The 72,089-nt window shown below is 42.8% G+C and overlaps 2 protein-coding genes across 2 annotated transcripts; one reads left to right on the top strand and one right to left on the bottom strand.

Moving 5' to 3' along the window:
* Positions 1-33,060: 33,060 nt before the first annotated feature.
* Positions 33,061-55,829, top strand: LOC311107430 (protocadherin-12-like). Its single transcript, XM_084149921.1, has 4 exons — positions 33,061-36,484; positions 39,533-39,624; positions 42,353-42,501; positions 55,090-55,829. The coding sequence occupies exons 1-4, from the start codon at positions 33,563-33,565 to the stop codon at positions 55,494-55,496; spliced, it is 3,570 nt and encodes a 1,189-aa protein (XP_084006047.1). The 5' UTR covers positions 33,061-33,562; the 3' UTR covers positions 55,497-55,829.
* Positions 55,830-58,460: 2,631 nt separating this feature from the next.
* guf1 (GTP binding elongation factor GUF1) lies at positions 58,461-69,377 on the bottom strand. The gene is made up of 17 exons (XM_084149835.1): positions 68,896-69,377; positions 68,668-68,779; positions 66,873-67,021; positions 65,260-65,340; positions 65,102-65,179; positions 64,941-65,024; positions 64,785-64,849; positions 64,339-64,542; positions 63,920-64,059; positions 63,609-63,732; positions 63,191-63,323; positions 62,750-62,893; positions 62,467-62,600; positions 60,413-60,514; positions 60,017-60,136; positions 59,881-59,917; positions 58,461-58,844 (listed from the first exon to the last, which is right to left on the bottom strand). Exons 1-17 carry the CDS (start codon positions 69,097-69,099, stop codon positions 58,710-58,712), a joined length of 2,046 nt encoding a protein of 681 aa, XP_084005961.1. The 5' UTR covers positions 69,100-69,377; the 3' UTR covers positions 58,461-58,709.
* Between the last annotated feature and the right edge of the window lie 2,712 nt (positions 69,378-72,089).

Here is a 72,089-nt window from a genome sequence, read left to right as displayed (position 1 = left end):
TCCCCTATTTTCTGTAGGTGATTGAGTGTCTCTTGTTTGGCTTTGGCATGGATATCTGTGTGTGATATGTGCTGGCACTTAACAGTGACAAAAAATGCTAAACATCAAGAAATATCAAATATATATTTGATTAGCTCAGTTGGTAGAGCATGGCGCTTGCAACGCCAGGGTTGTGGGTTCGTTTCCCACGGGGGGCCAGTATGAAAATGTAAGCACTCACTAAAACTGTAAGTCGCTCTGGATAAGAGTGTCTGCTAAATGAGTAAAATGTAAAAATAATAGTGTTGTGTTGATATTTATAATCTGCACATCAGATTTTTTTCAATATATGCAAACACACTGACCAACAGATGAGGCAGATATTGGTTGTCCTAGGGAGGGAGTCTGACCCCCTTGTCCTAAAGGGAGAAACAAAGAGAACGTTCAGGCTGTCAGCCAACAGATGATTGGTTACAGCAGGGACTCCCAACCACTAGGCCGTGGACCAGCCTGCCCTTTTCATAGTTTAAAGCCTGGCTGATGCACAGATCTGTGATACACAAACAGGTTGGATAACCATTCTTTCCTCCGCAATATTGAAAACACAAACAATCAAAATGGATTTAGGGCCTAGCTAATAGCGTGTAAACATGGGTGAGCCGTTGGTCTGTATGGGTTGATCTGTGTTCAGTGATCCGTAGTCAGTAATGTCCAAGCGCAACCGCACTAGTGGGCTGAACAGAGCTTTTCCATGAACGGCCCTGCATGCTTATTACCTGTGTCCTAGGTTTAGTATGAATGGGTCTGACACAGGTTATACCCACTTCAAATATACAGGGTAAAACCCTGGTTCTTGGTGTGAAAGGGGTATAAGTATATGCATGGGGCGATTTAATTGATGCCGCACTTCTGAGCTAAAATATGAACTGATGGGAAGAGAAATTGATAGAGGGAGGAGTTGGGTGGGAAACGTTTCTGTCCATGTGCATCTAACGCCAGTTGGCAAATTTTAACACAAGGAGGCGCCAAAGTATTTTGTTTGAAACATTTCAATCTTTTTTGGATCCCCTATTTTCTGTAGGTGATTGAGTGTCTCTTGTTTGGCTTTGGCATGGATATCTGTGTGTGATATGTGCTGGCACTTAACAGTGACAAAAAATGCTAAACATCAAGAAATATCAAATATATATTTGATTAGCTCAGTTGGTAGAGCATGGCGCTTGCAACGCCAGGGTTGTGGGTTCGTTTCCCACGGGGGGCCAGTATGAAAATGTAAGCACTCACTAAAACTGTAAGTCGCTCTGGATAAGAGTGTCTGCTAAATGAGTAAAATGTAAAAATAATAGTGTTGTGTTGATATTTATAATCTGCACATCAGATTTTTTTCAATATATGCAAACACACTGACCAACAGATGAGGCAGATATTGGTTGTCCTAGGGAGGGAGTCTGACCCCCTTGTCCTAAAGGGAGAAACAAAGAGAACGTTCAGGCTGTCAGCCAACAGATGATTGGTTACAGCAGGGACTCCCAACCACTAGGCCGTGGACCAGCCTGCCCTTTTCATAGTTTAAAGCCTGGCTGATGCACAGATCTGTGATACACAAACAGGTTGGATAACCATTCTTTCCTCCGCAATATTGAAAACACAAACAATCAAAATGGATTTAGGGCCTAGCTAATAGCGTGTAAACATGGGTGAGCCGTTGGTCTGTATGGGTTGATCTGTGTTCAGTGATCCGTAGTCAGTAATGTCCAAGCGCAACCGCACTAGTGGGCTGAACAGAGCTTTTCCATGAACGGCCCTGCATGCTTATTACCTGTGTCCTAGGTTTAGTATGAATGGGTCTGACACAGGTTATACCCACTTCAAATATACAGGGTAAAACCCTGGTTCTTGGTGTGAAAGGGGTATAAGTATATGCATGGGGCGATTTAATTGATGCCGCACTTCTGAGCTAAAATATGAACTGAAGCTTACTTACAAAGGTTCTACCTACTAGCTAGCTACTTTGCAGTGTCAATATTACAGACTCGTCACATAAACAATTTCAAATAGGCCAAAAGAGTCTGGTGCTTTGGTCGGGTCAGATATTTAACCTTCTCCCCAAAATAATTGTATTGTTTCTACTGGATCCGAAAATTATGATGAATCAAGCAATACTTACCATCTACTAGAAGTATATCATCCTCTACTGCAACCACAGTTTGTTCCTGTACCTCTTGCTTAGGGATCTCGACATCTACCACTTCGGTTATGGCATCATCCTCTGCTGATGAGGTCATCTTCTTGCATTGTTTGTAAGTCCTTTTACGTGACATTCTATGGATGAAAAAAACAAACATTTTCAGTGTAAACCAAAGTACTGTTGAAAAACGTGTAATGCACGCAAAAATGAATCCATTATAAATGTGTGGGACATACAAACATGGTTTTCAGAATCACTAAGGGTCTAGCGAGCTCTCATCTGAAAAGGTACTTTTATGTAATTGCAGATATTAATTCTAGCTATGGTTATTACAAGCACAACACTGCATAATACTTCTAAGGCCAATTATATTAATACATCAGGTATTACTGTAGAAATGCATACGTAATTACAGATATCACATAGGAGCTATTACTGTATGTCTACATTGTATATACTTTTTGTGGTATTAGGTTATTACTTATGTGGAAATTGGTATCACTTAACTAACAACCATGTTGGTAACAACCTCTAATGAGCTGGCTTGAGCTATGGCATACAACTAGCTATCAACCTAAAGCAGCCAGCTTGTCTAGCTAACAGCAGGGGCGGTGTGTTCATTAGGGCGATATGGGCGACGCACTGCCAAACGGGAAAAGGAAGGGATTTTTTTTCTAATCAATTATATCACGGCAACAGTAGTTATCAGTGTTCTAATCTAGACGTCTGATCTGCCACTAAATGTCCAATCAGGCTAAAGTCGTGCTTCAAATGGCCCGCCCCTTTTGGGGCGATTTCAGTCAGGTTGAAAATCGCCCCAGAAGTCTCTCAGACTCTCATGTAAAATATTTTTTTTTCAAATATCAGAGCTTTCAATAAAAATCTCTATGGGTTCCGGGAGGGCTTGCACTTAACGCGCTTTCGTCATACGTAACATAACCATGAACGTAACTAAGAAAAGAGCGGGTAGCAGCGTCAATCAATTCACGTACTACTGTCAAGATGGCTAGCGTTCAGTGCAACTCGATTGTCTCTTTGAAAGAAGTTCCTTTTTGTCGGCGAACAAATCAAGATAAATTGGCAACGAAACAATTAGGACCTCCCAGACCAAATTTAATAATTCAACAGGTTTCTACTAAAGGGGGAAAGTCCTACACCCGAGGATTTTCCAAAAATTGGTACGAACGAAAAACCTGGCTAGCAGGCTGCGATGTAGCTAATACAGTCTTCTGCTACCCCTGCTTACTCTTTCACCCTGAAGGCGGCACGGCAGACAGCACCGCTTGGACAGCGACTGGTGTAACGGACATGCACCATCTTTCAGAAAAGATTAAGAAACATGAGCTGTCAAAGACCCACATGGATAGCTGTTTGAGATTGTCTGCTTTGGGGAGAGTGAACATTGCCACTCAACTGGATGAGGGATACAGGCTAGCTGTCCGCCGCCACAACGATGAGGTTAGCAAGAACCGCCACATCCTCAGCCGGCTAATCCAGTGTGTGAAGTTTTGCGGAGTGTTTGAGTTAGCTTTGCGAGGCAAAGATGAAACTGAGGGCTCCACCAACCCTGGTATTTTTCTTGGACTTGTCAACTTTGTGGCACAATTAGATTAGGTGTTTTATGGAAATGCATATTGTTTATGCAGTGTTGAGGAATGTGAAAGAACACCCTTGATAATTTTTACTGTGATAACTTATTTTGCTTTTGTAAGCCAACACTTTTGAGATCAGTCAATAAATGCTTCTGGTATTGACTTATATGCTGCCCCTGTCTTCATGTTGTTGCTGGACATATCTTTTTTAAAATGTGTGTAGGTCACCTAAATCATCAGAAAAATTGCCCCCCCCTGATAATTTTTTCAGGAGCCGCCACTGGCTAACAGTAAATACCAGCAAATGGTTTGGCTAAGCTAACCTTAGCTAGCACCACACTGACAGTAGACTAGCCTAGCTAGTAACATTAACCTTAGCTTATTAACTGAGGTTGCTAACTAGGCTACTGTACAGGCTATTGACTTTACATTTGCTTATGAAGGACATCTAAATTAGATCCAGACTATTTGAGTGGGCTTCTATTCGGCTACACATGGCCAAACTATAGGCAGGCTAAACATGGCCAAGCTATAGCCAGGCTACTAGCTAATGCTATTATAATGTAATTAGCTAGCTACCTGCTGTAGTTAGCTAGCCATCAAAAAGTTAGCTGACAGTTGGATAACCAACGAAAGCTGGCTAATCTAACAACCACTGTCAGCAAACTGGTTTATCCTGCTATGGCGACGATTTACATGCATTTAGCATCTGTTACATTGTTAGCTAGATAATAAACCAAGTGAAGATGATATAATTCGCATTATAAACTGGGTGGTTTGAGCCCTGAATGCTGATTAGCTGACATCCGTGGTATATCAGACCATATACCACGGGTATGACAACATGTATTTGTACTGCTCTAATTACGTTGGTAACCAGTTTATAATAGCAGTAAGGCACCTCGGGGGTTTGTGGTATATGGCCAGTATACCATGGCTAAGGGCTCTATCCAGGCACTCTGCACTGCGTCGTTCTTAAGAACACCCCCTCATGCATTATTGCTTAGATATACAACTAGCTAACTACTGTTTGTGTAAACAGCTAAATTCCAGCTGTGTCACTTAGACCTTAGCTAACGTTTAGCTAGCTAGCTATGTTGCTAACGACAGGCTGGGACCAAGAACAAGATGGTCCCACAAATATGCACAGAGATATCACATGAAATCCACCGTTTTATCAAGACAAATTAAATTCTAAATTTTTACTTCATTAATATCTTACTATTTATTTACCTTGGTTGCCCTTGGACAACGTTGACTGTCTTTCAAGAACATGAGAACAAGTGAACGTCTGTCTCTTTGCTGAATAACGTCACGAAAATGTATATACAGTGGGGAAAAAAAGTATTTAGTCAGCCACCAATTGTGAAAGTTCTCCCACTTAAAAAGATGAGAGAGGCCTGTAATTTTCATCATAGGTACACGTCAACTATGACAGACAAAATGAGGAAAAATAATCCAGAAAATCACATTGTAGGATTTTTTATGAATTTATTTGCAAATTATGGTGGAAAATAAGTATTTGGTCAATAACAAAAGTTTCTCAATACTTTGTTATATACCTTTTGTTGGCAATGACACAGGTCAAACATTTTCTGTAAGTCTTCACAAGGTTTTCACACACTGTTGCTGGTATTTTGGCCCATTCCTCCATGCAGATCTCCTCTAGAGCAGTGATGTTTTGGGGCTGTCGCTGGGCAACACGGACTTTCAACTCCCTCCAAAGATTTTCTATGGGGTTGAGATCTGGAGACTGGCTAGGCCACTCCAGGACCTTGAAATGCTTCTTACGAAGCCACTCCTTCGTTGCCCGGGCGGTGTGTTTGGGATCATTGTCATGCTGAAAGACCCAGCCACGTTTCATCTTCAATGCCCTTGCTGATGGAAGGAGGTTTTCACTCAAAATCTCACAATACATGGCCCCATTCATTCTTTCCTTTACACGGATCAGTCGTCCTGGTCCCTTTGCAGAAAAACAGCCCCAAAGCATGATGTTTCCACCCCATGCTTCACAGTAGGTATGGTGTTCTTTGGATGCAACTCAGCATTCTTTGTCCTCCAAACACGACGAGTTGAATTTTTACCAAAAAGTTATATTTTGGTTTCATCTGACCATATGACATTCTCCCAATCCTCTTCTGGATCATCCAAATGCACTCTAGCAAACTTCAGACGGGCCTGGACATGTACTGGCTTAAGCAGGGGGACATGTCTGCACTGCAGGATTTGAGTCCCTGGCGGCGTAGTGTGTTACTGATGGTAGGCTTTGTTACTTTGGTCCCAGCTCTCTGCAGGTCATTCACTAGGCCCCCCCGTGTAGTTCTGGGATTTTTGCTCACCGTTCTTGTGATCATTTTGACCCCACGGGGTGAGATCTTGCGTGGAGCCCCAGATCGAGGGAGATTATCAGTGGTCTTGTATGTCTTCCATTTCCTAATAATTGCTCCCACAGTTGATTTCTTCAAACCAAGCTGCTTACCTATTGCAGATTCAGTCTTCCCAGCCTGGTGCAGGTCTACAATTTTGTTTCTGGTGTCCTTTGACAGCTCTTTGGTCTTGGCCATAGTGGAGTTTGGAGTGTGACTGTTTGAGGTTGTGGACAGGGGTCTTTTATACTGATAACAAGTTCAAACAGGTGCCATTAATACAGGTAACGAGTGGAGGACAGAGGAGCCTCTTAAAGAAGAAGTTACAGGTCTGTGAGAGCCAGAAATCTTGCTTGTTTGTAGGTGACCAAATACTTATTTTCCACCATAATTTGCAAATAAATTCATTAAAATTCCTACAATGTGATTTTCTGGATTTTTTTCTTCTCAATTTGTCTGTCATATTTGACGTGTACCTATGATGAAAATTACAGGCCTCTCTCATCTTTTTAAGTGGGAGAACTTGCACAATTGGTGGCTGACTAATTACTTTTTTTCCCCACTGTAATTACCGCTGGATACAAATTTAAACTCTTAAACTGCGCGCCCAAATCCAGTACTGTTTTTACCTGACCCAAGGATTTTGAATTGAACATGGCTTGTGTGCTAAGTGATATATTGTCAGCAAAAAACAACAGAAAAACTAAAAATATTATCAAATACCTCCAGAAGAAAGGCCTGCTCAAGAAATCTATGTGGTGTCCTATCTGTTGCCACAAGCAGAAAAGTATCTGGCATGTGTGCAAAGATGGATACATACGGTAAGTTAATGTTACAACTGGTATTGATTGGCCTGCATAACTTTGGGAAAGTTTGAAATGAGGAGTACTGTATTGTAAGAAATATTTGAATATTTAAATGTACAGTGAATCTAACTTTAATATTGAGCTCATATGTAGCCCAGTTAGCTAGTCTCAGGTTCTAGGAATGTACACTGCCAGGCCAGGCTGACATTGACCAGTGGAGGCTGGTGAGAGGAGATGTAGGAGGACGGGCTCATTGTAATGGCTGGAATGGAATAAATGGAACGGAGTCAAACGTGGTTTCTAAATGTTTGATACAGTTCCATTTATTCCATTCCAGCTGTTACAATGAGCCTGTCCTCCTATAGCTCCTCCCACCAGCCTCCTCTAACAGTGACCCATATATTATTTCACCAGCCGGAACACATTTTAAAAAATGTTGCTATGAACATGCATTGAAGAGAATAATCTAAGCTTTCCAGTGGCCAGTGTTCTTCATAATTGTGTATGTGCTGCTGGAGAAATTAGATTTCCAGGCTGCATTCCAAGTCTGGACACTCTGGACTGCAAGCCCATGTAGAGCGAGTGAAGAGCTTAGGAGACATACACCCTTCTGGTCTACCTTTGGCCTGCAGCCTACCACTCAAGTTGTTTCATATCTGTCTGAAAATAGTTTGTTCTCCTATTTCCAACAATGTTGATGTATTCCTACTGCTTCTGAAAAAATGCATTGATAATCATAGTAGAATGGAATTGAATGTAATATAATTACTTGGCCTACGTTCCATTTCCATTATCACTTAGTGTCAGTCTCTAAAACACAAACCTGTGTCTGAGTTAAATGTGCATGTTTCATTGCAGGAACGAGGCATCATCAGACTCCCTCCTGCTCCATCCAGAAGGCTTCAATGTTTAGCCATTCTCGGGTTCCACTTACGGAATGGGCAACATTTCTTCATCGGTAGGTTAATGAATTTGACACACTAAGAACGTTTTGGATAATGACATTTTTAGAAAGTGGTTCGCAATCAGGGGCTGCATTACCCAAAAGGGCTTGCAAAAATCCCTAACACTTTTTTTGTTTGTTTTGTTTTTACACTGGGATGGCATGCTTCATTGATGATTAAATAGTTGGGCTAGTGGTAGACTTGCCAAGGTCAGAAAATACATAATTTTGTCCAGTTTGTTAATGGCTGTCACCCACAGAAAGTCCATGCTCTTTCAGCCCCCAATAAAATGAAGCATAACAACCGTACACAAGGGACTGGTGAGTGTGCGGCTCTCTGCTAAGTAATTACATGTTAGTGTTCCGTGACATAGGTTAGTACAGAAGTAGAGCAAAGTATGGCTAGCAGGTCTCCAGGCTGAAGAGAATGTGGTTTAAGGGCAAGTTAAGGTTGTGTTACCAAAAGCTGGTTCTCAATGGGTTGAGTCTGGGGCCTATCGTGGGTTTCATTTATGAAAAAAAGATTTGGGTTTCTATTGTCATATACTATTGATCTGATTTGTTTATTTCTTTGTTGCAATATTGCAGATTTGCTCAGGGGCTACACTTGAGGAAAGTTTATATTATAGAGGATGGCATTGCACGGAGCTCAAGGACCCTGACAAGAATTACGAAAAGCCTGAGAGAGGTGCATTGTGATTGTTACAGTTGTCGATCAACACAGAATTATGAGCAATTTTGACTCTGAAAAAGCCACTAGCTTTGTTTACCAATAGTCACTCTGAGGAAATTTGAGCTCACTTACAAACTGTATGTTAATAATCAGGCTTTTGGGATATTTCATGCATTATTTGCTGGACAGCTTAAAGGAGCTCTCCGAGATTTTCAACATTTAGCTTGCTTTGCCGCCCATCCCGACCAGTGTTCCCCACAGGTATTTAGGTTACTTGTCATGGCAGGAAGGGAGGGCAGCATGGCGCAACTGGGGAGGCTTGCACCACTGCTGCTGCCTTAATGTATTATTCTTGGGAGCCTACACTATTCAGGCAAATTAAGTAAAAGCTGTTACAAATCTGTTTTGAGTACTGTTTTTAGAGCTGCAACTAACAACTATTTTGATAATCAGTCAGTTATTACTTTGATTACTCAATTTGTTTGAATTTTACAATGCCTGTTTTGCTCACTGAATATAGGCTGAATGTTTTCTTAAATATTAAAATGTTTACAGTGCAAATGGCAACAACAGACAAACTCAAACTCAGTTATTTTGTGACAACTTCCATTAAAGTGTATTTCCAAATGAGACCGGAGCAGTGTCAGCTCAAGACGATTTGGGACCCAAAGTGAGATTTGATTTCGGTGCCCCTCCTATAGAAGTTGATGGTCATGCTTCCCTGGGACACTCAAGTCTTCTTATATCACCAACATTTGTCTTACCTCTCATTATTGAAGGTCTGCAACAAAGCCCTGAGGAGGTTCAAAAGGAGGAAGGGTTTCCAAATTGGGTCAAGTTCTCTACGGAGATTGGTGGTAATAGATTAATCCAAGTTCTAAAGGCATAACATTATCAATTTTGATGTAGTAACATTCATTATCTGGGCTTGGGAACTGAGAGATCATTTGTTGATATATTTCACTTATGGTAATCAGTTATACTCCTCAGTAGATATACTGATATGGATAAAAAATAGAGGGCTTGCCCATTTCATATACTGAATTATTTAATAAATACATCTCTGTGCTCTTGGACACATCATCAGTGATGTTTCCTTGGACCATGTTCCGGGTCTTTCAACATTATACAACTTCACCCATCAGACCTTAGCTTGTGTCATAAGTGACATTATGCTAGTTCCCATGGATTTACTGATCCCCCGCCATTCCAAGGTGTGACTAACCACAGGATGACAGGAAACAATCCCTATCATCAGACGACATGTGCGAAGAGGTTCCACCATTCTGAGTGACTGCTGGAGAGCGAATGTCAGGTCTCTGAATAGGCTGGGTTACAATCACCAAACAGTCAACCACACAAACAACTTTGTGGATCCTCACACAGAATGTCACACACAACACATTGAAAGAGTGTGGCAGACAATAAAGGGGCAGGTCTGGAGGCTAAGGGGCAATTGGACCAAAACAAGTTTAAAGAAGCATCTCCATTTTATTGAGTGAATGTACTGGTTGGGTAAAGAAAATAAGAAAGGAGTACTCTCTCAACTATCCAAAGACATCCGATTAGTATATCAGCTGTAAGATTTTTACTCTTCACATGCACCCCCTAGAGGAAATGGAGCCGGGAGTACCCAGTGCCGGGTATTTTGCTGTGTCAATTTAAATAGCGGTCAATACCGGCCCTTTAAATGCAAGCAACCCCTGCAAGCTGTAATTTGCCGAAAACAACAGAATCTCAACTTTTCATTTATATCAACCAATGCGATGTCTTTGGAACTACGATCCTACAGCGAATTAATATTTCATTCATTTGACAGGGTTATAAGCATGTTTGGTTGCTATCCGTGTTTTTTGGGTCACTCCACGTAATAATGTTTATCACATGAAACGGGAGACTCTGGATTCCATTGGTTCCAAACATATCACTGTCCGATCAACAGGCTATGCACCAACCCTCAAAGTGTCTTACCAAACTTCACCTACAACAATCAAAAACATGTAACATAGTAACTACATATGAATTACATGAGTAAATAAAATGCGGTTCACTTTACATTAAGTTGCTTGTTCCGGCATAGAAACATTGTATTTACAATATTTTCTTGATAACAACATTGTAATAACAAAATGTTTGATTATACCCTGCAAAATATTTAACATTGAAAGTACATAGTAGTTACACTTAAAGGTGCTGTGACAACATTCTTCCTAGATTGAGATGGATTAAAATTGATCACAACTACAAGTACTGTATTGGGTGTCTGCCTAAATTGTAACATAGTATTTACATGAGTAATTCACAATGTGTTTTACTTTACATTAAGTTGCTTGTTCCAGTTTAGAAACACTGTAGTTATGATACTTTTCTTTATAACATTGTAATAACTGATATTTTGACGTATCCTGTGAAATATGTAATTGCATTGAAAGTACATTGTAATTACACTTATAGGTGCTCTAACAAGTTATTCTACATTGAAGTGTATTTTCCCAATGATAAATTGCAGTAAAAAGGTGTACCCTACTGTGTTTCACTTTACTTGAAGCTGCTTGTTCATGAGTACCTACTTTAACATTATACATTATATTATTTTGAGCAACATTTCAATTACATTATACCTTTGAAGCCAGAGAAATAAACCCTTAAATTCCTTTCAAAGCAGGTACATAGTATTTACAAAGGTTATACCATTGTGTTTCACTTGACATTAAGATGCTTGCTCCTGGGTAGGTACATTATAATTACATGCATATCTATTGTAAATACATTAATTACATTTAATTCAGTACATCCTTTAAGCCAAATCATATGGAAATAAGATAACTGAAGCTGTAGTTAATGATAGGGTGTGCATTGTTACAACAGCTGTCTGAGTCCTAGCCTAGCTTATTTAGGTGGTAGTGACTTATGTAGTTACATGTAACAAGTTGACATAATATGATGCATTGTTAACATGGTGCTACACAGGAGACTGTAACATGTTAGTTACATTTGGAACAAGACCTCTTGTAATTACATATATAAATCGTGCATAATTACACATGTGGAATAACCTCCAAGCTGATTTGTAATCCTTGTTCCACTTGTGTAATAACATATAGCTAAACCCTTATTATAGTGTAATTACATGTAACTATGTTCTACATAGATGTTTTACTATTTAGCTACATATTAATGTTCACTTAAGGTAAAGTGTTACCCAATATATTCTTATTACACATTTTTAATGTACGATTGCAGCATTGTTAGTATATATATTTTTTATCACAAAGAAGAGATCCAACCCCCCTCCCCACCCACCCCAATCCCACCCTCCTTTCCACATCTGAATTTGAATATGAATGTAAACTCAGGTGAGATGATCAATTGCAACTAAAATACTTGAATTTTTATTTATGTTGAATTTTAAAACAATTATTTAAATATAATCTGCATAAATAAAGCACCTTTAACAATATTAAACACGTTGATTCTATTTGTATTGAAGTTGTGTAGAACTGAAAATCAGTATTTTAAATTGTAAACATTAATTTGAGACTAATGCACATATGGGACACTTCTGTGTTTGGGTTCCCCAAATCCTTCATCTTTACCAGCTTGTCATGTGGGGAAAATCTGTTTTGGGAAAGGAGGATAACCACAGACAGAAAAGCATCTGGTTGCTTTAAAGACTTAATTGGAGTTGGGGGATTCAATTTAGGATGAAAGAGGGGATACAATGTTTCTGCCCCATCTGGATAGTCTTTACAGTGGAGTAGTACAACTCATATAAATAGAATGGTACTACTATCCCAGAGTCCTACTGTACACTGTGGAATGATTCCAAATATCCTTCATGATCAAATCAAATTGTATTGGTCGTATACACATATTTAGCAGATGTTATTATGGGTGTAGCGAAATGCTTGTGTTCCTAGCTCCAACAGTGCAGTGGTATCTAACAATTCAAAATAATGGAAGAAACAGTTCCATTCCGCTGCTATGGAAATGTGCAAAGAGTCCATACCATAAAAGAGCAGCATGAGACGCATCAGAGAGGAGTGGCAGGAGGAGTGGGTGAGTTTGTATGCAACTGGACTATGATACATACTTCATCTCCACCTGTTGTATTCTTCTGGAGGTTTTTAAATCTATTAAATGGCACCCCAGATCAGGGGTGGCCAACCCTACTCTTGAAGAGATAATAGATGTGCAGGCTTCTATGTCATCTAATCAAGTCCTGATGAGCAGGTGCTTAGTATGGTCAGGTGTGTTTAGAGCAGCGTTGGATCAAAAGCCTGCACACCCAGTAGCCCTCGAGAGGAGGGTTGGGTATCCCTGTGCTAGATGTTTAGGGACTATGGTTTCTAGTTCTCTTCTGCACGGAATGAATGTTGTGGAATGCATCATGCCTGCATTAATGTTAGAAAACACATTCCCATACAAATGTATAAAATGATTCAGCAGGGGAGGAGCAACCCCGTCTCAGCAAATATATTTGTATTTCTTTAACAATTTTTTGGTTACTACATGATTCCAAATGTGTTATTTCATAGTTTTGATGTCTTCACTATTATTATACAATGTAGAAAAAAAACCTTGAATGAGTAGGTGTGTCCAAACATTTGACTGGTACTGTATTTGACTGACTCTAATTTGACTGACTATTCCAGCCTGTGTTAGAGCCAAGTGTGGGTGCGTTGGGGTGGCTTCAAACCACTTCTGATGCATAGTTGTCTGCTGAGTGCTTTCGGGGGTGTGGTGGAGTGATGGGAAATGAGGCGGGAGAAACATCATGCTATTCCTTTTCAATTGGTCGACAGCTCCGTAGCCAGGATATGCTGCATCAAAAATAAACTTTTCAGTTGGACAGTGCAACGGAAATGTAGTGCATCCCATTCCGTGCACCTTTGCATTGCCACAACGCATGTCTGTCATTGAACACCCCTGGTTTTACTGAGTTTACGATGCATCATTTTGATCGGTTTGGAAGCACCCTAAGTCTACTGTTGTGTACTGGTTTGTCCAGGAACATAGTGTGGTGCACAGATGCTGTGGTGTTTACCCCATAACTGATGCCACATTACCTCTTATTGTCCCTTAGAACTGTGGGTAAAAAGATGTCTGTGCCAATGGACTTCCTGTCTGAATTGAAGCTTTTCCACACCAAGTGTTCCACAGCTGGCTCACACACACTAAAGCTCATGATCTAAGTTACAAGTATTCTATTCATGTTTAGAAGCTGAATTCATTTATCATTGATACTGTTTGCACATCACACTGTCCCTATTGATTTCCTGTTTATAGTTGAGCAAAATTCCAATGGGCAGCTTTCACGGGTCAATAGTTGAGAGACTTGCGTTAAGTCATACATTGATATCAATGGGGGACTTGCACGATAGTCTGAGTTGCGAGCGCAGTCTCAATTTAAAACTTGGCCCGTTGTATTGTCTTTTTACCTGGGGGTCAACACTTCCTCTCTGGCTTCCACTGTGGTGATTTAGACAGCAACCAGGCCTTAAAGACAGTAAACACTAGGCGCTGATCCGGTTGGCTACTAGCCCTGATGCAACAACAGGGAAGGGAAGTTTCCCCTTACATAGACTGACTGACTTCCCCTGACCTGGATACACCATCCGCCTATCATGCAGTATGGAGATGGAACATTCCAAACAGACTCATTTAGGTCTGACTAACATACAAGTGCAAATGTTCTGGAAACGAGAAACCAGAGACCTTCAGACTTTCTCTGCCAATGTGTTTGGAAAATAATCAAGGGGAGGGTACGAGGAATCAAGGGAAGACAATTGAGAAAGAGCCCATCACAACTTTGTGTGGATGTGTCATACATAGACCTACTGTAACTGTGCAGCAAGGTCATTTCTACAACAAGTATCATTGCTGCAATTCCTTCATGGGATGTGATTGCATGTGTAGAATGACATAGTGGCCTACTGACAGAAGGAAAAGTTGTTATAGTGCTTTTACTTTGGTGGGAGTGTCTGGTGAGGTCGAGAAGTTCAGTAGGCCTGAGAGGGCTTTGAAAGGATTCACAATGACAGGAAGCTACAATTAACCCCAGGAGCACTGCTACTTCTATACACACACAACAGACATACAGTTTAGCCTAAACTTCCTTGGGTTATTCAAGTTACAAGCTGCTAAAAATGCACTGTTTGCCTCTTAATTTGCGATGCACTGACACTTGATTGAAGTGTGTGCCACTAGCACATGGCATGTCCCAATATTTCAAAATGGCTTCCTCTCTCGCATGTCCTCTCCCTTGGTCTGTAGGTCCTGTTCACAGTGAATCTTTGAGTTCAATTCTATGTTGAGCAATCCACAGGCAGCCTATTTCTTCAGCATCGGATTGATTCGATGACATTAGCGAAATCTAAGACAGTTCAAACAGATGCATTCTTCACATGCCTACACATTTCCCCTCAATGGAGTACTTACATTCCACTAAGGATGAGAGAATTGGTTCATGATGTTATCTCTCAACTGAAAGCAAACGTTTATAACTGATAAAATGAGCATGAAGCTGCAGTGTAATTGGTGTCAGTGTTTAATGACATTAAAAAGACACCTATAAACAGTGACTACGAATAAAGATACATGTCCAAGTCTCTAGAAGCAATTATTTCTTTGTTGTCAGTCAACCTTGAGTTTTATCTGCATTTTATTTGCAATTCCTTCATGGAGCTGTTGAGGGCATATCAGGACCCGAGGCTCATCCCAAGTTTACTGTGAACGGCTCACAGAACTTCAGAGGAGAAGGAAGCTCCACAGATTTTCTCCATGCTTGCACAAGATACAAACGTTTCCTCTCTTTTTCCTCTCTCCAACGTCATCTTTCTTCAGATGTATCCCAGTTGTTTAAGGAAAGAAAAAGATGGGTTTACTGGTCTCTTGTGGATGCAATGGTTCTTACTACAGTTAACATATTAAGCATGCGTGTCTCAATGTAGAATTCGGCCCTATGACAGGGTTCCACAGTAGCAGAGGATGGGGGTGGATAGTCTGTGTTAAGATTTCACCCAATCCTAATCAGCTCCTCCTTATCATCAGAAAGGAAACGCAGACTATGTTTGAAGACTGAAATGGGACCCTTTTGGCAGTGTGTGTTGTAGTTTTTGCTTGTTGTCATAGGTCTTTATTATATCTTTCATGTTTCTGTACTAGTTGATGTCTTGCCATTTAGATTAGGCCAGTGGTTCCCAACCCTTTTCGGTTACTGTACCACCAATCAAGTTACCGGTGTAAACGAAGGTAAATGAAAAGTCAAGCTCATCTGTTTCCCACCTATTCCTTCCTCTTCCTAAAAAGCCCTCCACCCCTCCAACCCCTCCATTCTCTATCATCACATAAATAACAACACTTCTGTTTAAGTGTCACAGTCAGCAAGGAAAACAATCAATCTATAAAGCTGAACGAAGCAACACAGGTTTTGCTGCTGTTCCCAAGGACTGCGGTGGGTGATTGTTCGGGCTGGTGTTACAATATCACAGGTGGTGTGGTCTAACGTTATGTTTGGCACGGCCACTCACAGGAAGTCAAAGTCAGGTTTATCAGTGTGTTGTGTCACCACTCAGTTTCATGCTACTGGAAGGCCTGGGTAGTGCCATGCCTAGGGCAGGTTAATTAATAGACAAGAGTTGGTGTAAACGCCAGAGACTCTTTCCTACTCTTGCTTGTGCCTGTAGTTTTTTCCTTTTAACGTTACGACCATGGAAATGTTTGTAATGATCTGTCAAGCACACCCCGGTAATGGCTGAAATGGGCTCAATGGGATACATTGGCTTTCTGTTTTATCTATAAGAACGCTAATGCTTCGTCAGGGATTTAACGCACCGTCTCGACACACAAGAAAGAGAAGAAAGATAACTTTATTTTGATGGGTGTTCATTTTTTGTGGAATTTAAAAAAGTAATAATTTAATACAAATTAGATCCGCTGAAATGAAAGCAACTTCCGAAAATGAACACTCATATTGTAGTGATATGATGTCGGATCTCGCAAACAATATAAAGTATGTTTTGATACAGTAGGTGTAATCAAATCAAATCAAATTGTATTGGTCACATACACATATTTAGCAGATGTTATTACGGGTGTAGCGAAATGCTTGTGTTCCTAGTTCCAACAGTGCAGTAGTATCTAACAATTCACAACAATACACACAAATCTAAAAGTAAACTAATGGAATTAAGAAATATATAAATATTAGGACGAGCAATGTCGGAGTGGCATTGACTAAAATACAGTAGAATACAGTATATACATATGAAATGAGTAAAGCAGTATGAAACATTATTAAAGTGACAAGTGATTCCATGTCTATGTATATAGGGCAGCAACCTCTAAGGTGCAGGGTTGAGTAACCAGGTGGTAGCCGGCTAGTGATGGCTATTTAACAGTCTGATGGCCTTGAGATAGAAGCTGTTTTTCAGTCTCTCTGTCCCAGCTTTGATGCACCTGTACTGACCTCGCCTTCTGGATGATAGCGGGGTAAACAGGCCGTGTCTCGGGTGGTTGATGTCCTTGATGATCTTTTTGGCCTTCCTGTGACATTGGGTGCTGTAGGTGTCCTGGAGGGCAGGCAGTCTGCCCTCAGTGATGCGTTGGGCAGACCGCACCACCCTCTGGAGAGCCCTGCGGTTGCAGGCGGTGCAATTGAGGATGCTCTCAATTGTGCATCTGTAAAAGTTTGTGAGGGTTTTAGGGGCCAAGCCAAATTTCTTAAGCCTCCTGAGGTTGAAAAGGCACTGTTGCACCTTCTTCACCACAGTGTCTGTGTGGGTGGACCATTTCAGATTGTCAGTGATGTGTACGCCGAGGAACCTGAAGCTAATCTAGAGCCAAGTGTGTTGATTTTCAATCCGAGGGTATCCTGCTATTGGCATACTTGTTGAATTATGCAAGAGAACTTGACAACAACAGTAATTAATGAGGCAGTCTAGACAACACAGGTGAGTGCTGGTAGGCTAGACAGAACAAGTGTTTGGTGGTTGCAGCCCTGTTCCCTTTATGTTAATTTATCAAAATGAGGCACATATCATTTTCTTTATTTTAACACAATATATATAAAAATAATACCTGATACAATAACAAAATGTATATATGAGTGCATTCTAAGAAAAAGAAGTGAAATTTGACAATAAATATAATACCTGAATTACCACCAAAATCCCTGAACTCCATTATTTGTCTTTGCCAGTAAAATGTTTTATGTGCTATAATTTAGTCAATATCTGATGGATTATACAAATTCAAAAAGTTTGGAGTATCTTCATCCATTGTCCAACTGTTGCATTTATTAGAATTGTTTTTACATTTGCTAGTAGCAGAAGCCGCAGCAGCCATTTTGGAATGGCAGTGTCAGCCAATCAGCACCTTTGTTGTTCAACGTGAGGTGCCATTCCATAATGGCTGCTGTGGCTACTGCTAGCTAGCATGAGGACGAAAACAGCATACTTAAAAACTAGCAGTCGTTCAATCGTCTCGGTGTAACAGTTGGGATAATGGGACAATTAAATCAAACCTGTGGATGCCTCTGCCATCTTATTAGTGCACAGCCACAACATTCTCTCCCCTTTCCTCACCTCTCTCTCTCCTGTCCTGTCTACACTTGATATTGATGTTTCAACACCACCATCCCGGCTCCAGGAAGTCTGTTTCTGGCACGGACCACCAGATGGGATTTAGCTGCTTCCTGTGGCAGGAAGCTGGTTCAAGGATGCTAGGAGACGGTGAGGAGAGAGGGGGCAGAAAGGTTGAACGGGGGAGGACAGGGGAGTTGGGGGGAGGATGGAGGGGTCGAGTAGGACTCAAGGAGGGTTAGAGCTATGTCAACAAACAGCTCCAGGTTCTAACAAAGGCAGTGGGACAATGGTCAAAGGGTTAGTAGGTTCAGACCGCTGAGTGTTTGTGTGTAAACAGGCCAGTGTCATTGCCTGCTGTTATTGTTGTCTATAGGCTAGCTATCCAATAGGCTTAAGGCTCAGGGTGGAAGAATCGCTAAGGAAGCTAAGGTAGCGGAGCTAGCATCCTCAGAGCTTAGCTTGGGGATTGGTCATGCGTGGTTGGGGTGGGCAGAATGTGTTAGGGATAGTGGTTAAACAGGCTGTTGTGTCATTTGTAATGTGAAAAAAGTGTACTGCCACTGCTGTGCATGAATTTCAGAACAAACTGAATAGATAGTTTGAGTGTGTTGTACAGTTGTGTGCATGTGTTGGTAAGCATACAGACTCAGATTTAGGTTCAGAAAATGTGTAATATAGCAGATGAGTGGCATGAACTTTTCCACACCTGCATCCTCCCTGGGGAGTGGTGTGGCTGTCATACAACCTCTATCCTGTCCCAATTATCACTGCCATACAACCTATATCATGTCCCAATGATCACTGTCATACGACCTCAATCCTGTCCCAATGATCACTGTCATACAACCTCTATCCTGTCCCAATGATCACTGTCTCATTTCCAATATGTAGGTCAGCAGTCCAGCTACAATATATCTGTCTTTACATATACCCAAATCACTTGTGCGCACGCGCACGCGCACACGCACACGCGCACACGCACACGCACACGCACACGCACACACACACACACACACACACACACACACACACACACACACACACACACACACACACACACACACACACACACACACACACACACACACAACCTCACTTGTCTGAGTAGGCGCTGAGTGAGACTGAGCCAGGTAGGACTACTTAACTGTGTGTGTGGATGTTTAGAAGAGCTCCTGGTCTTGTAATCATGGGGCCTTAGCAGGACAATAGGAAAGGCTGGGTTGCTGACTGCACTCACTCTGCACTCTGAATGGGAGTGGAGGGTCAAATGAAGTGCTTCTCTAACCAAGACATTAACCTCTACATCCATTTGAATGTAGCCTAGAGGTGACCCCTTAACTGGACACAACATGTTTATATATTGAGGGGTGTGAGGGGTGACTGTTAATACTAACTTATTTGAGGAATCATTTTTTATTTGTGAATCCATGCAACATACTGTACATAATGTCAGCATGATTGACAAAGCAGTAACCAGAGGAATGTCTCTTATCTCTAGTTAAAGATTTATATTGTGTATCCATTCAAATGTGTGATCCAAGGCTATTGTGTGTGTGTGTAGGAGGGGGTGGGGTGTGTGTGTGCGTGTGTGTGTGTGTGTGTGTGTGTGTGTGTGTGTGTGTGTGTGTGTGTGTGTGTGGAGAGGAGTTTGAGGAGTTTCAAAACGTTTTCATCCACTTTGTTCCTACTGAACACCACTGCTGGTTTGGAGTTTGGCTAGATTCTGCCAATATGACTGGAAGTCAGAGAGATTCTGTTCTCCTATTATTTTTCTAAGTGCCACTTTCACGCCCCTCGTGACCACCCACTAGTTTTCTGTGGGATGGGGTGATTTTGTGACCTCGTTGCTGTATCAGAGTAGCTCCTAATTTTTCAGTGATGATACAGTGTGTACCAATACAGAAATAACACTGGTGGTAAATGTTGTTTTTGTATGAAAGGAATTTAGTCTTCCTCAAGACAGGGTGTTGGTATGCAAGTGTGTGCGTGCGCGTGCGTGTGTGTGTATTTGTGTGTGTGTGTGTGTGTGTGTGTGTGTATGGTCGTCACCCTGTGTGACTCACTCAGGAAAGACAGGAACCACTCCACCTTTGGAGGGCAGAGAGGCCTAACACATGGTCTCGCCAGTGTTTTCCCAATCAACTGGGGTAGTGTGAGTGTGTGTTCACACACAGCTGCAGGAAATATGGTACTTACAGTGCCTTCAGAAAGTATTCATACCCCTTGACTTATTCCACATTTCGTGTTACAGCCTGAATTTGAAATGGATTAAATATGATTTTTTTCTCACCCATCTACACACATTACCCCATAATGACAAAGTGAAAACAAGTTTTTAAAAATATTAGCACATTTAGTGAAAATTAAATACAGAATTAACTTATTTACATAAGTATCCACACCCCTGAGTCCATACTTTGTAGAAGTACCTTTGTCAGAGATTACAGCTGTGAGTCTTTCTGGGTAAGTCTCTAAGAGCTTTCCACACCTGGATTGTGCAACATTTGCCCATTACTATTTTCAAAATTCTTCAAGCTCTGTCAAATTGGTGGTTGATCATTGCTAGACAACAATTTTCAGGTCTTGCCATAGATTTTCAAGCCAAAGTTCCAAAAGCTGGGCCTAAAATAGTGTATAAGAGATCATTCAAAAGATTTTGCTGTGACTCTTATCTGGATGATGTTCAAAATATTTGTTGCTCTGATGTGATTAATAATGAGCATCCAGACGCTGCACTTGATTCATTTATGAAATTGCTTCTTCCAATTATTGATAAACATGCACCTATTAAGAAACTGACTGTTAGAACTGTTAAGGCTCCATGGATGGTGAGGAATTGAAAAACGGTATGGTTGAAAGAGATTGGGCAAAAGGAGTGGCTAATAAGTCTGGCTGCACATCTGACTGGCTGGCTTACTGCAAATTGAGAAATTCTGTGACTAAACTCACTAAAAAGAAGAAGAAACTATTATGATGCCAAGATCAATGATATAAAGAATGATGGAAAAAAAAACTTTGTAGTACTTTAAATGAAATTATGGGCAGAAAGATAAATTCAACTCCATCTTTCATTGAATCAGATGCAGTGGAATAAAGTACTTAAGTAAAAATACTTTAAAGTACTACTTAAGTAGTTTTGGGGGTATCTGTACTTTACGTTACTATTTATATTTTTGATCAGTTTTACTTTTACTCCACTACATTCCTAAAGAAAATAATGTACTTTTTACTCCATACATTTTCCCTGACACCGAAAAGTACTCATTACATTTTGAATGCTTAGCAGGACAGGAAAATTGTCCAATTCACACACTTATCAAGAGAACATCCCTGGTCATCCCTACTGCCTCTGATCTGGCGGACTCACTAAACACAAATGCTTTGTTTGTAAATGATGTCTGAATGTTGGAGTGTGCCCCTGGCTATCTGTAAATTAAAAAAACATAAATTGTGCCGTCTGATTTGCTTAATATAAGGAATTTAAAATGATTTTTACTTTTGATACTTAAGTATATTTTGGCAATTACATTTACTTTTGATACTTAAGTATATATAAAATCAAATACTTTTAGACTTTTACTCAAGTAATATTTTACTGGGTGACTTTCACTTTTACTTGAGTAATTTTCTATTAAGGTATCTTTACTTTTAATCAAGTATGACTTTTGGGTACTTTTACCACCACTGATCAGATGGCTTATTCATCACAAAACCATTTGATGTTGCCAATTATTTTAATGATTACATCATTGGCAAAGTGGGCAAACTAGGCAGGAAATGCCAACAACGAACAGTGAGCCATCTTACTCATGCATAGAAAAACAAATAATGAAAGAGTGTGCAAAGCTGTCATCAGGGCAAAGGATGGCTATTTGAAGAATCTCAAATCTCATATTTGTATTTGTTTAACAATTGTTTTGTTACTACATGATTCCATATGTGTTATTTCATAGTTTTGATGTCTTCACTATTATTCTACAATGTAGAAAATAGTAAAAATAAAGAAAAACCCTTGAATGAGTAGGTGTGTCCAAACTTTTGACTAGTACTGTATGTGTTATGGCTTTTCAAACTCTGCCATATCGTGGATTCAGAGCTATATATCTAATCGAACTCAGAGGGTTTTCTTTAATTGAAGCTTCTCTAATGTCAAAGATGTAAAGTATGGTCTACTCTTTTTTATTTTCACCAATGACCTTCCACTGGCATTAAACAAAGCATGTGTGTCCATGTATGCTGATGATTCAACCGTATACGCATCAGCAACAACAGCTAATAAAGTCACTGAAACCCTTAACAAAGAGTTGCAGTCTGTTTTGGAATGGGTGGCCAGTAATAAACTGGTCCTGAACATCTCTAAAACATTCCCTAAATTCTAGATCTCAGCTAAATCTGGTAATGAATGGTGTGGCTGTTGAACAAGTTGAGGAGACTCAATTACTTGGTGTTACCTTAGATTGTAAACTGTCATGGTCAAAACATATAGATTCAATGGTTGTAAAGATGGGGAGAGGTATGTCTGTAATAAAGAGATGCTCTGCTTTTTTGACACCACACTCCAAAAAGCAAGTCCTGTAGGCTCTAGTTTTGTCTTATCTTGATTATTGTCCAGTCGTGTGGTTGAGTGCTGACCTAGTTAAGCTGCAGCTGGCCCAGAACAGAGTGGGCACGTCTTGTTCTTCATTGTAATCAGAGGGCTAATATAAATACTATGCATGCCAGTCTCTCTTGGCTAAGAGGTGAGGAGAGACTGACTGCATCACTTGTTCTTTTTATAAGAAACATGAATGTGTTGAAATTTCAAAATTGTTTGCATTGTCAACTTACACACACTCTGACACACACACTTACCCCACCAGACATGCCACCAGAGGTCTTTTCACATTCCCCAAATCCAAAACAAATTCAAGAAAGCGTACAGTATTATATAGAGCCATTATTGCATGGAACTCCCATCTCATATTGCTCAAATGAACAGCAAACCTGGTTTAAAAAAACAGATAAAGCAACACTTCACAGCACAACGCCTCTCCCTTATTTGACCTAGATAGTTTGTGTGTATGTATTGATATGTGGGCTACGTGTGCCTTTTTTAAATTGATGTAGTTCTGTCCTTGAGCTGTTCTTGTCTATTAATGTTCTGTATTATGTAATGTTTCATGTTCTGTGTGGACCCCAGGAAGAGTAGCTGCAGCTTTCGCAACAGCTAATGGGGATCCTAATAAAATACCAAATAACACTTTGTATTCAGAACAAAATGTGAATTGCTTTGCCACATTTTTTGCGGTATTACTTTAGTGCCTTGTTGCAAACAGGTGCATGTTTTTGAATATGTTTATTCTGTTTATTCTTTTCACTCTGTCAATTAGGTTAGTATTGTGGACTAACTACAATGCTGTTGATCCATCCTCAGTTTTCTCCTATCACAGCCATTAAACTCTGTAACTCTTTTAAAGTCACCATTGAACTCATGGTGAAATCCCTGAGCGGTTTCATTCCGCTCAGGCAACTGAGTTAGGAAGGACGCCTGTATCTCAAATCAAATCAAATGTTATTTGTCACGTGCCGAATACAACAGGTGTAGACCTTACCATGAAATGCTTACTTACACCGCCCTTAACCAACAATGCAGTTCAAGAAATAGAGTTAAGAAAATATTTATTAACTAAACTAAAGTAAAAAATACAATAAAAAGTAACACAATAAAATAACAATAACGAGGCTATATACAGGGGGTACCGGTACTGAGTCAATGTGCGGGGGTACAGGTTAGTCGAGGTAATTTGTATATATAGGTAAGGGGAAAATGACTATGCTTAGATAATTAATCTCCTGAGTGGCGCAGTGGTCTAAGGCACTGCATCGCTGTGCCACTAGAGATCCTAGTTCGAATCCAGGCTCTGTCGCAGGCGGCCGTGACCGGGAGACTCATGGGCGGCGCACAATTGGCCCAGGGTAGGGGAGGGAATGGCCTCCCCTACTTTTTCACTAACTGTAAGTCGCTCTGGATAACAGCGTCTGCTAAATAAAAATAATAAACAGCGAGTAGCAGTAGTGTAAAAACAAAGGGAGGAAGCTGTTAAGGAGCCTTTTGGACCTAGACTTGGCGCTCCAGTACCGCTTGCTGTGCGGTAGCAGAGAGAACAGTTTATGACTTGGGTGACTGGAGTCTTTGACCATTTTTTGGGCCTTCCTCTGACACCGCCTAGTATATACAGTTGAAGTCGGAAGTTTACATAGACTTTCTTGTTAACAAACTATAGTTTTGGCAAGTCGGTTAGGACATCTACTTTGTGCATGACACAAGTAATGTTTCCAACAATTGTTTACAGACAGATTATTTAACTTATAATTCACTGTATCACAATTCCAGTAGGTCAGAAGTTTACATACACTGAGTTGACCGTGCCTTTAAACAGCTTGGAAAATTCCAGAAAATGATGTAATGGCTTTAGAAGCTTCTGTTACGCTAATTTACATCATTTGAGTCAATTGGAGGTGTACCTGTGGATGTATTTCAAGGCCTACCTTCAAACTTAGTGCCTCTTTGCTTGACATCATGGGGAAATCAAAAGAAATCAGCCAAGACCTCAGAAATAAAATTGTAGACCTCCACAAGTCTGGTTCATCCTTGGGAGCAATTTCCACATGCCTGAAGGTACCACGTTCATCTGTACAAACAATAGTACGCAAGTATAAACACCATGGGACCTAGAGATGAACGTACTTTGGTGTGAAATGTGCAAATCAATCCCAGAACAACAGCAAAGGACCTTGTGAAGTTGCTGGAGGAAACATGTACAAAAGTATCTATATCCACAGTAAAACGAGTCCTATATCGACATAACCTGAAAGGCCGCTCAGCAAGGAAGAAGCCACTGCTCCAAATCCGCCATAAAAAAGCCAGGCTACGGTTTGCAACTGCACATGGGGACAAAGATCGTACTTTTTGGAGAAATGTCCTCTGGTCTAATGAAACAAAAATAGAACTGTTTGGCCATAATGACCATTGTTATGTTTGGAGGAAAAAGGGGGTCACTTGCAAGCCGAAGAACACCATCCCAACCGTGAAGCACGGGGGTGGCAGCATCATGCTGTGGGTGTGCTTTGCTGCAGGAGGGTCTGGTGCACTTCACAAAATAGATGGCATCATGAGGAACTAAAATTATGTGGATATACTGAAGCAACATCTCAAGACATCAGTCAGGAAGTTAAAGCTTGGTCGCAAATGGGTCTTCCAAATGGACAATGATCCGAAGCATACTTCCAAAGTTGTGGCAAAATGGCTTAAGGACAACAAAGTCAAGGTATTGGAGTGGCCATCACAAAGCCCTGATCTCAATCCTATGGAAAATGTGTGGGCAGAACTGAAAAAACGTGTGCGAGAAAGGAGGCCTACAAACCTGACTCAGTTACACCAGCTCTGTCAGGAGGAATGGGCCAGAATTCACCCAACTTATTGTGGGAAGCTTGTGGAAGGTTACATGAAACGTTTGACCCAAGTTAAACCGTTTAAAGGCAATGCTACCAAATACTAATTGAGTAAACTTCTGACCCACTGGGAATGTGATGAAATAAATAAAAGCTGAAATAAATCATTCTCTCTACTATTATTCTCACATTTCACATTCTTAAAATAAAGTGGTGATCCTAACTGACCTAAGACAGGGGATTTGTACTAGGTTTAAATGTCAGGAATTGTGAAAAACTGAGTTTAAATGTATTTGGCTAAGGTGTATGTAAACTTCCGACTTCAACTGTACGTCCTGGATGGCAGGAAGCTTGGCCCCAGTGATGTACTGGGCCGTACACACTACCCTTTGTAGCGTCTTATGGTCGGATGCTGAGCAGTTGCCATACCAGGCGGTGATGCAACCGGTCAGGATGGTCTCGATGGTGCAGCTGTAGAACCTTTTGAGGATCTGGGGACCCATGCCAAATCTTGAGTGGGAAAAGGTGTTGTCGTGCCCTCTTGACGACTGTCTTGGTGACCATGATAGTTTGTTGGAACTTGAAACTCTCAACCCGCTCCTCTACAGCCCTGTTGATGTGACTGGGGGCGTGTTCAGCCCTCCTTTTCCTGTAGTCCACGATCAGCTCCTTTGTCTTGCTCACGTTGAGGGAGAGGTTATTGTCCTGGCACCACACTGCAAGGTCTCTGACCTCCTCCCTATTGGCTGTCTCATCGTTATCGGTGATCAGGCCTACCCCTGCTGTGTCGTCAGCAAACTTAATGATGGTGTTGGAGTCGTGCTTGTCTACGCAGTTGTGGGTAAACAGGGAATACAGGAGGGGACTGAGCACGCACCCCTGGGGGGCCCCCGTGTTGAGGATCAGCCTGGCAGATGTGTTGTTGCCTACCCTTACCACCTAGGGGCGGCTCGTCAGGAAGTCCAGGATCCAATTGCAGAGGGAGGTGTTTAGTCCCAGGGTCCTTAGCTTAGTGATGAGCTTTGTGGGCACTATGGTGTTGAACGCTGAGCTGTAGTCAATGAACAGCATTCTCACATAGAATGTAGTGACTGGGTGCATTGATACACCATCCAAAGTGTAATAAAAAACTTCACCATGCTCAAAGTGATATTCAATGACTGCTTTTTTATGTGTACCTATCTACTGATAGGTGCCCTTCTTTGTGAGGCATTGGAAAACCTCCCTGGTCTTTGAGGTTGAATCTGTGTTTGAAATTCCCTGCTCGACTAAGGGACCTTACAGATAATTGTGTGTGTGTGGTACAGAAATGAGGTAGTCATTCAAAAATCATGTTAAACAATATTACTGCACACAGAGTGAGTCCATGCAACTTATTATGTGACTTTTTAAGCACATTTTACTCCTGAACTTATTTAGGTTTGCTATAACAAAGGATTTGAATACTTATTGAACCAAGACATTTCAGCTTTTCATTTTTAATTAATTTGTGAAAATAATTCCACTTTGACATTATGGGGTATTGTGTGTACGCCAGTGGAAAAAATATATATAAATTCAGGCTGTAACACAACAAAATGTGGAAAAAGTCAAGGGGTATGAATACTTTCTGAAGGCACTGTATTTCCCTCTGCTGGCTTTCTTCATTTCCCCCTAATCTGTTATCTTTTCTCTTTCTTCATTTCCTCAGTCTGCTATCTTTTGAAGCTCTCTACTTTTCACTTTCTACTTTAGGGCAATTCCATGGTAACGGAATTACGCTGAGACTCAGGTTTTTCACTTTAAAATGTATGCCAAACAAAAACCACTGGTTTCACAAACCATACAACTCTATGCACAATGACTACTTTGAACAATTTACACAGTAAAAAAATCTAATTTACGGTAAAATCTCCCTCAGTTTTATATTGTTACCATACTTTGTAACGGCACAGTTCTTTCTGTAAATGTGTTTTTGTAAAATGTTCAGTGGAAATTGTTAAAAGTAGTCCCTGTGCATAGAGTTCTATGGTTTGTTAAACTTTGAAATCAATGTTTTTTGTTTGGCATACATTTTAAGGTGAGAAATCTCTACTTTCTCTGCTCGAATCCAAATGGTTTCTTTAGGTGTCGGTTCAGCCAGTAATATTGTCTTTAGAAAAGTGTTTGGATGTGTGTCTGTGAGTGCTTATACACATGTATGTGTGTGTGGGTAATCACTACAGCAATACAGACAGAGATCCTCTCCCGTAGAGACTCCAGCAGCTACTTGACTTGACTAGACAGAGGCAGGGAAATTGCACTTGGCCTTGCTGTCTTGTTTACCAGCGTCCATATCCTTTATCTGTCTGGAAAACAACAACTCAAATAGCTGGTTTCTCCCTGGAACCCCAGTGTCCCTCTGCGGCTTCGTCGACTCACTTTCCTGTTTTGCCAAGTATCACCAGCTATTGTTTTCACTTCACAATGATGTTTAGATTAGATACCCAAACCCCGGCCCGCACTAAAATGAGAATGAAAAGGAAGGTGTGTGTGTGTGTGTAGGATGCTCTCTGTAGGGGGTCTCCAACGTGAGAGGTGGGAGAGAGAGGGATGTATATGTTTAAGTGAGGGGGAAATGGAAGAAATGCTCCACACACACAAGAAAACTTGCATCTCGATGGGATGTACACACACACACACACACACACACTCATACACACCAACACACTCACAATAAATGTGGCAACCAGACTACTACCAGCAGGAAGTCTCCCCCACATGAAAAGTCTTGTCAGATGCCAGCCTACATAGGCAGACCAACTTAGGGGGATTGAGGAAGGAAAGGAAGGGGGAGATAATGGTTCATCAGATGCTCTCTGATCTGTTGTTTCCACATGCTCTGCTTATCTGCTATGTGGAACAGAAGAGCACAACTAAAGCCAGAGCCAAATGTAACCGTCTCCCTCTGGCCCTACTGTGTTACACTCCCTGAGGCTGTCTGTGTTTTTGGCTGAATGTTTTCCTCCTTCTCCTTAGCTGCTGTGCATTTGTCTGTAGTGACTAGTGACAGATGAATTACCTGAGTGCCAAAAAGGGGGTTGAGCATTATTCTAAAGCAGTGTAGCAGTAGCTGCTCTGGAATGTGTGCTGCAGTGGAGGCTGCTGAGGGGAGGACGGCTCATTATAATGGAATTGTATCAAAAATGGTTTTCATGTGTTTGATACCATTACATTCGCTCCATTACAGCCATTATTATGAGCCATCCTCCCCTCAGCAGCGTCCACTGGTGTGCTTGAAATGCATACTTAAGCATAGGATCAGATTATTTTACATGTACATTTAAAAAAACATTTTAGTCATTTAGCAGACGCTCTTATCCAGAGCGACTTACAGTTAGTGAGTGCATACATTTTCATACTGCCCCCCCTCCCCCCCATGGGAAACAAACCCACAACCCTGGTGTTGCAAGCCACATGCTCTACCAACTTAGCAGTGTTTCCCAAATGGTCACCAGTGGTCACTCTGCAAGGTGTATGTGTGTGTGTGTGTGTGTGTGTGTGTACGAAACGCTTCAGTGGTGCATGTTATTGGAATGCAAACAAACCCTAAACAGGGATGGTAGACACACACACAAACACCACTACCTTGCTACATTTCTCTCTTCATGATGTCCTCCACTCTATGAATTCTCAATTGGTCCTAAGAGTCCAGCTTTGAGTCCACTTCTAGGTTTTCTTGACAGCTCACCTTCTCATGGAGCCTGCAAAAAATCAAGACGCTTATGTTTTGAGAACTACCTGGGTTTAGGAGAGTACACTTTTAAATCAGTGAAACTGACAGTATGACAACAATTCCAATAAGAGCCTTCACACCGGGCAAAAACTGGTTGAATCAACGTTGTTTCCAAGTAGTTTCAACAAAACAATTATATGTGATGACGTTGAATAATGTCGAAAACGGATTGGATTTGAACAATGTAATCAACGTAAGGGAATTTCATCTTTTTTTTCGCTCAACTGTTAACCAAACTCCAATGACGTGGTGACAATTGTTTTGATGATTTCACGTTGAATTCACGTTAGTTGACAACTCAACCAAATGTAAACCAAAACTAGACGTTGAAATAACGTCTGTGCCCAGTGGTGGCTTATTCTTATTCTGAAATCTGTCAGGTAACAGTCTTTTTTGGGGGATAAACCGTTTCAAAAAGTTTGCGTTGTAGAATAAAATATGGCTAATCATTACCACACACTACCACGCACTAACCACACGCCCTCCCACAGACGTGGAGTTTTAGACTGTTGAAAATTACAACACACCTTCATACACATGTTATATGTTAATTAGGAGAGGGAGTAGTGGTGTGTGTGAACGTGCATGTCTGTTTATACTCTGATAGAGAGAGAGAGAGATAACTGTTAAGGACTCCCACCAGCTCTCCAAATGAGGATAATTGTTGTAGGAGAACAGCTTTATGTGTGAAACGGATCCCCTGTTTGTTTAGGAGATAGAACCTAATCGTATTGGCCGACCTCTGCTCTCTCTGACCGCACAGAGACGGTCGCTCTGAGGGGAGTCAGCCTCCCCTTTTGGCTTTTAACAAGGTCTGGGGACCCTTAACTATGTCTCTGAAAACATACAGTGGAGAGGGACTGGTATATTTAGCATCATCTTTCCCAGAGTTATCACCCTGTCCGGTGTTATCACTCTGTGAAAAGCTTTTATTGGCCCGCACAGTGATGGTTTGTTGATGTCCGAGCTGAAAGGGAAGTGATATACTTGAAACTTCCCATGCTATTGTTTCTGGTGTAGGTTATAGGCCTACGGTTCCTTTCGGTCCAGCTCATCAAATAATTGATCAGCATTGTGATAATGCAAACAGGATATTTATATTAATGTAAACATTGATTGATCAGGTTGATTGGTCAGGTTTTACATGTTGTGTTAACCGTACAGAGTATAACAAACTTCGTCTATATAGGCTATTTGATAATTTCCCGTCACACGTTAAACTTTTATATATACATGCAGAGCTAAGATTAGGCCATTTCACACTCCTTTTTCATTTTCCTATAGTGTAGATTCATATAATTGGCAAGATGTCTGTTGTTTATCAGGATTGTTTCCCCTGCTTGTTAGCATCTATATTATCTGAAACTGCAATTTTGCATAATACACTACATTGTTGCGAGCCCTTCGGTATGGATAGCTACTACTTTTTACAGCAGCAAAAATGGTATGTTCTTGACTGTGTTATGTGGGATTTAAAAAAACTAAACAGCTCAACAATTGCAGCTTATTGCTGAGAAACCCAACAAAAATCATATCATATTACAACAAAACATGAAAGAAGACATTAAAGTAATCCAGAAAGGGGCATTTGACAATCTAAAAGCCTGACAAGTTTGAAGTTGCCCACACATTTATCAGCAAGAGCTACAGTGATGGGAAAAGTATTTGATCCCCTGCTGATTTTGTACGTTTGCCCACTGACAAAGAAATGATCAGTCGATAATTTTAATGGTAGGTTTATTTGAACAGTGAGAGACAGAATTACAACAAAAAAATCCAGAAAAACGCATGTCAAAAATGTTATATATTGATTTGCATTTTAATGAGGGAAATAAGTATTTGACCCCCTCTCAATCAGAAAGATTTCTGGCTCCCAGGTGTCTTTTATACAGGTAACGAGCTGAGATTAGGAGCACACTCTTAAAGGGAGTGCTCCTAATCTCAGTTTGTTACCTGTATAAAAGACACCTGTCCACAGAAGCAATCAATCAATCAGATTCCAAACTCTCCACCATGGCCAAGACCAAAGAGCTCTCCAAGGATGTCAGGGACAAGATTGTAGACCTACACAAGGCTGGAATGGGCTACAAGACCATCGCCAAGCAGCTTGGTGAGAAGGTGACAACAGTTGGTGCGATGATTCGCAAATGGAAGAAACACAAAAGAACTGTCAATCTCCCTCGGCCTGGGGCTCCATGCAAGATCTCACCTCATGGAGTTGCAATGATCATGAGAACAGTGAGGAATCAGCCCAGAACTACACGGGAGGATCTTGTCAATGATCTCAAGGCAGCTGGGACCATAGTCACCTAGAAAACAATTGGTAACACACTACGCCGTGAAGGACTGAAATCATGCAGCGCCCGCAAGGTCCCCCTGCTCAAGAAAGCACATATACAGGCCCGTCTGAAGTTTGCCAATGTACATCTGAATGATTCAGAGGAGAACTGGGTGAAAGTGTTGTGGTCAGATGAGACCAAAATCGAGCTCTTTGGCATCAACTCAACTCGCCGTGTTTGGAGGAGGAGGAATGCTGCCTATGACCCCAAGAACACCATCCCCACCGTCAAACATGGAGGTGGAAACATTATGCTTTGGGGGTGTTTTTCTGCTAAGGGGACAGGACAACTTCACCGCATCAAAGGGACGATGGACAGGGCCATGTACCGTCAAATCTTGGGTGAGAACCTCCTTCCCTCAGCCAGGGCATTGAAAATGGGTCGTGGATGGGTATTCCAGCATGACAATGACCCAAAACACACGGCCAAGGCAACAAAGGAGTGGCTCAAGAAGAAGCACATTAAGGTCCTGGAGTGGCCTAGCCAGCCTCCAGACCTTAATCCCATAGAAAATCTGTGGAGGGAGCTGAAGGTTCGAGTTGCCAAACGGCTCGAAACCTTAATGACTTGGAGAAGATCTGCAAAGAGGAGTGGGACAAAATCCCTCCTGAGATGTGTGCAAACCTGGTGGCCAACTACAAGAAACTTCTGACCTCTGTGATTGCCAACAAGGGTTTTGCCACCAAGTACTAAGTCATGTTTTGCAGAGGGGTCAAATACTTATTTCCCTCATTAAAATGCAAATCAATTTATAACATTTTTGACATGCGTTTTTCTGGATTTTGTTGTTGTTATTCTGTCTCTCACTGTTCAAATAAACCTACCATTAAAATTATAGACTGATCATCTCTTTGTCAGTGGGCAAACGTACAAAATCAGCAGGGGATCAAATACTTTTTTCCCTCACTGTATCTAGTGTTTAGGATTTCTGTCGCGAGCCCAGACAGTACATCATGCAGCTCTGAGTGGAGAGCAGGCCAGGCCTGGTTACAGCTCAAAGTCCCATAGGGGCCGAGCTTCAAGCCCACTACTGAGTTAAAGATCCACAATGCAAGGTTCTGATGTTTTTTTAAATATTGCAGGAAAAAAGAAACAAGAAAAAACGTGGTCTGGGGACAGAGAGGGAGAGAGGCAGGATCACATTTCTTTAAAAGCACTCAAATGTTGTTTCAACTCCTGCTTAATTTCCTGAGGGCCCATTTTTTTCTGTTTTAGGTTGTGGAGTCCAGATTTGCATATGCTCCATCCCCCCTTTTCTGATTGGCTGGGTCCTCCCCTGCTTGTGTCATCACAGATCCAAACTTCCTCAGTGCTCTCCTAACTTTACTTTGTAGCTACAGGCTGATGAACCGGGAGGCTGGGAGCCAGCAGCTGTGTAAGTGAGTAATGCAGTCAGCTATGAGTGTATGTATGTGTAAGAGAGGGAGGCAATAGTTATAGTTATAGGGTTCTGTAATTTAGTTCTCTGACTCAACTTAAGGGTTGTAAGGTTGTTGGTATAAAAAGGATGTAGGGTTGTCTTTAATTCATTTTCTAATTCTGTTTTGTTAGGAAATACATTAGATTGTTTCATTGACAGATTGAACTATAATTGTTGGTATATTTTGTGCTGATATTCAGAGCTCTGTAAAAGTGTATGAATATGGGTAGATGAGCTGTTTGATTCATGGTTTATATTGATAAAAACATCATTCTATGTTTTGTTGATTTATAACTCAGATATTGGACTTTCAAGAATTTACTGTAGCAGGGTATTTTCAAAAGAGATATGTTCTATCAAAAGGTTTTACTTTTTTCATCAGTCATCAGTATTTAAATTGAAGAAGATAATTGTAGAGTAGGGGAAAACAATTACACTACCTTATCTCAGTAGTTTATAGTGGGTGTTAGCCATGCCCTTTTAAATGCTGGACAGGACAGTAATATCTCACACAGTCATGCTGCTGGCTCTACTGCTGGTTCTGTGCCTTGGTTCTGGGGCCCAGTCTTCAGACCCGGCCTCATTAACTGTTATGTACAGAGTCTGGGAGGAGCAGCCTGTGGGCACCAGGGTCGGCCATCTGGTCGATGACCTGCGTCAGAGAGGCGAGACAGGGGCACTGGAGGATTTCCAGGTCGTGGAGCACGGTCAAGCCCTGCCTTTCTCCATCGGTGCGAGAGATGGAACTGTCTCCACCCTGGGCCAGCTGGACCGGGAGGAGCTGTGTCGAGGCTCGGACCTGTGTGAGCTGGCCTTCAGCGTCCTCTACAGGAAAGGTGGCACTATTCACTTTCTGAGGGTACGGGTGGAGGTGATGGACCTGAATGACCACAGCCCCACATTCCCCAGTGGCCAGCAGGAATTGGAGATATCTGAGACGGCCACGTTGAGGATGCGGATCCCCCTGGACCGAGCGGTGGACCCGGACGCCGGCCCTAATGGCCTGCAGACCTACTCACTGTCCGTCAACCAGCACTTTGCCCTGGATGTAAGGAGTACTGTGGATGGGCCAAAGCAAGCAGAGCTGGTGGTGATCAAGGAGCTGGACAGGGAGGTGCAGTCCTCCTTCGAGCTGACTCTGGTGGCCTGGGACAAGGGGAACCCTCCCAGGTCGGGCAGTACTCTGGTCCGAGTCAAAGTCTTGGACTCTAACGATAACAGCCCCATGTTTGAGGATAGCACCCCCACCGTGGAACTAACCGAGGACACAGCCTGTGGGACTATCGTCATCAACCTCAAGGCCACGGACCCTGACCAAGGGGCCAACGGGGAGGTTGAGTACTCTCTAAGCAAGCATGCTCCACCTGAGGTGCAGGAGCTTTTCAGTGTTCACCCCCAGAGTGGGGCAGTGACCTTAAAAGGCCAACTGGACTATGAGGACAAACACTCTTATGAGGTGGACTTCCAGGCTCGCGATCTTGGCCCCAACGCCATGCCCTCTCACTGTAAACTACACGTCAAGCTGAAGGACGTCAATGATAATGCACCAAGGATCCACGTCACTTGGACACCTCCTGATTCCCCAGTGGCAACTGTTTTAGAGGGTGCACCGGAGGACACATTCCTCGCACTGGTGATGGTCTCTGATGTAGATTCCGGGGACAACGGGAATGTGCATGCCCACATCCGGCACGGATCAGGCCACTTCCGCCTCAAGAAAATCCATGGCGACAACTACATGATTGTAACCAATGGCACCTTGGATCGGGAAAAGGTCATGGAGTATAATCTCACGTTACTTGCCCAGGATTATGGTGACCCTCCATTGTCATGTGTTAGACACCTAGTTGTCCATGTGTTGGATGAGAATGACAATGCCCCTGTGTTCTCCAAGTCCCACTACAGGGCTTCCTTCAAGGAGAACAATGCTGTGGGCCTCCAGGTCCTCAAGGTAGAGGCCAATGATGTGGACATTGAGCTCAGCGGCAGGGTGTCCTACTCCATCCGAGAGTCCAACGAACTGGGAACTCCCACGGCGTCTTTCACCATCCACCCCACCAGTGGCGTAGTCAGCGCCCAGCAGTCATTGGACTACGAGGAGTCGCCCACCTACTCCTTCATCGTGGAGGCCATAGACCACGGGCATCCACCCCTCACCAGCACTGCTACGGTTCTCATCGAGATTCAGGATGTCAATGACAACTACCCTGTCATCAAGGAGCCGATGCCAAAGAAAGGCATAGCCTTTGTGAGTGTCCCGGTCAATGCAGAGAAGGGGGAGATGGTGACAGAGCTAGGGGATGGTGCTGAAGAAGGCTCCATCTATCCTCCGACCGATCGCTCTGTCCAAAATGGACTTTCGGGATTCCTGGCCACTACTATCAAGGCCAACGATCTAGACTCTGGCCTCAATGGAAGACTCAGCTACAGGATCACAGATGGAAACCCCACAGGAATGTTCAGACTCGACGACACCACCGGACAACTGTACGTTAACACGACCAATGCTACAGAGCTCATTGGGAAGACTTTCAAAGTGGATATCACTGTATCGGACAAGGGCTCTCCAAGGCTAGTGACAAAGGCCACCTTGGAGGTGACTTTCATCAACTTGCAGGACCATCTAAAGAACTCAGCCCCTGGAAACCGTGGCCAGCTGAGTTTCACCATGATGATGGCTATCTGCCTTGGGGCCTGCTGCCTCCTGCTTCTCCTGGCTGTTGCCCTGGTGACCACCTTCTGTCGCCCCACGAAACGAGACAACCATGCCTACAACTGCAGGACGGCCGAGTCCACCTACACTCGTCACCCTCGCCGTCCACAGAAGAACATCATGAAGACGGACATCCAGCTGGTGCCAGTCCTGAGAGGACGAAGGGAGGACCCTACGGAAGACGAGGATGAAGCCCAGCCCCTCTCCCCTATGACCCTGGTGGTTGAAGAGCAGCACACCGAAAGGCAATACAGCATAGCCACCTCCATGTACCCAACAGTCCACTCCCAGGCCTACCCTGAGGGGTGCGCAACGCTGCCAGTCTCCCATATCAGAACACTCAGGAAACCTGGGAGCATCGAGCTGGACGGCACTCTCCCTCGAACCCCCACCACTCCTTACCGAACCCTGCGCAAGGCAAGAAACCCTTCGTCGTCCTCCTCACTGTCTCAGACCAGTACCCTGAGGCGACATGGGAACTCTGAGATCCAGGCTAGGCCTGACGTTGAAGAGCCAGAACCATCCTCCCCAGTGTCCCAGGTAGCAACACTTAGAAGGCCCAAGAACACAGATACCAGAGGTGGACGTGATGCTGAAGACCACAGACGGATGCTGAGGAACTTGGTCCGTCTCTCCATGGCTGCCTTCGGAGACAACTCCATCGAGCTGTCTGCTGCCTCTCCAGAAGTACAGGTAATAAACATTTTAGTTAGAAATACTACAAACATGAATGCACATTTGGTATATATCATGCAATGCATTACATTGATGTTAGATGATATATACATCTAACTAATAACAGACAGGTTTTTCTCAGACTTTTGTATTGTCAATAGGCCTTATTTTTGTCCCTTAAATAATTACTTTAAGTAATTATGTGTAACCTACAGGAATTGAGGTACATTGAAATTGAATGTACTGAGAGCAGATAATTTTCCCCCTCTGTTCCTCTCTGCTATTTTGGCCTGGTGTATGGCTTACATATAGGAAGCCTAAGGGGACAGCTGACAGATGATGCTGGAGCCAAAGCATTGAGTTTATTCAGGTGCTCATGTGTCAGCCACTGTAATCCTGTCTACTCCCGTGCCCCCCGAGCAATCGCTCCTTTTACTCAATATCACATAACAGATTCATAAAGAGGAGGAAAAATGCCAGGAAGAATCAGTAGACGACTCTTATTCTCTAAGGGGGAAACCCAGACAAAGTAAGCTATGATATATCTGTAGTGTAAGGTAATACTGCTTTGACATGTAAGAACCTCGAGCCGTCAGTTACAAATGGCCCAAATCGCTATTGCTGACCTCACTTTAAGCAAAGAAAAACAGCAACTGTAAAGGTCTGGTTTCCAACTACTCCAGAAGTGCTGTGCTAGTCAAACGATACATCCTCATTGAGGGGGAATCCAGGCAGTCGACGATGCCAACGCCCAATGGGCTTAGAACAAAGAGTCTGGCAAAGTCTAAAGGCCTCACGTTAATTCCATTTTAAGAGCAGGAAGAGGCCTGATTCTTGACCCACCTTTCCTGCACCCCCGCCCGCTTGTCCCACTTGGCACTTTGGCTTTAGAGGTCTCCCAAGGGGCCAAAACGTCTGAGCTGGGGGGGAGTCCCCCCCCGTCCTCTTCCTCCACACGTTCATATTTCGGAGGTTCATCCTGGAAGGAAACAGGTCAGAGAAGAATAGCCCTTTATGTAAAAGCGCTTTCCTGTCCACCCTCGGCCCTCTGAGTGCAACACATACATGTGCCTACACACACACAAACACACCTCCCTCTCTACACATCACAAAGGCTGTTTCCTCTCTGAGCGTGGGGGCATGTTTTTTTATATTTTTTTATTTAACCTTTATTTAACTAGGCAAGTCAGTTAAGAACAAATTCTTATTTACAATGACGGCCTACCCCTGCCAAACCCGGACGACGCTGGGCCAATTGTGCGCCACCCTATGGGTCTCCCAATCACGGCCGGATTGTGATACAGCCTGCAATTGAACCAGGGTCTGTAGTGACGCCTCTAGCACTAAGCTGCAGTGCTTAGACCGCTGCGCCACTCTGGAGCAGCGGCACATTGCTCCCATAAGAAAGATGCCAGCACAAACCGCTCCAAGGTTCTCATAGAACAATAATATTTATTAATTTGACTATTATGACACCCATTCCCTTTCCCACAGAAAGTCACCTTTCTTGCACATGTTGCAACAGTTAAACCAACATATACCATGAACATACACTACCAGTCAAAAGTTTGGACACACCTACTCATTCAAGGGTTTTTCTTTATTTTTACTATTTTCTACATTGTAGAATAATAGTGAAGACATCAAAACTATGAAATAACACATAACACATATTTTACCAAGAAGGAGAGATGCTGCATCAAATGACCTGGCCTCCACAATCCCCTGACCTCAACCCAATTGAGATGGTTTGGGATGAGTCGGACGGCAGAGTGAAGGAAAAGCAGCCAACAAGTGCTCAGCATATGTGGGAACTCCTTCAAGACTGTTGGAAAAGCATTCCAGGTGAAGCTGGTTGAGAGAATGCCAAGAGTGTGCAAAGCTGTCATCAAGGCAAAGGGTGGCTATTTGAAGAATCTCAAATATAAAATATATTTTGATTTGTTTAACACTTTTTTGGTTACTACATTTCATAGATTTGATGTCTTCACTATTATTCTACAATGTAGAAAATAGTCAAAATAAAGAAAAACCCTTGAATGAGTAGGCCCTAGGTGTTCTAAAACTTTTGACCGGTAGTGTACATAAACAATGAGAACCACAGCACTTTATGGTATTTCCATGCATTTACATGCTGTGGCATGTTCAATTTAATAGATCAAAAACTCTGACGTTTGTGGGCATTGCCTTTGTCATTGAGTAAAACGATATCCTGTACAGTTGGTATAAAACTGTCCAAACAGCCTCAATACACCACATTCTCCAAGCCCTAGTTTGTTATTCTGACTTCTGTGTTGTAATATCAGTAGCTGCATGTTTTCCATCCAATTGGTGACAGAATTTCATGTGAATATTCTCAAATCTGCAAGAAAAAATATGTGAATTTTCCCACTAGATGTGTGCTTCCATCAAACAGATTTTTTTGCGAATATAATGCTGTGCGTGATGACGAAGTACACATAGAAAACACTTTTGGGTTTAAGTTTCCATGTACCGAAAAGTTAATTGTGTTTCCATCCAATTGTTGTCTTCGTCGATGATTTTAGCACATAGAAAACACTTTTGGGTTTAAGTTTCCATGTACCGAAAAGTTCATTGTGTTTCCATCCAATTGTTGTCTTTGTCGATGATTTTAGCACAAAAAGTATTTGATAAACAGCAAATGTGCCCACTCTGGTCTTGACACGAACAGCTTGTAGATAGGCTACAGTGCAGACGGTACATGATGAGATCATGGATAAACGCGAGATCATTTTTATTTGTCAATTAGCAGCCAAGAACCGATTATCATGTCACCAGCATTATTTATTTAATCTGTAGCCTATAAACTGCATGGTGTTCGAAGTCGTCGTGGGAGGACCACACAACATAGTATTGTGTGACTGCAAGTTTACTTCGAAATTATGGTTAATCTATTAATATTTGGGCTTAAAAGTGTTTATATCGCAATTGTCGCATAATTCGTTTTACAGACATGTTTTTTTTTTTATACGGCATGACTTTACTAGTTTTGCTGGAAACATGGTTACTGTCTACTAACCCTTTTCTCCTCCTGCCAATTTACAGCAGATCTCCCAGCTCCTCTCCCTGCTCCACCAGGGCCAGCTGCAGCCGAGACCCAACTTCCGAGGCAACAAGTACTCCCATCGCGCTGGCAGGTGAGCACATTTCCTCTTTCTTCTTTTATTTTCTTCCCTTTGTTTCAGAGCCATTTGGCTGTTGATCACTACCACCGCTACATGCATAATTTATTTGAGATTTTTATTGATGCTTTATGATCCAACAGGCAACATGACAGTCTTGACTTTCATTATGTATTTCTTCACAACATTTTCACTTATGTCAAAAACGTATATTTACATAGATATGTTTTTTATTTAGATGTATCCTTTATATGTACAAGTGATCCCATTGAGATTTTAAATATATTTTTCAAAGGAGACCTGCGCAAAGGCACCCTATAAATAATGATCATTTAAAATCCTCCTATGAATATAACTAGGCAATGGAGCTCAGGTTTTTGTCTGATAAACTGGAAGACCTCCTATGTCCTCAGCCCCCCCCCTCCCTCCCCCCCTGGTTTGTCTACCTAATTGGGTGAGACTTCCTGTCTCTGGCCTGGTTGGCCTAGCTATCTCCCTTGGGTCCAGGTCTCTGGCCTGGTTGGCCTAGCTATCTCCCTTGGGTCCAGGTCTCTGGCCTCTGACAGGCTCAGATAACTTCTCTGACAGGGAGCATGTTCTGTCATCAGTCTATACCTCCAGTCTCTGGTATTTTATCACCTAATACTAAAACACCTAGAAGTACAGTGCATTCGGAAAGTATTCAAACCCCTTTACCTCTTCCACATTTTGTTAAGTTACAGCCTTATTTAAAAAAATAAAAAATCCCCTCATCAATACAATACAATACCCCATAATGACAAACCCAAAACAGTTTTTGTAGCATTTAAAAAAATAATAATAATGAAATATCAAATTTACATAAGTATTCAGACCCTTTACTCAGTACTTTGTTGAAGCACCTTTAGCAGTGATTACAGCCTTGAGTCTTCTTGAGAATGACGCTACAAGCTTGGCACACCTGTATTTGGGGAGTTTCTCCCATTCTTCTCTGCAGATCCTCTCAAGCTCTGTCAGGTTGGATGGTGAGCGTAGGGATTCACCGTAGGGATGGGGCTAGGTTTCCTCCAGATGTGACACTTGGCATTCAGGCCAAAGAGTTCGATCTTTGGTTTCATCAGACCAGAGAATCTTGTTTCTCATGGTCTGAGAGTCCTTTAGGTGCCATTTGGCAAACTCCAAGTGGGCTGTCATGTGCCTTTTACTGAGGAGTGGCTTCCGTCTGGCCACTCTACCATAAAGGCCTGATTGATGGAGTGCTGCAGAGATGGTTGTCCTTCTGGAAGGTTCTCCCATCTCCACAGAGCAACTCTGGAGCACTGTCAGAGTGACCATTGGGTTCTTGGTCACCTCCCTGACCAAGGCCCTTCTCCCCCGATTGCTCAGTTTGGCTGGGCGGCCAGCTCTAGGAAGAGTCTTGGTGGTTCCAAACTTCTTCCATTTAAGAATGATGGAGGCCACAGTGTTCTAGGGGACCTTCAATGCTGCAGAAATGTTTTGGTAACCTTCCCCAGATCTGTGCCTCAACACAATCCTGTCTCGGAGCTCTACGGACAATTCCTTTGACCTCATGGCTTGTTTTTTGCTCTGACATGCACTGTCAACTGTGTGACCTTAAATAGACAGGTGTGTGCCTTTCCAAATCATGTCCAATCAATTCAATTTACCACATGTGGACTCCAATCAAGTTGTAGAAACATCTCATGGATGATCAATGGAAACAGGATGCACCTGAGCTCAATTTCGAGTTTCATAGCAAAGGGTCTGAATACTTATGTAAAGGTATTTCTGTTTTTAATGTTTAATACATTTGCTAAAATTTCAAAAAACCTATTTTCACTTTGGCATTATGGGATATTGTGTGTAGATGGATGTGGGGGAAAATAATTTAATCCATTTGAGAATAAGGCTGTAACGTAACAAAATGTGGAAAAGGTCAAGGGGTCTGAATACTTTCCGAATGCACTGTACATCAAGTAGGAGTCCAAGATTAGCATTTCACCTCTTAGCATGGCTTAGAGCAGTTTAGAGCAGCACATCACAGTTAAATATCACTTAGCACACCATTGTCTGGCTCAATGCACCTCAGCACTGCATGGTGTAGCTTAGCCACTAGGGTTAGAAACTATTAAAGGTCCAATGCAGTTGTTTTTTATCTCAATATCAAATTATTTTTGGGTAACAATTAAGTAAGTACCTTACTGTGATTTTTTTCAATTAAAATGTTCAAAAATAAACACAAATGGCTTCTTAGCAAAAAGCAATTTCTCAAGCAAGAAATTAGCTAGGACTGTCTGGGAGGGGAACATTTAAAATTAGCTGTTATTGGCAGAGAGGTTTGGAACTATCTTTCTTATTGGTCTATTAACTAATTTACCCCCTGGTGATGTCACAATGCAGGCCAAAACTCTGTCCCACCAAAACAGGCTGACATTTCGGGCAGTCTTTTCAAACAGCTCTTACACTAAAAGGGCATTATCGTAATTTTCACAGTATTGTTCATACCTCATGGTGTGGCAATATGTATATAAAACACAGGAAAATTAAGATTTTGACTGCACTGATCCTTTAAACTATTATATTGAGCTCAGGTCAGCATATTTCCAGAATGGAATACATTTTCTCCCATCACATTTAGGGAACAATTGAACAGGACAGTCATAATGATGGTTCCACAAGATGGCTGACATTGGTTCTAAAATGTCCTCCCTCCTCCCTCACTGTCCCTGACACTCCCCGGTCTGTTTCCTCTGCTTCCCTGAAGGACTGGCGCTCAGGACACTGATTGTCAGAGCACCAAGGACAGTGGCCATGGCGAGAGTGAAGCCGGAGACATGGACTGGGACACGGGCCGAGATTCCCCTGTCGACCTGCTGCTGGAGGAGGGCCTTAACAACCTGCTCAATAACCCTGGTAACAACTTTTTTCTTTTCAATTAAACCTATATTTTAATAGGTTGTCCCATAGACAACTATTTTATAGTCAACAAACATCAATAACATTGAATAAAACTTAAAACAAATAATGGTCAATACTAACAAAGAGAAAATACTTTTAGTTGCATTCCTAGCTCTCTGTGGGGCTTCATTCTGTTATTACAATTCATAGCTGACTTAAGTGACTAACAATGGGTGTTTTCACTCAGCCGTAAAGATTCACATTGTGATATACTGTATGTGAAACAGTAGTGAGTGCAGCACTCCGTATGGTTGAACAGACTAATATGTTCACATTCTATAGTCCAACCTACACGGTAAACATATGTATGGAGTTCCTTCCAGGTATTGTTCAGGTCATCGTCACGTTCTGACTAGGGGTCAAAGACACAGCGCATAGTTGTTCTCTCTTAAGACCTCAGGGCTAAATACAGGGATTTCTATCTTTCTGTTGATCTTCAGTGAGAGCAATTTAAAGTCTATGCTGGTACAGTAATCTCACACAGGGGTGTTACAAAGACCTGCGTGTGTGTGTGTGTGTGTAATGCTTGAGTCACCCGTGCCCAAAGGCAAAGGGGTCCTCCATTAGCGTTTGAAGTCACACTAGATTTGTGAGACACATGCGAATGGTGAGAAGCTCATGCTCTTTGAGGATTCCTGACTATGTTTAAGCCACCTGTTTCTCAGATGTTTTGTCTTCTCACCTGGAGAGTCTTCCTTTCTTGTATTTTGCTATGGTAGTCCCATCTTTTAAGCTGTATAGAACAACCAGACACACAGACACACACACACACACACACACACACACACACACACACACACACACACACCCCGTCACCACCACCCACTCTGCCCTGTGGCAGTCAACAGATAGTATCACCTCTAATATCATGTTCCAAGTCAAATTTGTTTGCCACATGCTTTGTAAACAACAGGTGTAGACTAACAGTGAAATGCTTACTTACGGGGCCTTCCCAACAATGCAGAGAGAAAGAAAATTGAGAAATAAAGAAAAGTAAAACACGTAATAATAAAAGTAATAATAGATACACAATGAGTAATGATAACTTGGCTATATACACAGGTTACCAGTACCGAGTCGATGTGCAGGGGTACGAGGGAATTGCGGTAGATATGTACATATACATACTGGCCCCCCTGTGTAGCTCAGTTGGTAGAGCATGGCGCTTGCAACGCCAGGGTTGTGGGTTCGATTCCCACGGGGGGCCAGTATGAAAATGTATGCACTCACTAACTGTAAGTCGCTCTGGATAAGAGCGTCTGCTAAATGACTAAAATGTACAAATGAATAGAGTGACAGATAGTAAACAGTAGCAGCAGCGTATGTGATAAGTCAAAAAAGTTAGTGCAAAAAGGGTCAATACAGATAGTCCGGGTAGCTATTTGGTTAACTATTTAGCAGTCTTATGGCTTGGGGGTAGAAGCTGTTCAGGGTCCTGTTAGTTCCAGACGTGGTGCATCGGTACCACTTGCCGTGCGGTAACAGAGAGAACAGTCTATGAATTGGATGGTTGGAGTCTTTGGCAATTTTTAGGGCCTTCCTCTGACACTGCCTGGTATAGGGTTCTCGGCCCCAGTGATGTACTGTAGCGCCTTGTGGTTGGCTGCCAAGTAGTTTCCATACCAAGCAGTGATGCAGCTAGTCAAGATGCTCTCAATAGTGCAGTTGTAGAACTTTTTGAGAATCTGAGGGCCTATGCCAAATCTTTTCAGCCTCCTGAGGGAGAAGAGGCGTTGTCGTGCCTCTTCACGACTATGTTGGTGAGTTTGGACCATGATAGATCCTTAGTGATATCGACACCGAGGAACTTGAAGCTTTCGGCCCGCTCCACTACAGCCACGTCGATGTGAATGGAGGCGTGCTCGGCCCTCCGTTTCCTGTATTCCACGATCAGCTCCTTTGTCTTGCTGACGTTGAGGGAGAGGTTGTTTTCCTGGCACCACACTGCCAGGTCTCTGACCTCCTCCCTGTAGGCTGTCTCATTGTTATCGGTGATCAGGCCTACCACCGTTGTGTCGTCAGCAAACTTAATAATGGTGTTGGAGTCGTGCACGTCCATGTAGTCGTGGGGGGATCAGGGACTACAGGAGTACAGATTTGCCAAATGGAGGGCGAGTGAGAGCTTTGTATGCATCTCTGTGTGTGGAATAAAGGTGATCTAGAGTTTTTTTGCCTCTAGTTGTACAGGTGACATGCTGGTAGAAATGAGATAAGACGGATTTCAGTTTTCCTGCATTAAAATCACTGGCCACTAGGAGCGCCGCCTCTGGATGTGCATTTTCTTGTTTGCTTATGGCCCTACACAGCTCGTTGAGTGCGGTCTTAGCACCAGCATTGGTTTGTGGTGGTAAATAGACGGCTACAAAAAATATAGATGAAAACTCTCTTGGTAAATAATATGGTCTACAGCTTATCATGAGGTATTCTAACTCAGCCGAGCAGAACCTCGAGACTTCCTTAATATTAGAGATCGTGCAACAGCTGTTGTTAACAAAGAGACACACACCACCTCCCTTGAGTTTACCGACGCTGCCTTCTGTCCTGCCGATGCATAGAAAAACCAGCTAGAATATTATCCATGTCCTTGTTCAGCTAAGTTTCTGAGAAACAAAGGATTGTACAGTTCTTCAGGTCCCGTTGATAGGATAGTCTCGAATGGAGCGTGTCGTTTCTTCTCCAGTGATTGTACATTCGCCAATAGAACAGAGGGTAGAGGCAGAATATTTTCTCGTCGCCGTAGTTTCATCAGGGTACCCGCACGTCGGCGTCTATATCGCTGTCTCTTTGTCTTATGAGTGTCAGGGAGTAGGGCCTGGTCCGGGGTGAGCAGTATGTTCTGCGCCGCTGACTCATTGAAGTAGAAATCTGTCTTTCATCCTGATAGACACAATGCAAAGGTGTATGTATGTGTGTGTGTAGTAGTGATGCACAGGTTGACTTGGTTTTATCCACGTGGCGGGTGGGTTTAGGGACATCAAATATTGTGTAGAGGAAGGGCGGGTGGGTTGAATAAAGAGAAAACAATACCTTAAAAAATCCATAAATGTATCATTCTTGTGCAATTTATATCTATAGGCTACATTGAGGTTTTTCTTTCATTATATTAGACTATTTGGCATTAGTGCGTAAGCCTAAACTTTAGGGCCTAATTGGACGCGCGCCAAATAGCCTACACGCCAATCGCCAAACGCTTTTGTGAACGGGCAGAAAAAGTTAATGTCTTCCACAGAGGCAAAAAGGACAATGTCCGTTTTTAATTCAATAAAAGAAAAGCTGCAAAATGGTTGAAAATAAAGAGAGGGCCAGAAAAGTAATGTTTGGGAAATATTTGGTGAAGTGGTAAAAGAGGATGATAGCAGTGCTGGTTATGTTATGTGTGATGATTGTGAGGCGCTACATGATGGGGACTTCAAATAGGTCTATGGCATGTCAAGGGAACTGTAGCCCAGGGGTTCCCAAACTTTTTCACTCGGGACCCCCCTTCCACCATTGGGGAACATCCCGCGCCACATCTATTACTATGGACACAAGCACTGTTCATGTCACAAACTGTTCATTTTTTGGGGGGGTGATCCAATTGACATTTTAGTCATTTAGCAGACGCTCTTATCCAAAGCGACTTACAATTAGTGAGTGCATACATTTTTCATACTGGCCCCCCGTGGGAGAGAATTTTGCATGTTTAAAGCTTATTTCCTGCAATGATACACATTCTGTCATGGGGTGAAAATAACATTTAGCAGTTTTAAAGCTAATTTTCTTCCAATTCTATACATTTTGCTATGTCTAATGTGTGATATTTGAGTGACAAAAACATTACAACAATATCTATGGGCTAAAAAACCTAAATATTTTTTTTTTAGCTGACATGGGCTAGTTGATCTGGACATTTCTGACAAGTTATAAATAGCTCTCTAAGCTCTCTGACAAAAGGAACTGAAATTTCACTACCCAATTTCGAAATTGCACCTTGTGCATTCTACTATTACAACTTTCAAGAGTACGTTTAAAGCCGGACTGAGTTCCTTAAAAAAAATAAAAATTACCGCGCCCCCGCTGCCGACTCCTCACGCGCCCCACCGTTTGGGAACCACTGCTATAACCTACTGTTCAGAGGGGTTAAATCACGTGTCAAACACATTCCACGGAGGGCCGAGTGTCTGCAGATTTTTGCTCCACCCTTGTACTTGATTGATGAATTAAGTTCACTAATTAGTAAGGAATTCCCTTCTCCTGGTTGTCTATGGAATGAGTTTGAAACCCCTGGGTTAATTGGAAACTGAAATCTGGACACTGACTGTAGGTCTATAACACGTCAAACTCATTACACGGAGGGCCGTTTCTCTGCGGGTTTTTGCTCCACCTTTGTACTTGATTGATGAATTAAGGTTGCTTATTAGTAAAGAACTCCCCTCACCTGGTTGTCTAGGTCTTAATTGAAAGGAAAAAACAAAAACCCCCCGACGCTAGGCCCTCCATAGAATGAGTTTGACACCCCTGGTCTAGAACCTCTCACATAGCCTTAACATGAACTCCTGCAGAATTAAGCATTTCTTGCTGTAAAATTATACACCAAATGTAGGCAACATTTTGACTCGGGAACAGGAGTGGAGATATAGGATTTTTTTCTTTCAGCATCTTGAATGCGAATGCGCAGTTAGATACCATCCGTAGAGGTGCTATCTTTATCAGCATCATAAAAGCTGATAGTATTTCAACTACATAAAATATGCATCCAAGCCGAACTGAAATCTTGTCAGCAACATGTTGGATCGTTTTCACAGCTTTCTATTTCCTTACAACCGGTCAAACAGATGTCATTAGGACATTTTGCACAGAAAATGTTTTCACTTTTTTGAGAGGTATAGCATTTTCTCCCCAGTCCCTAAACACCTTTGCTCCACGAAAGGAGCAGAGATGACAGAGAGAACTTTACCAATGTCAACTAGATTGAAGCATTCATTCCATCGATTTATGACATTATGCTGGTGAGCAAGGGTTTATTGAGTCTTCTAGGGCAACATACAGTGCATTCGGAAAGTATTCAGACCCCTTGACTTTTTCCACATTTTGTTACGTTACAGCCTTATTCTAAAATGGATTACATTGTTTTCCCCCCCTCATCAATATACACATAATACCCCCTAATGACAAATCCAAAACAGGCTTTTAGAAATGTTTGCAAATTTATAAAAAATAAACTGAAATATCACATTTACATAAGAATTCAGACCCTTTAGTCAATACTTTGTTGCGGCAGCGATTACAGCCTTGAGTCTTCTTGGGTATGACGCTACAAGCTTGGAATACATGTATTTGGGGAGTTTCTCCCATTCTTCTCTGCAGATCCTCTCAAGCTCTGTCAGGTTGGATGGGGTGCGTCACTGCATAGCTATTTTCAGGTCTCTCCAGAGATGTTCGATCGGGTTCAAGTCCGGGCTCTGGCTGGGCCCCTCAAGGACATTCAGAGACTTGTCCCGAAGGCACTCCTGCGTTGTCCTGGCTGTGTGCTTCCTGTTGGAAGGTGAACCTTCGCCCCAGTCTATAGTCCTGAGCACTCTGGAGCAGGTTTTCATCAAGTACCTCTCTGTACTTTGCTCCGTTCATCTTTCCTTCGATCCTGACTAGTCTCCCAGAAGAATATCCCCACAGCATGATGCTGCAACCACCATGCTTCACCATAGGGATGGTGCCAGGTTTCCTCCAGACGGGATGCTTGGCATTCAGGCCAAAGAGTTCAATCTTGGTTTCATCAGACCAGAGAATCTTGTTTCTCGTGGTCTGACAGTCCTTTAGGTGCCTTTTGGCAAACTCCAAGTAAGCTGTCATGTGTCTTTTACTGAGGAAGGGCTTCCGTCTGGCCACTCTACCATAAAGGCCTGATTGGTGGAGTGCTGCAGAGATGGTTGTCCTTCAGGAAGGTTCTCCCATCTCCACAGAGCAACTCTGGAGCTCTGTCAGAGTGATCATCAGGCTTTTGGTCACCTCCCTGACCAAGGCCCTTCTCCCCCGATTGCTTAGTTTGGCCGGGCGGCCAGCTCTAGGATGAGTCTTGGTGGTTCCAAACTTCTTCCATTTAAGAATGATGGAGGCCACTGTGTTCTTGGGGACCTTTAATTCTGTAGAAATGTTTTGGTACCCTTCCCCAGATCTGTGCCTCCGACACAATCCTGTCTCGGCACTCTACGGACAACTCCTTCGACCTCATGGCTTGGTTTTTGCTCTGACATGCACTGTCAACTGTGGGACCTTATATAAACAGGTGTGTGCCTTTCCAAATCATGTCCAATCAATTGAATTTACCACAGGTGGACTCCAATCAAGTTGTAGAAACATCTCAAGGATGATCAATGGAAACAGGTTGCACCTGAGCTTTTTCTAAAAACCTGTTTTCGCTTTGTCATTATGGGGTATTGTGTGAAGATTGATGAGAAAAATGTTTTATTTAATCCATTTTAGAATAAGGCTGTAACGTAACAAAATGTGGAAAAAGTCAAGGGGTCTGAATACTTTCCGAATGCACTGTATAATGACAGAAGAGAAGCTGCATGTATCTAACTATAGACAAGTTGACTAACGCAGGGTTTCCCAAAATCGGTCCTGGGGCCTCCCCTGTATGCATGTTTTGGTTTTTGCCCTAGCACTACACAGCTGATTCAAATAACCAACTCATCATCAAACCCTGGACTAACAAATAGCCTACCAAAATGTCGGAAATTATAAGCAGAAACATATCTAAATAAGGCAACAACTAAAACACTTACCGCAGTCTCTGACTGTAGTCTACAGTGCATTTTGAAATTAGCAGGTTAGGGTTGGGTGCAGGCCTCAGATTTTCACTTTATCACATATAGTCGGCCAGTTGAGGATGCGTTATTAGCAATTGTGGGCGGGTGAACAAACAGCTGAACCGCGCACTACTAGTGTGTAGATCAAGTGTTTTCAGCACCCCTTGTTCAGAATGTGGCCTCTCAATCTCTATCTCTCCTTGAGCTCTGCTATTTTCTTTCAAATGTGCATTCCTTTGTTTGGTAGCCATATCACCCATTAAAGGGGCAATTCACTAGAAAATCTAAGTTGAATCAAAGTCTTAGAGCCGATAAAAGATGAATCACATATCACCAATTGAGTTGTCAGATTTACTAATCCGATGATTATAACCGTGATTAAAGTTGAGCTCTGACTTTAATCAGGTTTGTGGATCTAACGCTTGGCGGTATGCTTTAAACTGCTTCCATATTTGCGGGTGTTTGGTTGTGGTTGTAGTCGATCTACCACAGAAGGGGTGTTCTCTACAACAAACCTGTTGTTGTGGTGTGGTGTGGGGGTTCCTCTGGTTCCAATAAGAGGGTCATTATTTTCTGAGGGGTTCCCAGCTGGTGGGTCCAGTCTAATTAAGTTTGCAAGGGGGCGAGCCATGGATCATGAGAGATAAAGAGAAGAAGGCAGTGGGAGATGGGGATGAGGTATAGAGTGGGGGGTGTAGAGAGAGGGGGATGAGGTATAGAGTGGGGGATGTAGAGAGAGGGGGATGAGGTATTGAGTGGGGGGGTGTAGAGAGAGGGGGATGAGGTATAGAGTGGGGGGGTGTAGAGAGAGGGGGATGAGGTATAGAGTGGGGGGTGTAGAGAGAGGGGGATGAGGTATAGAGTGGGGGGTGTAGAGAGAGGGGGATGAGGTATAGAGTGGGGGGTGTAGAGAGAGGGGGATGAGGTATAGAGTGGGGGGTGTAGAGAGAGGGGGATGAGGTATAGAGTGGGGGGTGTAAAGAGAGGGGGATGAGGTATAGAGTGGGGGGTGTAGAGAAGGGGATGAGGTATAGAGTGGGGGGTGTAGAGAGAGGGGGATGAGGTGTAGAGTGGGGGGTGGGGGGTGTAGAGAGCGGGGGATGGGGTGTAGAGTGGGGGTGTAGAGAGAGGGGGATGAGGTATAGAGTGGGGGTGTAGAGAGAGGGGGATGAGGTATAGAGTGGGGGTGTAGAGAGAGGGGGATGAGGTATAGAGTGGGGGGGTGTAGAGAGAGGGGGATGAGGTGTAGAGTGGGGGGTGGGGGGTGTAGAGAGCGGGGGATGGGGTGTAGAGTGGGGGTGTAGAGAGATGGGGATGAGGTGTAGAGTGGGGGGTGGGGGGTGTAGAGAGCGGGGGATGGGGTGTAGAGTGGGGGTGTAGAGAGAGGGGGATGAGGTATAGAGTGGGGGTGTAGAGAGAGGGGGATGAGGTATAGAGTGGGGGGGGGGTGTAGAGAGAGGGGGATGAGGTATAGAGTGGGGGGTGTAGAGAGGGGGATGAGGTATAGAGTGGGGGGTGTAGAGAGAGGGGGAGGGGGTGTAGAGAGAGGGGGATGAGGTGTAGAGTGGGGGGTGGGGGGTGGGGGGTGTAGAGAGCGGGGGATGGGGTGTAGAGTGGGGGGTGGGGGGTATAGAGAGCGGGGAATGGGGTGTAGAGAGCGGGGGATGGGGTGTAGAGAGCGGGGGATGGGGTGTAGAGTGGATGGTGTAGAGAGAGGGGGGTGAGGTGTAGAGTGGGGGCTGTAGAGAGAGGGGGAGAGAGATAAGGAGAGGGAGAGGAGTTTGCAGACATACAAACAAAAGGAGTTAGACCAGGGATTGGCAACTTTGATGGGGGCCACACAAAATCTCAAAAATCATAAGGTGCCGCAGTGGCTCGCTGGTCTGCGTACCCACATCCATATCCACATCCATACCCACACATACAGTCAGAGCATGCACTAGCCTTTTGGGGGCCCTAAGCAAAAAATATTTGCTAAATCTTCTCTCTTTCCCATGGCAAAATGTGTATAATTGCAGGAAATTAATTCTGGAGAGAAAAAATTATTAATTTTCTTGCTTTATAAACATTTTGCCATTGGGCGTAGAGAAAATGTTGCAGTTTTACAGCTAATTTCCTGCAATTCTACACATTTTGCCATAGGGTGTAGAGAAATGTTTGCAGTTTTTAATATATCTGAGTGAGAGTGACTAACAAAATCAATGGGGGCCCCACGGTCGGTAATTCAACCATGATTACTATAAGTTAAGATAGCTGGCTAGACTCTTACCAATACATTTTAAAAAATGCTGACATGGGCTAATTGAGTGACTGTCAGTGACTGATATAGCAAGAGAAAAACTGCTGATGCACAACCACATTTCGAAATTGCACCCTGTGTATTCTACTATTCTAACTCTCAGAACCTGACTGAGTTCCATTCGTTTTTTGGAAATTGATCCGCGGGCCTAGTTGCCCATCCCTGAGTTAGACCGTAAGAGGGAGGGTGAAACACAGAGAGTGAGGGGATGGAGGGGGGGACAGAGGTGTTTGCAGAGAAAGCGGCCAGACAAGGAAGCAGCATTTAAAAAACCTGATGTGATTGAACACAGGCAGTTAGCTTTTGAGTTAACCTCTCTCTCTTATGTGGTCTGCTGTGGGGTTAACACTGCCTCCCCAGCCTCTGTGTCAAAGTCAAGCTGATGCAACAGGCCGTGTACAAGGGCCAGCCTGCCCCATTAGTTACTGACAGTTTATATGTACAGTGAGGGAAAAAAGTATTTGATCCCCTGCTGATTTTGTACGTTTGCCCACTGACAAAGAAATGATCAGTCTATAATTTTAATGGTAGGTTTATTTGAACAGTGAGAGACAGAATAACAACAAAAAAATCCAGAAAAACGCATGTCAAAAATGTTATAAATTGATTTGCATTTTAATGAGGGAAATAAGTATTTGACCCCCTCTCAATCAGAAAGATTTCTGGCTCCCAGGTGTCTTTTATACAGGTAACGAGCTGAGATTAGGAGCACACTCTTAAAGGGAGTGCTCCTAATCTCAGTTTGTTACCTGTATAAAAGACACCTGTCCACAGAAGCAATCAATCAATCAGATTCCAAACTCTCCACCATGGCCAAGACCAAAGAGCTCTCCAAGGATGTCAGGGACAAGATTGTAGACCTACACAAGGCTGGAATGGGCTACAAGACCATCGCCAAGCAGCTTGGTGAGAAGGTGACAACAGTTGGTGCGATTATTCGCAAATGGAAGAAACACAAAATAACTGTCAATCTCCCTCGGCCTGGGGCTCCATGCAAGATCTCACCTCATGGAGTTGCAATGATCATGAGAACGGTGAGGAATCAGCCCAGAACTACACGGGAGGATCTTGTCAATGATCTCAAGGCAGCTGGGACCATAGTCACCAAGAAAACAATTGGTAACACACTACGCCGTGAAGGACTGAAATCCTGCAGCGCCCGCAAGGTCCCCCTGCTCAAGAAAGCACATATACAGGGCCGTCTGAAGTTTGCCAATGAACATCTGAACGATTCAGAGGAGAACTGGGTGAAAGTGTTGTGGTCAGATGAGACCAAAATCGAGCTCTTTGGCATCAACTCAACTCGCCGTGTTTGGAGGAGGAGGAATGCTGCCTATGACCCCAAGAACACCATCCCCACCGTCAAACATGGAGGTGGAAACATTATGCTTTGGGGGTGTTTTTCTGCTAAGGGGACAGGACAACTTCACCGCATCAAAGGGACGATGGACAGGGCCATGTACCGTCAAATCTTGGGTGAGAACCTCCTTCCCTCAGCCAGGGCATTGAAAATGGGTCGTGGATGGGTATTCCAGCATGACAATGACCCAAAACACACGGCCAAGGCAACAAAGGAGTGGCTCAAGAAGAAGCACATTAAGGTCCTGGAGTGGCCTAGCCAGCCTCCAGACCTTAATCCCATAGAAAATCTGTGGAGGGAGCTGAAGGTTCAGCCTCGAAACCTTAATGACTTGGAGAAGATCTGCAAAGAGGAGTGGAACAAAATCCCTCCTGAGATGTGTGCAAACCTGGTGGCCAACTACAAGAAACATCTGACCTCTGTGATTGCCAACAAGGGTTTTGCCACCAAGTACTAAGTCATGTTTTGCAGAGGGGTCAAATACTTATTTCCCTCATTAAAATGCAAATCAATTCATAACATCTTTGACATGCGTTTTTCTGGATTTTTTTGTTTTTATTCTGTCTCTCACTGTTCAAATAAACCTACCATTAAAATTATAGACTGATCATGTCTTTGTCAGTGGGCAAACGTACAAAATCAGCAGGGGATAAAATACTTTTTTCCCTCACTGTATGCTAGCCCTGTTAGCAACGCTCTCTTCTGAGGTCTCCGGGAGACGACAGACATGAAAGATGGCCTTAGAAGTAATGGTGGTTGACTGAGTCAGGGCCACATCGTTTGATGACCTGTGTGTGTGGTTCAACAACTCAAGAGTTAAAAAAACCCCACATATATGGAGCTTACTCTCTTTCATTCAAAAACCCCCACATATATGGAGCTCAGTCTTTGAACATTCCAAACAAACACTGATAACTATCTTAGAGGGATTTGGGGCGAAACATGATGCGTCTGAACACCATGTGGGATTTCTGTAGGTTACTCTTCACTGATGTGTAGGGATAAGGACTTGTTTAGTTTATGGATTGAGATTTAAGTCAACGGCTGTCAGTGTCACACAGTGGGGGGAGAGAGTATGAGTGTGTGTGTGTGTTTGAGAGAGGGAATGAGGGTGTGTGTACTGTATGTATGTGTGTGGGGAGAGATGCTAGCTGCTGGGGTTGTTCAGTGACTTTTCTGCAAGTTTGTGTGTGTAAGAGTGTGTGTTGCTGGGTGTTTGTGAACCGGGTCTGGTTGTGATTTGATGAGGACCACAGGGCGAGTGATCCACAACAGGTGACTTTTCTAGGCCACAAGCCTAATCAGATTGAAGTGAGAAGAATCAAGTTAAAGAGTTGGGGAGGCCAAAATAAGAGGAGTCATTCAGCAACTCTCTAGCCCACTGGTTCATGGCATTATGCACAGCTGGCCTATGATTGCAGTGCTTCACTTATCAATATGAGCCTTTGAATTCTGCAGTGTATTTTCAGTCAAACTGTTTGGGTTTTTCTTTGTTGGGGGGTCGTAACCTTTAGCATGTTGCTTGTGTTTTGCCATTTAAAAATGTCTCTCGATATTCTCTATCCATTTTGTTTCTGTTTGGTAAATTGGTTGTACATGGGACACTTGAAAATATGTTATTTATCATTATCATATTATTTTTTTATGTTGGTCATGATAGTCAGGCATGCACATCCGCATACAAAAAATTATACAAAAATGCCTGGAATGCTTAACTCTAGAGAATGGCTTGGCTTTAAGTGTATTTTCACCCGTTCTGAGTCTGTACATACTCATTATGTGTAAAACCACTTGGCCACTTTACTTGAGTATAACTCAGGATATAGCCAGGAGATGACAGGAAATGCCTGTTCACAACAGCCAGATAAATATACTCCTCCTGTGATTTCCTCCATCCTGTTTTCCCCCCCCCAACAATATTGGCCAACAACAACAAATACTATAACAAAGAACACCCATGTGGTGCTTTGTGTCACATCCAGCGCTGTATTGCTGTAGAGCTGTTGCTTTTTCTTATGTACATGTAGTTAACAAACTGTATTGCCAATTCTATACTTTATCGACATGTTCTCATCTCTTTCCTTGTCTCTTATCAGATGACGTCTTTACTGACATAGAGGACCCTGCATGGATGGCCCGCTTCTCCCTCCCCCTCACTTCAGACTACCACGAGAACGTTTTTGTCCCCAACGGGCCACCGTCCCCCGACGCCCATTGCTCCCCAGACATCCTTGACTCCGCCTCCTTCTCCACCTTCGGCAAGATGCCGGAGAAGGATGGTCCACTGGGCGGGGCCTTGCTCTCCGAGGTCAACACCTTGTTTAATATGCTCCTGACCCAGAAGGGCGACTCCCAGTCCCGCCCCTCGCCAGACGTGCTCTACAGATTGTCTGCCGCCTACCGGCGCTCACTGGGGCTGGACGGAGCTGCCAATGCGCCACGGAACTCTGGGAACCCTGAAAAGAGGTCCCCCCTGGCTCAGTGCTCGGCCCAATTACCTTAGGCCTTGTCTAAACATGGTTACTCCATTGAAATCAGTCTGAAAGAAGTCGCTGTAAAAAATACGCAATAGTCTCTACAAGCCAGGATGTTGAATACTATTATATTTAAATGTACTTTGCCGGGTGTCCGTGCTGTTGGTCCTTTTGGCGGTAGGAAGTGTAGATAGGGTGGGTATCCACAAGAAAGTGCTGTTTACCCGACTAATTTCTGTTGCTTGTATTTTCCATCTAATGATGTATTTCACGTGATGCACAATATGTAAACAATAGCCGAATGTAACTGAACGTTGTTGACCAAAACACATTACTTCGCAATCAGCTGGAAGTGCTTGTGAAATTTGGTCTGTGGCTAAATTCTGCCATTTTTTACATATTGTGCATGTCGCGTGCGAATTTCGTCAGCATTGAAAATACACACCGGAAATACAGACCAGCGTACTGAAAGTCAGGTTAATAACACTATTCTGTGGATATTTTGTCTCAGATTACCTCCTACATAAGGACAAAATCAGCGGACAACAGGTAAAGTATGTTCAAATGAAGTTTATTCAACAGTCTGACTTGTGATGGGACTTCACAAAAAGTGAGCCTACATGTTAGAGACGAGAGAGGAGTCTTCCACTCTTGGATTCGTAGAGGCTATCTTAGGCCCAGCCCCTGGTCTGAGAACAGGTGCCTCAACTTCATTTGATTGGTTCCTGTGTGTTTGGGCTCCTTAGACTTTCCAGTATGTTCCTACAATCCCCCCAAACTGGTGACTTTGTTTTCCTTTTTGCTGTGGTTGCAGAAATGACTGAACTGCTCAAGCTTACAACAGCAACCTCTTCTCCTAACATATCCCCATTAGGAGACGTCAATTACACTATAAGCCCCAGACAGCCTGCTTCCCTGTCTGGAACAGGCCAAGGCCAGAAGAGGGAGAGGAGTTAACCAAAAGCCTTTGTTCAGTGCTGGAACACGGTCAGTGAACTATACAGTACTCCCTACATAGCACAGAGGGTACATTTAGCTTGAGATAAATGTTACATAAGTAAACAGTCTTCCTCATGTGGCACATACTCCTCTGTATCATTCTGATTAACTGTCTCTGGTCAGAAGTGTTTATCAGTGGGAGCAACAACATGGTGCTATTCTTTGTTAGTGTTGTCCATGGTATGAATGGCTGAGTTTGGCAGCCCCAAGCAAAGAGTCCAAGAAGGAAACGTCTCATTGTCTTTTCTTAAAACAAAACACTAACAAAACTAAGTCCTGTTCCTGAGGAAGAATGTGTGAAATGTCTGTCACAATGGTCCTCGTCTGCCACCATTTCCTTCACCGCCATTTTGAGAAATGTCTCCATTGTTGATTACTATTTGTATTTACTCAAGTAAATTCCTTAGCTACTGAAAAATGTCATATTTAGAGGTAAAAATATTGTTTGTTGATGTCTGTGTAAGAACACATACACAGGATTTGGCTTCAGATATTTGAATGGCTGTAAAAGTGTTAAACTATTTATTTTTTTGACAAAAGGTGTCATTTGTAACTCTTCTCAGGAGAATGTGGAATTTTTTGGCCATAAATCAAACCAGCAGCACTTTGTACATAATATTTTCTAAGACATTTTAATAAAATAATTTGAAAACAGCATCATGCTCATTTCATCCTACAAAGTCCACTATGTTGAGGATTTTGAATTTTGTTGTGAATGTTACAAAATTAGATTTTTGGGGTGGTGAGAACATGTATGGAGACTCAACTGCAAAATAACATCTCTAGTAAAAATATGAGAACGCCCTCTGGTGCCATTTCTATGTAATTGTTTTATATTGACTCGTGATGAGCCAGTAGCTGGAGTTTTCCTTATTCATTCTTCAGATACCAAGGCCTTATTGGAATTATTTCGAAGTGCATCCTTCATTCCTCCCTTCCTTGAACAAATAATGGGCTCGATTCAATCCGTATTGCGGAAGTTCCGCGTTACAGCACAGTTGAAATTTAAAGGTAATTTCAGATTGAGCCGACATATGCGGTCTCCGCCAACACGGGAACTTTCTTTACATTTGAATTTCCGCAATACGGATTGAATAGAGCCCTCAGACTAGACATGACTGGACAGGTGAATGCAAGTGGGCCAGTACCAGATGGTTCTCGTCTGTCCAGTCATTAATAATCTGAGATTTCTTCAAAGAGGGAAGGATGGCTTTGGCTGCATTTACACAGGCAGCCCAATTCTGATATTTTTTTCACTAATTGGTCTATTGACCAATCAGATCAGCTCTGAAAAAGAGCTGATGTGAGAAGATCTGATGTGATTGGTCAAAAAGACAAATTAGTGGCAAAAATATAATAATTGGTCAGCCTTTGAAAGCCCTTGCATTCACCTGTCCAAATGACCCAGCTGTGTTTTGAGGGCGGGACAAAATGTGATTGGTTGACTGAAAGCTAAATGGGCAGAGATTACAGTGACAGGTGAGAGTCAAATAAAACAAATGCTATCAGGGAGGTACGACATCCCTGGTTCGAACCCCCCAAGAGGGCTTAACGCTTGGGTTACTACACACAAGATCCCTACTTCAAATCGGTGTGGTTTTTGTGTTGATGTAAACCTCCCTGCAGAAGATCGAATAAGAAAAATGTATCTGCTACATGCCATGTAGAGTTCAAATGCTAAAAAGCATATACTCCTCGAACCGAAGCTGCAATCCATGGAGAAGGGGGTTGTTGTAACCACTAGTGCAGGGCCCTCTGGTTGAACAGGACACTAACGTCACAGAACAGTACACAAAGGGTGAATCTCTATTGTATATCCTCGATTCTTCACACACTCCCTCATCGTCTTCCTCCCCTCAGATCTTCTCCCCCAATGTGTTTTTTAGAAGGCAAGCAGAGAAGATGCGAGGAATCAAGGAAGTACAATTAAGATTAAGCCAACATGTTACAACCCCAGCACACTGGATCCATGGCGAGGTAAAGAAACAAGAAACTACATTACATTTTGTTTTATTATTTACATCATTGATGTATTTGCACCTTGCACTTAAAGTACTTCACAGAGTAATCGTTACATGTTTTCATGGCAATGGGATCTACATTATAAGAATAAACAATTTTTGTTCAAATTTGACATATTTATGTATGTATGGGACAATCAAGTTATTTTGTTGTTAACAATATTGTTTGTTTGTTAATTTGTTGAACAAAAACTACCTTCAATGACTAAGGATACTGATATTCTACTTGTCTTTCCTCTTCAGAACATTGATGAAGGCATCTTTGGGGACTTGCACGGTGCCAATATACCGCATCTTCTTTTTACCCTCCGCTTGTTTCTTCAGGAGCTTCATCTTTCTTGTTATATCACCTCCATACTAAAAGAGAGAAAAGCCCTGTTTATACCTGGTTCAAACATGCATCCTTTTTCCTGATCTTGTCCACATTCTGATTGTGCCCACATTTCCAGACAGGTGTAGACAATCAAAATACACATTGTGATCAGGCCTTCCTGCCCACCTCCAGAGGTAGTCAGACACACATTGTGTCTGGATATCTTACAAGTATAGACAGATCTGGACAGTGAAACCATTTACATTATTATTATCCGCCTTCTAAAATCATCGACAGGTGATCGCCATTGACTTATGGCATCAATATGTGTCTTACAATGAATAAATAGTATTTTGAAAGAATGGCTGTCACATAATTTGCATAAAGGGAGGGACCAGGAAATGTGGTCACAATGCAGACAGTGGACAGATAACAGACATATTTTAATACCATGTGTAGACACATCTGGAAATATGGGCACAATCAGAATGTAAACTACATCAGGACAAAGGACCCATGTTAGCACCAGTTATAAAACGGATCAGCTAACATAATAATCACTACCAGGGCTCTCAGTACAATAAACCAATGATGTATATAAACCCTGGATTGCTGATGGTATGTATTGCCCAGTGAGAGGCTTTGAAGACACAGGTCAGCCATATTGGCACTCCCCAGTAGGAGCAGTCCTCTATAGGAATGAATGGTATTCTAAAGTATTACAATTAAATCTTTAAAGGGCAAAATTACATGTATTTAAGTATTTTTGCTGTTGTAGTGGGGACAGTAATATTAGTAATGTAAAAAAATTATACTTTAAGGCAAATGTTTTTTATATTTTGTAATTTTGATGTTTAGCTCACATATTATTAGTATGTATTAAGGTGTCTAATGTAATAAATGTGGCAAAAAACGAATGTAGACATTAATAAATGCATTTCAATTTTTTTTACAATGGTGGGGGAGTGCCAGGATCAAGGCACGGTGGCTTCAACACAGTGCCCCCATCAGTCACCTAGTGTATATCTAAATCATTGGTACAAACCCACATTTTAAATGAAAGAACACAAGTTTACTTACACATTTTGCGAGCACATTTTTCTTGTAAGCCTTTATCCTGCAAGAGAGAGAGAGGGTGTCATGCAATCTGAAAAGCTATCAACTTTCCAAATGACTTGGTCGTGTGTCTTCTTTCAGGTTTGGCCACTACACTTACGTCTCCCTGGCGATGACTTTGCTGCCGATGGCTGCTTGTACGGCAATCTCAAACATCTGTCTGGGTATGGCGTCTTGCAGGCGCTCGCACATGGCTTTACCTGCACTGTATGCCCGATCTCTGTACATAGGAGAACAGAACAGAAGACACCCAAGGGTCACGTCATTACGGTATTCAAATATATCATATTATTAGTAGCCCTTGAAAGATTGAGACATTGAGCCAAATAATAATTTGCGAAACAGACACTGTTACTCAAGAGTTGAATCACACAGTAATGTCAATGGAAGATATTCACAAAAGTTAGGATTCAGTCAACATTTGTTATTCAGCCATAGGCGTCTGAGCCCAAAGACTAGCTGATACAGGTCTAAGCGTTAGGTATCAGAGTCTTACTTGTGAACAATAGTGGTGAGTTCCTCCACAGGTTTCCCGTTTAGCAGAATATCCATCTTGATCACATGGGCTGCCTGGTACCCTGCATCCTCATAGTCAAAGCTGATGAACATATTACAACAATATACAATATCTCATCATGTTCTTCTAATCATTCAGGTTGCCAAATAAATCTGAAAAGTAGGGCCGGAACGATACCAGTATCGCGATACTCGTTCGTATCCTAGCAAGGAAACAAAACACGAAGAGGATTTCACTTCTTTAGGAAAACCGGCCTACAGTGAGGGAAAAAAGTATTTGATCCCCTGCTGATTTTGTACGTTTGCCCACTGACAAAGACATGATCAGTCTATAATTTTAATGGTAGGTTTATTTGAACAGTGAGAGACAGAATAACAAAACAAAAATCCAGAAAAACGCATGTAAAAATGTTATAAATTGATTTGCATTTTAATGAGGGAAATAAGTATTTGACCGCTCTGCAAAACATGACTTAGTACTTGGTGGCAAAACCCTTGTTGGCAATCACAGAGGTCAGACGTTTCTTGTAGTTGGCCACCAGGTTTGCACACATCTCAGGAGGGATTTTGTCCCACTCCTCTTTGCAGATCTTCTCCAAGTCATTAAGGTTTCGAGGCTGATGTTTGGCAACTCGAACCTTCAGCTCCCTCCACAGATTTTCTATGGGATGAAGGTCTGGAGACTGGCTAGGCCACTCCAGGACCTTAATGGTGCTTCTTCTTGAGCCACTCCTTTGTTGCCTTGGCCGTGTGTTTAGGGTCATTGTCATGCTGGAATACCCACCCACGACCCATTTTCAATGCCCTGGCTGAGGGAAGGAGGTTCTCACCCAAGATTTGACGGTACATGGCCCTGTCCATCGTCCCTTTGATGCGGTGAAGTTGTCCTGTCCTCTTAGCAGAAAAACACCCCCAAAGCATCATTTTTCCACCTCCATGTTTGACGGTGGGGATGGTGTTCTTGGGGTCATAGGCAGCATTCCTCCTCCTCCAAACACGGCGAGTTGAGTTGATGCCAAAGAGCTCGATTTTGGTCTCATCTGACCACAACACTTTCACCCAGTTCTCCTCTGAATCATTCAGATGTTCATTGGCAAACTTCAGATGGCCCTGTATATGTGCTTTCTTGAGCAGGGGGACCTTGCGGGCGCTGCAGGATTTCAGTCCTTCACGGCGTAGTGTGTTACCAATTGTTTTCTTGGTGACTATGGTCCCAACTGCCTTGAGATCATTGACAAGGTCCTCCCATGTAGTTCTGGGCTGATTCCTCACCGTTGTCATGATCGTGGTCCTCTGTAGCTCAGCTGGTAGAGCACGGCGCTTGTAACGCCAAGGTAGTGGGTTCGATCCCCGGGACCACCCATACACAAAAATGTATGCACGCATGACTGTAAGTCGCTTTGGATAAAAGCGTCTGCTAAATGGCATATTATTATTATTATTTATCATTGCAACTCCACGAGGTGAGATCTTGCATGGAGCCCCAATGCCGAGGGAGATTGACAGTTATTTTGTGTTTCTTCCATTTGCGAATAATCGCACCAAGCTGCTTGGCGATGGTCTTGTAGCCCATTCCAGCCTTGTGTAGGTCTACAATCTTGTCCCTGACATCCTTGGAGAGCTCTTTGGTCTTGGCCATGGTGGAGAGTTTGGAATCTGATTGATTGATTGCTTCTGTGGACAGGTGTCTTTTATACAGGTAACAAGCGGAGATTAGGAGCACTCCCTTTAAGAGTGTGCTCCTAATCTCAGCTCGTTACCTGTATAAAATACACCTGGGAGCCAGAAATCTTTCTGATTGAGAGGGGGTCAAATACTTAAATCTCATTAAAATGCAAATCAATTTATAACATTTTTGACGTGTTTTTCTGGATTTTTTTGTTGTTAGTCTGTCTCACTGTTCAAATAAACCTACCATTAAAATTATAGACTGATCATGTCTTGTCAGTGGGCAAATGTACAAAATCACAATTTTTGCAATGGGAAAAATATTGCGATACTGGTATCGTCCTCTATGCAACATAGAAGAATTACCTGGCATATCCTGAAGACATGGATTTGAGGAGGTCATAGAAGTCCACAACAATTTCATTCAGAGGGAAGAGATATTTCATCATCACTCGGTGGTCGTCAATGTACACCATGTTCTTCTGGACACCTCGGCGATTCTACATTAATGGACCAATTAGAACATTTAAAATGATGATTTTTGTTTTGCAAAGTGAAAGTAATCAAAACACATTTTCCTTAATTTCTCTGTTACAAAATGATCATTCAAACAAATAATTAGCAACACCTGAAAGCCAGGCTGGCTTACCAAGCAGATACTCATGATTTTCCCAGTGTAGTCATCAGGGGTGATGATGGTCCCCATCACCATGGGCTCCAGGTACTCCTTCACTACAGACCTGTCTGGGAACTGGGCTGGGTTCACTATGGTGATCTCCTCCTTCCCATGCTCCTACAACACAACAGGAGTTAGAACCTTTACCAAACAACAGGGGTTAGAACCTTTACCAAACAAGGGCCATAAAAAAAGAAAACCAAAAAACATATTTTTGGTTCACGTGACATGCTTCACGAACAGTGTATGAAACAGGTTATAAACTATTTTTTAAACACTGTTTGACTATTACAGCTGACGTACATTTGCAAATATATGTACTTCGTGTGCATTTACTTTGCTGTGATATCAACTTTCCTCAGCAATAGATGTACATGTGAGTTGAAGCCCCCTAGAAGTGGTGCTGTGTATTACCTTAATGAGCTTGGCGGAGGACAGGATAGCCTTGTAGGGCACAGTGGGGGCTGTCACTATGACAGAGGCATTGTACTCCTGCTCCAAGCGCTGGTTAAACACCTCCATGTGGAGCAGGCCCAGGAAGCCTAGTCTACAAAACAAAGGGTATAAAGACAAAGGAAAGGAAAAACAGTGAGAGAACAATTTAAGAGTCAGGGTCACACAGGGGTCATGATCACGGCTGAAAATGGCATCCCTCAAAAAGAAAGCAGAGGAAGAATATAACGCATAGCAGTGCAGTCACAGACCAGGGTGGTTATAATGCATTGACCCAAAGCCATGTATCCTGTTAAGGTCAACCCTTCACCACTTGTATAGCTTTAAGTAGTAGATGAGAGATTAGATTGGAGTTTAATTGGTAATGTTATGATCTGACCTCCAGCCTGCTCCCAGTGCCAGACTGCTGTCTCTCTGCACCGTCACACTGGAGTCGTTGAGCGTCAGTTTCTCCATGGCACTGCGGAGGGCGCTGTAGTCCGCCTGGTCCATAGGGTACATCCCTGGAGAGAGATGCCAACAAGCACACTAAAGATGGAAATCAGTGACACCTGCTACTACTGTACATGTTTGGTTATAAACTACTTCCTATTGACACTGTAAATGCAACAATATGGGACCAGTTGTATTGTGTGTTTTCACTTGTATTTCTGTCCAGCACATGACCAGATTGGATGCGTTTCAGCGTACCGGCAAACACCATGGCCTTGGCTGGCTTGAACCCCGGCAGAGCTTCTACAGGATGTTTCTGATGGTAGAGGGTGTCACCGATCTGGGCCTCCTTCACCTCCTTCATACCTGCTATCACATAGCCCACCTGGCCCGCGTACCTACACAACACACCACAACCACAGTGTCAGGAATGAAAAGAAAAGAGTCATTGTTCATTTACAGCCATGTGACCAATATGATATGCCTATAAGAAGTGTCCTTTTCTGAAGGACTTGGGGGTAGTGTACCAAACAAGAAGAAGAACAGGTGCAGTTATTGGCATCTTGTATCTTATTACCACAAGGAAGGGAGAACTGACAGTGTGGCTTTAATACAACAGTCACCACCAATGATATGGAATCAGAGAATATGAATATTATGCAGGATAAGCCACTCACAGTCTGTCTGTGGGGTGCTCATCTGGCCTGAGGAGGCCTAGCTCATTGACCTCGTAGCTTTTCCCCAGGTATGCAGATACGATCCTGTCTCCTTTAGACAAATAGCCTCCGAACAGAGCGATGTTCGCCACCACCCCTCTGTAGTGATCGAAGTTGGAGTCAAACACCAGGGCTTTGAATGGGTCCTCTTTTTTAAAAGTGGGTCTGAGAACAAAACATGTTTATGTTGCGATGCATCCGAAACGGCACCCTATTCCCTACATAGTGCACTACTTTCAGTGCACTACTTTTGATCAGATCCCTATAGGCCCTGGTCAAAAGTAGAGCACTATATGCAGTAGGGTGCCATTTGGGAGGCAGCTGTTTATTCAATGAGGAAGTGCATTACAGTACATTGGAAGACATTTTATTTTCCAACAGGAAGTAAGGAGTCAAAGAAAACTTACGGTGGTAATCGTTTCACCACTTCTTGAAGGACTTGTTCTACATTGGTGCCCAGTTTGGCAGAAATCTAAAGAGAGGTGGAATCATCATATTTATACATTTGTCCAAACTAAGATATTGGCAATTACCAACATCTCAGTCAATACAATCCAACTCACCCTAATACATTCTTCAGTTGGAATATCAAACACCTTCTCAATCTGCTTTTCTACCCTCTCTGGATCAGCATTTTTCAAATCAATCTGAAAAAGAAACACACATTAGAACATGATGGTATTTGTCAAACACGCTAACATAATTGATTCATTGGGAAATGTACCTTGTTTATGACAGGAATGATGGTCAGCTGAGCTTCGAATGCCAAGTAGAAGTTAGCCACAGTCTGCGCTTGAATCCCCTGACCCACACAAGAACACATCAATGACAAATACACATTATGCCCAAAATAATAATGCGTTAGCTTGCTGAAAAACCTACCTGATTGGCATCAACGATCAACAGTACACCTTGACACGCTGAGATGGATCTAGACACTTCATAACTGAAGTCAACATGACCCTGAAAACAGAGAAGACTATGAGTGCTCTAATTAAGACTAATACAAACAAACCCCTTGTGTCACTGACGGTATCTAGTCCCATCTACACTGAACAAAAATATAAACGCAACATGTAAAGTGTTGGTCCCATATTTCATGAGCTGAAATAAAAGATCCAAGAAATTTTCCATCTGCACAAAAAGCTTATTTCTCTCAAATTTTGTGCACAAATTTGTTTACATCCCTGTTAGTGAGCATTTCTCCTTTGGCAAGATAATCCATCCACCTGACAGGTGTGGCATATCAAGAAGCTGACTAAACAGCATGATCATTATACAGGTGCACCTTGTGCTGGGGACAATAAAAGGCCACTAAAATGTGCAGTTGTCACAACACAATGCCACAGATGTCTCAAGTTGAGGGAGTGTGCAATTGGCATGCTGACTGCAGGAATGTTCACCAGAGCTGTTGCCAGAGAATTTAATGTTCATTTCTCTACCATAAGCCACCTCTAACGTCATTTTAGAGAGAATTTGGCAGTACTTCCAACCGGCCTCACAACCACAGACCACGTGAAACCACGCCAGCTCAGGACCTAAACTTCCAGCCACCCAGACAGCTGATGAAACTGGAGGTTTGCCCAACCGAAGAATGTCTGCACAAACTGTCAGAAACAGTCTCAGGGAAGCTCATCTGCGTGCTCGTCGTCTTCACCAGGGTCTTGATCTGACTGCAGTTCGGCGTCGTAACAGACTTCAGTGGGCAAATGCTCACCTTCGATGGCCACTGGCACGCTAGAGAAGTGTGCTCTTCACGGATGAATCCCGGTTTCAACTGTACCGGGCAGATGGCAGACAGTGTGTATGGCGTCGTGTGGGCGAGCGGTTTGCTGATGTCAATATTGTGAACAGAATGCTCCATGGTAGTGGTGGGGTTATGGTAAGGGCAGGCATAAGCTACGGACAATGAACACAATTGCATTTTATCGATGGCAATTTGAATGTACAGAGATACCATGACGAGATCCTGAGGTCCACTGTCGTGCCATTCATCCGCCTCCATCACCTCATGTTTCAGCATGATAATGCACGGCCCCATGTCGCAAGGATCTGTACACAATTCCTGGAAGCTGAAAATGTCCCAGTTGTTCCATGGCCTGCATACTCACCAGACATGTCACCCATTGAGCATTTTTGGAATGCTCTGGATCGACATGTACGACGCCGTGTTCCAGTTCCCGCCAATATCCAGCAACTTCGCACAGCCATTGAAGAGGAGTGGGACAACATTCCACAGGCCACAATCAACAGCCTGATCAACTCTATGCAAAGGATGTTGCGCTGCATGAGGCAAATGGTGGTCACACCAGATACTGACTGGTTTTCTGATCCACGCCCCCCAACGGATGCATATCTGTATTCCCAGTCATGTGAAATCCATAGATTAGGGCCTAATTTATTTATTTCCATGGACTGATTTCCTTATATGAACTGTAACTCAGTAAAATCTTTGAAATTGTTGCATTGTTTACATTTTTGTTCAGTGTACTTACTGGTGTGTCAATGAGGTTGAGCAGGTAGGTCTGTCCCTGGTATTTGTAGAACAGGGAGGCTGTCTGGGCCTTCACAGTTATCCCTCTCTCTCGCTCCACCTGCAGCTTGTCCAACACCTGTTTGTTCTTATCCGTCGTGGTTATGGCACCTGTCAAAACCAAGCAATGAGGTGAGCCATATCATACAAAAAACTAAATGCATGAGTACTTGTGTGATCCATGAGTGTGAATATGGTAATAGCCCAGCATGGAACCCTAGAGAGAGATGCAGAGTAGCCCACGTTTTGCTAGCATGGATAGGCCAAAGATAGCCAGAATAGTAAATTGGGCTATGGAACAGAAGTTGGGTATTGGAGAAAGGCCATCAGTGCGTGTTCTGCAAACAATATGGCGGATGAAGGCGTGGCATGAGCGTGGGGAACGGATAGACGTGGTTATGGACAGCGAGGAAGAAGGAGAAGAGCCGTGTGCAGAGGCAAGATGTGTGCTGAGGAAGAATGCCGCCAAGTACAAACCGTAGTCTGCTGTCTCTGATGGCTCAGAAAACCTAACAAGAGTGAGGATGTATTACCTGCGGTGGCAGGTGTGGTGAAGACCTAAGAGTCCGAGCCTCACCACGATGGTCATGAAAAGGATGATTCTGGCCCAGCGGGAAGGACATTTTTGGAGAATGTGGATCCCTGCCTTTTGGCTGACCCATATGTAGTCTCAGGCTGGGTAGATAATAATTTGGGTACTGTGAAATGGACTTTCGAATGGGACTTTTACTATTTTCTGTGACGCCTGCCGTTTGGTGCGACGCAGTGGCGAGCGTGGTGAAACTGAGAAGACACTGTCTGTCCTTTTGAGTTTTGAAGAGTCTTCACCTGACAAAGTCATGTTAGGATATGTCAGTTATCCCATGAGAGCTTTTGTGCCAAACCCACTAAGGTGTTTTAGATGCCAAGCTTATGGTCATGTTGCAGCAGTGTGTAGGAGGGAGATTCTGAGATGTGTGCAGGAGGGCATGGGACAAAATAATATGTAGTATCGGTGGAAAAAAACTGCGTCAATTGTGGGGGTGCCCATGTTGCTGGGGATCAGAAGTGCCCGGTTCGAGAGAGACAGGTTGAGGTTTTCAGGGTCAGAGGCAGTGAAGAGAGTAGAGCAGGAGTATTCAACTCTTACCCTACGAGATCCGGAGCCTGCTGGCTTTCTGTTCCACCTGATAATTGCACCCACCTGGTGTGCCAGGTCTAAATCAGCCCTGATTAGAGAACAATGAAAACAAGTAGTGGAACTGCCTTCAAGGTCCAGAGTTGAGTTTGAGGGGAGTAGAGGACGATGGGTCAAGTGTGAGAAGTAGACTAGGCAAATACAAATGTGTGCTTCAGTAAGGTTGGCTTCTTAGCATTCATTGCCATGGTTATCAACTGTACCACAGAAATTGAAATTAAATCACCGAAAATAGATGCTTTGGTGGCAGCTGCAGAGAAGTACTTGGGTGTACGAGGTTTTACTGCAGAATATCTAGAAGGTGTGTTGAACTAAAGAATCCCGTCTTCCCAGGCCGTCGGCCTGGTGTAGGATCAGTTAGGGTCAAAGTAGTGGAATGGAGTGGTGATTATTTTTTATGAAATAGTGGTACATAGGTGTAGGGTTAGTTGGTGGTGCAATTTCTTCCCTTCACTTTTATATCACAATGTAACGTGATAAATCACACACTCCTGCACAGTCGATGGCGGCATGCACCAAAAAAAGTTAAGAACGCCATGATACCAAAGAAGAAGAATATGGTAATGTAGGTGATAGCTACCTGTTATTTCCAGAAGCCTGTCAGCCAAGGTGCTTTTCCCATGGTCAATGTGAGCAATGATGCTGAAATTTCTGATCCTCTCCACTGGGAACTTTGACATATCTATGCTCTCCTTCAAGAAATAACAATATGATAAAGTTAGTGCAGTTAGCTACAATAAAGGCCATGACTTGAAAGATAATTAATACTTCATGGCACGCTGTCTGTTTGCAATGTAGAGTTCCTTACTTTGTCAGCCTGTGTACTGATCATCTTGTTGGTGGTGATGTGTGTGCAGAAAACAGGTGCCCTCTTCATCCATCGGTGTCTAATGACCGTGCAAGCTATGTTACAGCTCTGGCTCCTTTGTCTTGTTTGATAAACTCTGAAGTCCAAAAGATGCCTTAAAAAAGGTGTTGCACACCCTTGAGGTTTTATTAAAGACAGCTGCATGTTAGCTAGCTAATCAATTCGTTAGCTAACTAAAGCTTATGTACAGGGCATTGACATTAGCCCTGATAGCTAGCCAATTTAACGCCGCAGACACGGTTAGATCGTGTCAACCTAAGTTACATTTCTTTAAATTTCAATCCCAATGTATGAATTCTTAGAGGTGTGATGAAAAACCAAAATCAGATACATATAACTGTGCCTAAAGGTGAACTAGAGTTAATTAAAAATAACATGCACTGTAGGGCGCAGCCATGTTGGGTTGTAAGGTTACTAACAGTGCATCCTGGGAAATGTAGTTAGGCGCCTGGTACTCTAAAAGGGGTCCATCTTTTGTTCTTCTTCTTCTTCTTCTTCTGTGGGTTTTATGGCGGACTACAACCCAAAAAGGTGTATTGCCACCACCAACTGGACTGGTTGAAAACCAAAACAAGGTAAAAAGAAAATCCATGTGATAGGGAAACTAACTTAATCCACCCAAATAAAAATAGTACATTGACCAAAACAAAACTCCCACTTCTTCCTTCTTTCAAATCTCAATATCTCTGTTCTCAGGCTCTAGGGCCTGAGAGGGTGGTACGGCTTTTGCCAATATTCCATGTAACTCCTCCGCAGAGAAATCTTTAAGTCCCAGGAACCGCTCCGCCCCATCCACAATGATATCTATCTTCCTGGACCTTCTCTCCACCTTCGCAGTGCCATTCATCACCATAGCTATAAAGGCCACAAAGTCCACCTTCTTAACCTTTAAAATGTCAGGGTCCTGCTGGTGAAAGGCAACCCCTGCAGCCTGCAGTGAAGGCCTATCTACCACCATGGACTCTTCAGGAGCACCATTCAAACCTTTTAACAGCTGCTGCATATGAAATGCTCTGGACAGCCCTGACTTTGGCCACCTCATTCTCTTTCACCCTTGTCGGGCAATAGAAAGATGTAGCTTCATGATTCCCACTACAATTGCAACATATCACATTTTCTTCACTTTTAAAACACATTATATGATATTTTTCCACAACTTGGACATCTCGGCTTCTCCCTTCTGCAAACACTTGAAACATGACCAAAAGCTTTACAATGATCACACTGCATTGGTCTTGAATAAATGCTCAGACTCTGTAGTTTATATACCCCAACTGCACTTGAGTAGGGAGAGACTCCATATCAAAAAACAAAAGAACAGATAGACATTTTTACTCTTCACTTTTTCACCATTCACCACACGATTCATCCGACGTGCATCAATCACCCAGGAATATTTTTAATCTCTTCAAAATCAACTTACCACGAGATGCCAGATATAACCCCCTTAAGGGGTGCCCTGTTCCGAAGAGACACACACGACACTTCAAACATATCAAATCGGGTGAGACGCAACGCACATTCCTTCTGAACCGCAGAAGCACATCAAATCAAAACAAGCCCGCCTCTCGTGATCCTCACAGCCTTCACTTTACCCAGCACTCTCTCCATCAGTTTGGATATCTCAAATGATTTCTTCAAGATTGGTACTCTGCTCAGCTGCTCCTCATTAACAAACCGTCCTCCTATTAGATACGAAGGGTCATTCTCATCACTGTACCCTACTTTGCTCCGTTTTCCATTATTTTGGACAATACTCAAATTCTCCTTGATTCTACCGCCATTGGATTCAGAATCCACTTCATTGTCCACTTCCGCCATCTTTTCCCCTCATGACCAAGAATTTCCTCTCACAGGGCCCATCTGTTTGTTCAGCAGGTCGCTTTTCAATATTTCAAAAAACTGATTTGTGCTTTTATTAGGGGGAAATTACAAAGAATGGATTCAGATTGAGTGAGTAGAGTGAGATATTACAGGAATATCATACAAACTAATAATTTAAATCAGTTGAATATGTCAGATGAGCCATGTAAAAATGAACTACAAATAATGTTACACTCACTAATACACTGGATAACGTAAAACGATCTAGTCTATATAACCGACTGGGCTAGGGTTCAGAATAAGAGGTGCCACCATTCCCGGAAGATGGCTTCAACCTGGTTGAAGATCAAGAATACCTTGTGGCAGTTCCTAACCTCTTTGAGGTTAGAGTGGTCTCCACTGACCTGGATAAAGCCCTCCACCTAAATTGCTGCAGGAATATTTCAAACATGGTCATAAAGCCAGATAGGCGACTGGCACATCTTGTGAATACTGACAGTGTACTTTTGTTGTGTAGGGCCCACACATCTGATAGTTCCAATTCTCCTTTGGGATGAGTTTGACACCTAATCAAAGCCTTAGAAGAACATTAGAAATCAAAATGCAACCCAGAAAAAGTGAAGAGGCTGAAAATATTTTTTGGGGTATTTGTTGTTGTTTCTTATAGTAACCATTACAGTGAACCTTGGTAGGATCAATTTATTATTGAGTTGCAGGGAGATTACATATATTGTGTAGCAGCCTATACTATGAATGGTGCTGTTTCTAGGCTATTCCATTATTTACCACATGGTGTCCCCTTGCACAGATGACAAGAATAGGGGTAGAGGGTGGAAAAATCATTGCCATGGCAACATAAGACATCAGCCCACTCATACTGAGTAGGTCCCCAGAATAATGTTCAGATGAGAAATCAAATGAAATATCTTTCCACCGCTTTTCGTCTCTGACCTCTGTGTGTGTGTGCCTCTTTCTCACGTTGACTTCTCTATTACGATTCTCCTTCCTTGTCAAGTGTGATATATCAAGGCCAATTGTACTGTGTTTTTCTAGGTATTCTACCAATATGAAAATGCTAAGCTTTTTCATAATCAGTTTGTTTCCAACTCGTTAATTGTAATAATCAATTAGCTCAATGGATTGCTGATGGATCCAAGTTGTTCAGTGCAAGAACGCTCATTAAAATTCTGATTAATTCGGCAAGCAGATAAAACAAGGCTTCAGACCACCTGTCACAAGTGAATTATTCAACATTTATTGATTCCCCATGCTATGAGGGTACTTGTTTTAGTTTGTTGACCAACTGCCCA

The sequence above is a fragment of the Coregonus lavaretus genome (genome assembly GCF_964263955.1).
Source record: "Coregonus lavaretus genome assembly, chromosome: 32".
NCBI classification, from domain to species: Eukaryota; Metazoa; Chordata; class Actinopteri; order Salmoniformes; family Salmonidae; genus Coregonus; species Coregonus lavaretus.
Note: the sequence above shows the minus strand (reverse complement) of the source record. Positions and strands in the feature narration are given on the sequence as shown.

Excerpts from the sequence above, each read along its gene's own strand:
- LOC311107430 (XM_084149921.1), top strand. The coding sequence starts at position 33,563 with ATGCTGGACAGGACAGTAATATCTCACACAGTCATGCTGCTGGCTCTA. Across the intron at positions 36,485-39,532 it reads CTGCCTCTCCAGAAGTACAG|CAGATCTCCCAGCTCCTCTC; the intron begins GTAATAAACATT and ends GCCAATTTACAG. Across the intron at positions 42,502-55,089 it reads CAACCTGCTCAATAACCCTG|ATGACGTCTTTACTGACATA; the intron begins GTAACAACTTTT and ends GTCTCTTATCAG.
- guf1 (XM_084149835.1), bottom strand. The coding sequence starts at position 69,099 with ATGCAGCTGTCTTTAATAAAACCTCAAGGGTGTGCAACACCTTTTTTA. Across the intron at positions 64,543-64,784 it reads GTGGTGAAACGATTACCACC|ACCCACTTTTAAAAAAGAGG; the intron begins GTAAGTTTTCTT and ends TTTTGTTCTCAG. Across the intron at positions 60,515-62,466 it reads ATGTCTTCAGGATATGCCAG|CTTTGACTATGAGGATGCAG; the intron begins GTAATTCTTCTA and ends TATGTTCATCAG.